At 43.8% G+C, this 72,089-nt stretch overlaps 1 long non-coding RNA gene across 1 annotated transcript; it reads right to left on the bottom strand.

Annotated features, from left to right (window-relative positions):
* Positions 1 to 19,817: 19,817 nt before the first annotated feature.
* LOC147661064 (uncharacterized) lies at positions 19,818 to 34,150 on the bottom strand. The gene is made up of 5 exons (XR_015306031.1): positions 34,023 to 34,150; positions 29,620 to 29,666; positions 28,998 to 29,033; positions 23,710 to 23,788; positions 19,818 to 19,921 (listed from the first exon to the last, which is right to left on the bottom strand). It is a non-coding gene; the product is annotated as an uncharacterized LOC147661064 (long non-coding RNA).
* Positions 34,151 to 72,089: the final 37,939 nt, after the last annotated feature.

Below are 72,089 nucleotides of genomic sequence, written 5' to 3'. Positions count from 1 at the left end.
TGGTCTTCGTGGATCTGAGGTCAGCCTTTGACCTAGTCCCTAGAGGGAAACTCTGGGAGGTTCTGCAGAAGCTAGGAGTGCCCCCCCACCTCCTTAGTATTATCATCAGGCTACACGAGAACAACTATGCCCAAGTGAGGTGTGGGAGGGATGGCAAGCTCTCGGGCAAATTTCCGGTCCGTCGAGGAGTCAGACAGGGCTGTGTCTTGGCGCCAACCCTGTTCTGTCTTTTCATTAACAGTGTCATTCAACATCTTGACACTGTTGCGGACAATGACGCCCCGGTTTTGGCAGGCAGGAGGGTCCCGGCAATAATGTTTGCTGACGATACCCTCCTGCTTTCCAAATCCCCTATGGGGATCCAGAGGATTGTGAATGGTTTTGGCCTTTTCTGTCGGCAACACGGGTTGGAGGTCAACACAGAAAAAACCAAGTTTATGATCTTCAATCCCCCTACCAAAACCAGACCCAACCCAAAACTGGGGGAAGTTAGTCTTGAGAGGGTCTCGACCTTTATCTATCTGGGGGTAACATTACAAGAAAACTTGGCTTGGGACTCCCAGATAGTGAGATCGAGGCTGAAACTATCGCAGCTAGCGGGTGCACTCCTGAAGGTGGCCAATAAGTCCACCTTCAAGCCTGTAAGCCCGGCCCTTGAAACATACCTCTTGAGGGCATGTCAGAGGGTGCCCTCACGGCCGAGGATGACTACTGGGGGGTCCCACCCTCGTCCTCCCCCTATCCCAAAGCCTGGTCCCCCCTTGCAATACAACTCATGTCCCTTACCCTGAACTACGCACTGAGGGCTTGTAATGGACGCACCCCTTCCGATACTCCCTCGGTGTGTACTTTCAACAGGAGGGGTCACGAGTCGAGGCTAGATTACATCATGCTAGACATTACACTCTGGCCTAAAGTCCTCGACTTTAGGGTAATAAACAGGTCAGATAGTGACCATAACGCCCTTTGTTTAAATATCCAGTGGCCCCCCCAGGTAGCGGGTAAAGTGGTAGAAAACTCAGGGGGAGAAAACCCAGGGGGAGAAACGGGGGAATTGGTTCTTACAACCAACAGGCGCCGGGTTAAGTGGGGAAAACTTGTGAGCTCAGAGGAGGCCATTAGCAAATTATACGAGCTGGTACTCCCAAGGTTTGTGGAGGTGGACGCACTTCTAAACGCACCAAGAACCCCGGAATACAATGTGAAACTGGGTGTTATCCACCAGGATCTTGTAAGAGACTTGGCTGAGGTATTTCACCCGTTGGTGCCCAATAGAAAGAAAAAGACCCATGTTCCCACCTGGTATACCTCCTCTTGTAGGGCAGCAAAGTCTGAGCTCATTGCTGCAATAAAAGAGGGGTCAAATAAGACCAAGGTACGTGACCTCAGGAAACACTATAAAGCAGTGATGGCGTCCGCCAGGACCGAGTGGGACTGGAATCACTGGCAAGATCTTCACGATGCCCTTAAAGTCAGGGACTCCCGTAAATTCTGGGCCCTTGTTAATAATGGCATAGGGGAACTTAAAAAGGCAGTGGAACCCAATATTGCCCCCGAGGTATGGGAGGCCCAGTTTGGGGAGCTCTACCAAGACACCAACCCCTGCCCCGTCGCAGCTCTGGTTGCGCCTTGTGGCGCACAGGAATGTGAAATGGAATTATCCCTGGGGGAAGTGGAGGCAGCCCTGAAGCAATTAGCAGTGGGGAAGGCGCCAGGTCTGGATAGGTTACCTGGGGATTTGTTTAGGCATCACTTGGACATCTGGGGCCCATACCTTCTTATTCTTTTTAATGCCATCATAGGAGGTATGTCAATCCCCGGGTCGTGGCTGGGGGCAGAGATTGTTCCGATCCACAAGAAGGGATCCACTCTGCTCCCCGCCAACTACAGGCCTATTAGCCTAATAGATGTACCCCAAAAGCTCTTTGCGCGCCTCATCCTTAATCACCTCCTGGACTGGGTGGAGGGCAATGACATCATGACCCCCCTTCAGGCTGGCTTCAGAAAGAACACGTCGACCATGGACCAGATCTTCCGCCTTCTTCTCCTTTACTGGAAGACCGTAACCATAGAGGGAGGAAGACTGTACATGGTCTTCGTGGATCTGAGGTCAGCCTTTGACCTAGTCCCTAGAGGGAAACTCTGGGAGGTTCTGCAGAAGCTAGGAGTGCCCCCCCACCTCCTTAGTATTATCATCAGGCTACACGAGAACAACTATGCCCAAGTGAGGTGTGGGAGGGATGGCAAGCTCTCGGGCAAATTTCCGGTCCGTCGAGGAGTCAGACAGGGCTGTGTCTTGGCGCCAACCCTGTTCTGTCTTTTCATTAACAGTGTCATTCAACATCTTGACACTGTTGCGGACAATGACGCCCCGGTTTTGGCAGGCAGGAGGGTCCCGGCAATAATGTTTGCTGACGATACCCTCCTGCTTTCCAAATCCCCTATGGGGATCCAGAGGATTGTGAATGGTTTTGGCCTTTTCTGTCGGCAACACGGGTTGGAGGTCAACACAGAAAAAACCAAGTTTATGATCTTCAATCCCCCTACCAAAACCAGACCCAACCCAAAACTGGGGGAAGTTAGTCTTGAGAGGGTCTCGACCTTTATCTATCTGGGGGTAACATTACAAGAAAACTTGGCTTGGGACTCCCAGATAGTGAGATCGAGGCTGAAACTATCGCAGCTAGCGGGTGCACTCCTGAAGGTGGCCAATAAGTCCACCTTCAAGCCTGTAAGCCCGGCCCTTGAAACATACAGATCCCAAGCAAAGGCAGCAGCCATGTATGGCAGCGAGCTGTGGGGCCACAAAGCAGGGAAGGCACTAGCAGCGGTGGAAAATAGTTTCTTGAGACGCTTACTTGCTCTCCCGCAAGGCACGCCACTCCTCCCCCTAAGATTGGATTTGGGGTTACACTCCATTGCTGAGGATCTCCAGTCGAAACCCGTGAAGTTTTGGCACCGGATATGGACTACCGAGGAACTGTACCATTATAGACAGGACCTTATCCATGTACTGAGGCTGAATGGTAGCAACAAAATCCCCTGGCTGGCTTTTATTAAGACAGAATTGTATAGTTTGAACTTGCCAGACCTATGGGATGATCCAGCTCAGGGTTGTCAAAGGATCACGCGTAAAACTCTTGCCCAGCTTTACAAAAACAAAAACCTGGCTGATATGGACATTGCGCACAGCAGCGGCACCCTGACGGGACGTTTTATGGAATCCAAAAATTCTTACCTTTTTGAATCTTTTATGGATTTTATTTTTCCTCTTTTGGCGAGGAAATTGTTTCTGCAATGGAGGTTTGGCACACTCCCCACCAAAGTATTCACCCATAAATGGTCTATTGGGGGTGATAAACTCTGTCCTTGTTGTAAAACCAAGGATGAAGATGATCTGCATATAATGTTTGTTTGCCACGCATACCAGAGGCCCAGGAAGCGCTGGATAGCACCGATGTGCCGAAACCTGGGTTTTCGGGAATACCTACAAGCATACAGGGTCATGAAAACCAACTCCCTGGGTCATATTGTCTTTGCTGTTTCTAAATTCCTAATGGCAGCTTGGTTAATAAGGAAGAAAATGTCCCCCTGATCTGGTGTTACTGTGACCTCCTAACCCCATGCAGACCTTTCAGACTTTTTATATGTAAATAGTGTCCAATTTACGTATTGCATTTTACTGTGTAATATATGTATTGTATTTTATTGCATCTTTTATGGCCTATGTGGCCGAAATAAAGAATTTTTGGAATTGGAATTGGAATTGGAATTTTGTGGATTCATGCATATTTCAGAACTTTCCACCACAGAAATGTGAGGGAAATGTGTGTTTTTTTACAATTTGTTATGGTTGCAAGGAATTCTGGGAAATCAAAACCGGGGATAGCCAGTCAAGTCACCCCATACTGAATTCCCCTGTGTGTCTAGTTTTCAAAAATATATAGGTTTGCTAGTTTTCCCTAGGTGCCGGCAGAACTTGGATTCAAAATCTACAGCTAGGCACTTTACAAAAAAAGGGTAAGTTTTTACTGTAAAAATAAAGTGTGTCTATATTACGTTTTGAGCACTTTCCTGTCACGGGCGCTAGGCCTATCCACACAAGTGAGGTACCATTTTTATCTAGAGACTTAGGGTAACACAGAATTGTGGAGCAACTGTTATTACCTACTGACTTTTGATGCAGTTCTGCCTTCCAAATGAAAGACAATGTGTAAAAAATAAGTCATTTAGAAAAATGACCTACAATTCTCATGCTAGTATGGTTACTCACAATTTTGAAAATTTGCAAATATATATACTGTTTCTAAACTCTATATTTTGTTCCAATTTCAGAAATACATAGGTGACAGAGAAACACTCACCGCTGTGACGGGAACGGCTTGCCCAGCACCCAGCTCCCAGCTCCCATCTCCGCTCCAGCACGCTGTGAGGTGAACGGCCAGCGAAAACCACAACTCCCAGATGCCTTAGTGGCAGAGGCGCACCTGGGACGTCACACACAGCGCTCGGAGGTGCCAACAAAGAGCGTAGCGCCGAGCGCTCTGTGGGGGCAACAGAAACACTCACCTCCGTGACGGGAACGGCTTGCCCAGCACCCAGCTCCCATCTCTGCTCCAGCGCATCGTGAGGTGAACGGTCAGCGAAAACCACAACTCCCAGGTGCCCCAGTGGCAGAGGCGCGCCTGGGACGTCACACACAGCGCCCGGAGGCGCCAACAAAGAGCGGAGCGCCGAGCGCTCTGTGGGGGCAACAGAAACACTCACCGCCGTGAGGGGAACGGCTTGCCCAGCACCCAGCTCCCATCTCCGCGCCAGCGCGCCGTGAGGTGAACGGCCAGCGAAAACCACAATTCCCAGGTGCCCCAGTGGCATAGGCGCACCTGGGACATCACACACAGCGCCCGGAGGCGCCAACAGAGCGGAACGCCTCGTGTCCCACGGGACGCGCGAGGGCGGCGCCGGGCTGAGCCCGGGCAGAGGGCGGGCTGTCTGTGGCCGTCCGGGGCAGGAGGAGGCAGGGCAGGGCCACGCCACTTACATCATCACCATCGCCCCTCTACAACCTAAGGTACCGTGCCATTGCGATCATTTATAATGGGGAAGAGGAAATCAATGGAGGGTGTCATAGATGTGCCAAGCACCCGGGTAAAAAAGAGAAAATCTAAGAAAGCTACAAAAGCCACAAAAGCACCCAAACATGCGGGAGAAAACTGTGTTATGACACGCATCGAAGAACTGATTGAAGATTGTAGCCTCATTCTCACATCCAAGCCACCATCAGAGAACATCCTAGTAGATATGAAAGGGGATGATGTAACTGACTCAACGCAGAAGAAAGGCAAACGGGGTGTGACTGTTGTTCCTGGGATGTTTTTGAAGAAAAAGTCTAATCTTAATATTGATGAACATATAGGGGACACCCCAAATGATGGCCCAACCCTAATAGACACTGAGGTCAAAATTTCTCCCGTAGCCTGCTTAATCCACTTGTATTGTGCTCAAACAGGTATTTACCTCTGACAGACATTGACTGTTCTGATAAAGAGAATGGGGTTCCTTCGACCCAACAAACACCACCAGATCCCTACCATGGCCAGAGATTGGAAGTTAACCAGCACATACCCACTTTAGAAACTGGGAACGATATTTCTGAACTCTGTAGCCTAGTGAACGGTCTATGTAGCTTTATACATTGCATGCAAGATAAAGTTGACATTTTAACTTCTAAAGTTCATAATGTAATTACTAATGCGAATACTTGCCCCACTAGTAAACCTGTTATAAAGCAGTTGAGCACTGGTACTGTCGAGAAGCAAAAGGCAACACCTCAGTGTCCAGTACCACAGCAGCATAGGGGTAGTACCCAGACCAAAGCACACATTTTCCTTAGTAAACAAGGTAAAGTCACAGAGGTGTCAGCAAAGCCCCTACCAGTGAAAACATATAAATCTAAATCTCCAGAAAGAGCAAAATAATGCGCATGCAAAGCTCACTGATAGGCCTTCTAATACCCCCATCACTATTTATTTATTTATTTATTATTTATTTCTAAACTTATAAAGCGCGAACAAATACCACAAGTGGTGTCTCGGCGCTGGGCAGAAACAGAGAGGCACATCCTGTGCATTATTGAGTGAATAACCATGTCTTCACTTGCCTTCTGAAGAGCAGCAGTGAGGCGCTGGTTTTTATGTGATGGGGCAAGGAGTTCCAGAGCCTCGAGGCGGCCACCAAGAAGCGTCTGTCTCCCCAAGTGACTGTTCTCACTCGTTGAACGCATAGTGATGCGGAAGAGGCTGATCTTAGCGCTCTATTGGGAACGTACAGCTGCAGTGATTCCCTAAAAAAGTCGGGTCCTTGGTTATTCAGTGCCCTGTATATGATGCACAGAGCCTTGAATTTTGTTCTCTTTTTTATTGGGAGCCAGTGCAGTTGGTAGATGACTGATGAGATGGATGCAAACTTGGGAGTTCTGGTCAGGATTCGCGCCGCGGCGTTCTGCACCATTTGTAGCTTTTTGAGGACCTGCTCCTGAGCATTCAGCAGAAGCCCATTACAGTAGTCCACCTTGGAGAGCACCAAGGAGGACATCAGGGTTTTCGCTGCGGATGGTGGAAGGTAGGGTAGTAGCTTTTTCACTTTCCGTAGCGTGAAGAAGGAAGAGGAGACTACTGCGTTGGCGTGATTAGTGAAACTCAGTTTGTTGTCGAACAACACTCCTAAGTTTCTGACCTTTGAGACTGGGATAGGTGGGTTGCCCATTTCCGGTGGCCACCAGATCGGGGACCAAGCTGGTTTTAGGTCTCCAAACACCATTACCTCGGTCTTATCGGTGTTTAATTTTAGACAATTGTTGTCCATCCAACGACTGATGGCTCTCATGCCAGTCTGAAAGTTGGCTGCCACTTCGATCCCGTTCTTATGTACTGCCAACACCAGCTGGGTGTCGTCGGCGTACGAAGTCACTCCCATTCCATAGGTTTTAATGACCCTCGCCAAGTCCGACACATAGATGTTGAAAAGTGTCGGACTCAGCGAGGATCCCTGGGGGACTCCGCACGGCAGCACAAATGTTGGTGAATAGAAGTTCCCCATCTTCACTGACTGTTCTCTATTGGCTAGGAAAGATGTCAGAAGTTCCGCAGCCCTGCCCTTTATGCCCAAGGCTTTGACATGGTCGATCAGGATGTTATGATCGACCGTGTCAAAAGCCGCTGATAGATCTAGCAGGATCAGAACAGCCGAACCTCCCTGGTCCATGATCTGTCTGATCTCTTCAGAGGCCTTGATGAGCGCTGTCTCTGTTCCATGTCCTCTTCTGAACCCGAACTGGGTGTTGTCTAACAGGTTGTTTTGGTCAATGTAGTTGGCCAGCTGTTTGTTTATGGCTTTTTCAAGAATTTTAGATGGATAAGGGAGAGCTGCTATAGGGCGGTAATTTTTTAGTTCCAAGGTGTTAAGGGTTGGTTTTTTTAAAAGTGGTTTTATTATTGCGGTTTTCCAATTTTGGGGATATTTTCCTGTTTCACAGATGGTGCTGCAGATGTTCTCCAGGATTGGTGCTACTACGTCAGATGTTAGTTTGATAATGGTTGGTGGACAAGGGTCGAGACACCACTAGAAACACCCCAAAAATTTATCCCGGGAGATGTTCTTCCCTGTTTCGACCTATACCTCCTGATTTATCTAAGTATATATGGTGAACGTCCCAAAATTAAGTGTAGGCAAGAACCTGGAAACCAAAGATTCACTGACAAACAAGGCTATCCATTGGATTAGGCATACCAGAGGATGCCGATCAGTGATAAGGGAAGACATCACTAGGGCATCTAGGCTCTCGCATCCAGGACACGGGACTGATTGCGTAGAACTCACATTTAAAAATGCAAATATTGCACAAAATCTAATAACGTTGGAGTTCAGGTCTTGCTCCCCCGATCATTCAACCATTCAAATTAGATCCGCACCCCCCCAATAGTGGCTGAAAGAAACGGGAACTCAATCACAGGGGGCAGGAGTGGGTGGGTCATCCCTGGACTCAAATGATTGACTAACCCCAGATGACATTAATGTTAAACACTGTGACGATCTATCACTATCCATCCTAACTGCACCACAGAGAACCCACACAGGAGCACTTTGTGCTTTTCAAGAAATAGAGTATAGTAGGGAAGATATTCCATCAAACCCGAATTCTGATGTATCTGTACTCCAGGACATCCATTCGAGAAATCCTTGTTACTTATTAGACACAGGGGTCTACAAAGGGGGAGTTAGTATACCAAACCTGAACCCTGATGCAAGTCGATTGACAGATTTTGACGTATTTGGCTCAATTTTGTCATGAATATTGCAGGGTTGAGTACCAAGGTGCAAAGCCCTGATTGGGCCTTGTTTGTCATCCAGTTCACCATCTGTATATTTCAAGAAACGTGGCTCCTTGGCCCTCTATATCTCCCAGGGTTTTTGAATTTTAGTGTCGCCGCTGTAAAAGGAGACAAGGGACGACCCTCGGGGGGACTAACTATTTGGGTCAAACAAGATTCTGGGATGGATCATCGTAAAGGAGCTCACCTCTAATCACAAGGATATACAGATTCTCTCCCTTGTACTTAATCAAGCTAAACCTTTATGCATTTATAATGTGTATGCTAGGAGCACAGGGGGGCGGAAGTCAGACACTCTTGTCGTCCTCGAAGGCCTCATTGAAAAATGTTCCCAAAACTCACGGCTGATTATTGCTGGAGATTTTAATGTAAACTTTGAACCATTATCTGGTGGCGATTCATATTTTGTAGACGATCAAGATAGCCAGTGGGGGGTTCCCAAATTAGAACTGGACCCAGTGAAAAGATTGACCGACCTGGTGATCCAAATTAATTCAACGTGTTATGAACCAAGGACTAAGGGCAGTCAATGGAAGGACCCCAAAAGACCGGATGGGTGCTGTCACTTTCAAGAGCGGCAACCGAGAAAGTAGAATTGACTATATACGAGTCCACTTTGAGGTATGGCACCACCTGGTGGACATGATGGTTGTTGACCGCCTAGAGAGTGACCACAACCCCCTATGCATGATCTTTTCCTACTGGGAAGTCCCAGTGACACCAGAGGACCCAAGTAACGGAAGCTCTCAACCCGTTGTATTGGCAAATGAAATGCGCCACCTGAAGTGGACCAAAGTTGCCCAAAATCAGTCAAACATTGACTTTGTTTTAAAAAAATTACAGAAAGCAACTATGGAATTGAGCACCTGTTCCAATTCCAAACCTTTTACCCCTGAGAGAGAAAGCGCAAGTAAGGTCCAAGAAACCCTCTTTTTGCAAATAAAAGGTTTATTTATTAAACCAAATAATCCGAACAAAAACACGACCGATAAATCTCCAAGATGGTATAATAAAGAATGTAGAAAAGCACGGCTGGAACTAGGTCAAGCAATTAAAAATGGGCCCAGTGCTAGTGTTCGCACTGCCAGGAGCGCGTATAAAACTATTATTCAAAAATCTAAGAGCGCCTGGGATAAAAAAAGATGGGAGGAGCTTAAGGAGGCAAGTTCTCACAAACATTGTAAACAATTCTGGGACCTTTTGAAATGGGGTTGTGAAGGAAGCCCCGAAAAAGCCCAAAATTGGTTAGCCCAGGATGATTGGGTAACTCATTTTAGGCCCCAATATGCTAAAGGGCCGGAACTACCGGTAGAACAGAGGGAAGGGATTGTATGTACCCCCTGTACGGAAGATGCGTTTACTATCATGGACATCCAACGCGCACTAGATTCTATCACTCCTTGAAGGGCGCCAGGTATAGATGGTGTCCCAGCTGACATCTTCCTTAATAATAGAGAACTCTGGGGGAAGTACATACTATTACTGGCAAATATCTTAGCCAGTGGATCCCCAATACCCGAATCCTGGAACGGGGCGGAAATAATCCCCGTCTTCAAAAAGGGCCATAAATCGCTCCCAGGTAATTATCGCCCGATCAGTCTAATTGATACCATCCAGAAGATCTATGGCAGACTGGTATTAAATAAGGTCCAAGAGTGGGAACGGGAGATGGACATCCTGTCCCACCTCTAAGCAGGATTTAGAACCTCCATAAGCACAGTCGATCAAGCCCTACATTTCGCAATGCTCTATTGGAAGGTCGTTCAATTTGGGGGAGGTAGCTTGTATGCTGCCTTCATAGATTTGAGGGCAGCTTTTGACCTTGTACCACGGTCCAACCTTTGGTTTGTCTTGAATGACATGGGCATGCCCCCCACTCTTCTTTCTATGATTATCAAATTACATGAGCATAATTACGCCCAGATAAGATGGGTCTCCCCAGGACATGTTACCAACAAGTTCCCGGTAGAGAGAGGAGTGCGCCAAGGCTGCGTATTAGCGCCTACCCTCTTCTCCCTCTACATTAACAACGTCGCAAAGACCCTGTTGGAGGCAAATGTTGATGCACCAATTTTAGCAGGCACTAAGATACCAATTTTAATGTTTGCCGATGACTGTCTCATTATTTCTAAGACCCCAAGTGGTCTGCAAAAAGCACTTGGGATCTTTGAAACATACTGCACTGACCATGGCCTGGAAATTAACGTCTCAAAATCAAATTTATGTCTTTTAATCAACACAAGTCATTCAAAGGAAAAGTCCTGATGAATAACCTCCCCCTAGAGCAAGTAAAATCGCTTTCATATCTAGGTGTTACCATCCAACATGACCTACGTTGGAATGAACAGATTGACCTGGCCACCCTCAAGCACAGGCAAATCGCAGGGGCATTGACCCGCGAACATGCACAATCCCTGACAAAACCGGTGGCACCTGCAGTTAAAGTCTATAATGCAAAGGCCGTAAGTGCAGCACTTTATGGGGTTGAGATGTGGGGACATGGGAACCTAAGTAAGTTAACTGCGTCCGAAAATAGGTTCCTACAAAATCTTGTTATGCTCCCACACAGCACCCCCATGGGCCCGGTTTTACAGGACCTAGGCATAAATTCAATTGAGATTATTGCAAATATCCATCCTGTATTGTACTGGCGACGAATATGGGTAACGCCGGAGCTGAAAATATTTGCCATGAGACTCCTGGACATTTTTAAAAGTGATGTCTTTCACCAGATAAAATGGCTCTCTGGAATTAGAGCGGTTCTCAGAGAGCTGGGTCTGGCGGAGACATGGGAAGACCCAACCAATGCTGTATTTCCATCAAAAAAGGTAATCAAGGGCTTGTACTGGAAGACGATATATTTGAAACTTTATAGGACCGTTCCCCCACTTTCACTAACAGGGGGGTTTATGGAGTTCAAGGATGAAACTCACTTCGAGACATTCTGGGACAACATAACGAAGCCACTGGACAGAAAACGTTACTTTCAAATGAGAATTGGTAGTATACCTATCGGATCTTTCACATCCAGATGGTCAAACAGTGGAAGTAACTCTTGTCCATTTTGCCCAGATCTTAAAGAAACAGTTAGCCACTTACTCATTGTGTGCCTGGCCTACTCTGCCCCGCGCAGAGTCTGGCTGCTACCCATGGCTAAACTATTAGGCACTCAGAGTGGAATTGTGGCTACTAGAATTATCTGTACAAACCCAAGCCCTGTAATATATATACTTGTGGCGAAATATTTAGGATGGGCCTGGATTATTAGAAGCAAAAAATGTAAAGGGGTTGGTCTTTGAAAATGCACTTTATACATGATTACTTGATGTATCTTAAACTGGTCATTTTTACTATAATGAATTACTTGTTTTAAACCTTGTATACATTTGAATTCCATTTTTATATAAATTTATATATGTAATGTTTTTATGACTATGTCGAATAAAGCTTTTTTGACTGACTGACTGACATAGGTGTCTTTCATACCAATTTTTCCATGTACATATTTTCCAAAATTAATTGCTATGTACCCGGTACATAATAAAAAACCATTGCAAGAAGCTGCTAAGTTATTGGCTCTGGATTCATCGCATTCTTGTGAACCTACAAGTCCTATATATCCCCACAAATAAAAAAGGTCCACTGGATGTAACAGTATATTGCTTTCAAACAACTGTGTTAATTAGGTGAAAACGTTGACACAAATGGCTGTTTTTTCCACTAATTTCCGATTTTTCCTATATTCAACGGTTAGTTTTCTTTCTCCTAGAGCCGCGCTACCTACTCTACCTTCTTCCGATCAATGGTGCGAAGAGCTTTCAATTTTCTTCTCCGAAAAGATTCTAAAGATCCAGCAGGATCTCCAGACTGCTTTGAACAAGTCCCAGACATCCATTTCACTGCCCGTATTGGCAGCTGTACCGACGGAGGGTCTGTTTACATCCTTTTCCCCAGCCTCCGAGTTGGATGTTCTGACAGTCCTGTCTGCCCTTAAATCTGGATCGCCCTCCGACCCCTGCCCCGCTAGGGTTTTGGGGGGGGTGTCGTCTATAGTCTGCCAGGAGGTAACTAGGATTGCTAATTTATCTCTCCGTTCGGCTTCCGTGCCTTTGAGTTGGAAGCAAGCTAAGCTCCTCCCGCTATTGAAAAAGTCCGGCCTGGGTCCGGCTGTGCCCTCCAGCTATCGGCAAATATCACTACTGCCAGCTCTGGCTAAAACATGTGAAAAGATTGTTTTTAGACAACTCGAAGGGTTCATTGAGTCCTCTCACGCGCTTCATCCAGCCCAATCGGGGTTTAGAGCGGCCTACAGCACCGAAACGGCATTAATCGAGGTTTCGGAGGCAATTCGGGAGTGCCTGGATGGAGGTGGCAGGGCGGTTCTGATTTTGTTAGACCTCTCTGCCGCCTTCGATACGGTGCCCCATTCGATGCTTCTGGCCAGACTAGCTGCCATCGGTATCTCAGGCCGTGCTTTGGACTGGTTGACCTCGTTTTTGAAAGACAGATCACAGCAAGTGTGGATGCCCCCTCATGCATCCAAGGCTAAGGAACTAACTACGGGAGTCCCGCAGGGGTCTACTTTAAGCCCTCTGCTTTTCAATGTTTATGTGACCCCCCTGGTCTATCTAGCTGAGCAGCTGGGTGCCAAAATAATGGCAGATGCTGACGATACCCAGCTGCTCTTCACTTGGCCTAAAAACCACTTAGACCCATTGACCGTCCAGAGTTGCTTATCGGAAGTTTTCCGTTGGCTGGCATTGGCCCAACTTAAGTGTAATGAGGAGAAGACAGAGATCCTCCTCTATGGGTCTTTTCCGGATCATTTCAGGGAGCAAATCTGGCCCTCCGATCTACCCTGTCCGAACTCAATAGGAGGCCCTGTAAAAAACTTGGGTGTCTGGTTCGGGCAGGACCTAAAGTTCGGGGAGCATATTAAGAAATTAACCTGTACTTGCTATGCCACTCTAAAGGCCCTCAGAAGGTTCTTCCCCTTCATCCCTGGTGAGGCTAGAGAGACTGTGCTAAGAGCGCTGATTTTGTCACGTTTGGATTATGCAAATGCACTCTTTAGCGGCCTACCGGACTATATGGTGCATCGACTCCAGGTGATTCAAAACTCTGCAGTCAGAGTGATGTTTCAATTACCTAGGAGATCCAGTGTTCGTGGACACCTGCGTAGTCTTCATTGGCTACCTGTTGCCAACCGAATTCTGTTTAAAATTCTGGTCCTGGCCTATCGTGCTATCCATCAGTTGGGTCCAGTGTATCTGCGGAATAGATTCGCCCTTTATGCTCCTAATCGGGCTCTCCGCTCCGCCAACCTGTGTCAGATGGTTCAGCCCAAGTTCAAGCTTTCAAGAACAGGAGGCAAGTCCATTTCTGTCAAGGCAGCCAGAGCATGGAATGCTCTTCCCCTGGCTCTTCAAACTGCCCCCTCACTCTCTCAGTTCAAGAAGGGACTTAAAACCCATCTGTTTAATATCACTCTGTAATTTCTTTGTATGTTATGTTGGCTGCCCCTTTTCTCTTTTGACTCACCGCGCCAGGATACTCTTGAGTAATAGAGCATGTAACAAAAGGCTTTATAACATAACATAAGATAACATAACATAACATAAAGAAACCTTAAAGGATCTACACAAATGACCCCTTGCTGAATTCAGAATATTGTCTACTTTTCTAAAGTGTATAGCTTTCCAGGATCCATTTTTGCTTTTATACCCATTTATACCATTAACTGGAAAGAGGTTGAAAGCACAAAAAAAAGCAAAAATAGGCTATGTCCCAGAAAAGTGCCAGAACTGTGTAAAAAATGTTGGTTTTCTGACAAAGGTCTGCATGGCCCCAAAAGATGGGAAGAATGTGATTTCAGCACCATACTCCCTTTTTTGATACCATTTGCAGGGAAAGAACCAGCCACTTTCATCTGTAGCCCTTTTTTCCAATTTCTCGAACAAAAAAGAATTTACCTGAATTTTGGCTAATTTCTGAGTCCACTCCACAAGGAATCCACAACGCTGGGTACCTTTAGACTCCCCATGATGTTGGTAAAAAAGGACGCACATTTGGCGTGGATACCATATGTGGTCAAAATGTTACAGGGGCCTAAGCAAGAACTACCCCAAATAGCCAATAAAAGGCTTAGCACTGAGGGGGGGGGGAGGCCTAGCAGCGAAGGTGTTAAGTCACGTGCTCCATAATGCACCAGGGCATAGAATGAACAGAGAATCCTTCTTGGACTTATGAAGCAGTTGAAAACTCTGCCTCCTTGCTGCTGGTAGCTCACGTCTCTCCGTGGCACTTTGAACTATAGGCCTCATCTTTCATGGAAACATGTAATCGCACCGAAGCATTTAAACTGTTACCTTCGCAGTTTTGGAAGTGGCACATTTTAAGAAGGGAAGTGCAGCTTTGTATTTCTTTGCGTTTTAACCGTGGGGGTAACTGCCTCTCACTGCTGGTTTTGGCACTTGGAGCAGCTACGCATTCAGGATTGTGACAGGGAGAGGGCTAAATTAGAAGTCTCTGGGTTTTTTGCAGCTTGCACACGTAAATTGCATCGTTCTTCAAACTAGACGCAATGTCCCCTCATGTTTTCTATGGGAGTGCAGATTGGGGCCTTAAAGGTATGATTTATTACTTATTTCCTGCAATGAAGCAGGCAGCTTTCTGCCACACAAAAACCTCATGGGAGTTAATTCTTTATTTCTCTAATGTTGCAGCTTCACCAACACATTAGTAAGAACGCCATCACAGCTATATTCAACCTTTGACCAATCCAACGGCTACAATCAGGTACACACTTTATCTGATGCCTAAAACTTGTCTAGGGTAGCCTGACAACAGGGTACCTCAGGTTTATTTACATCACATTCTTATAATTTTTTTGTGTTTTTAGTTTTCACGATCCAATCCCAGTCCTGAGGAGAACACCCTAGCCACTTGGGGTTCGAAATGTTTTGGCTTTAGAGAAAGGGTGAGCCAACACAGGACGTGTCTCGAGGGAATTGGTTTGAATTGACTGGTCATTTATGTTGTTTAGAACAGTTTTTTGGGTTATATTTTGAATTTTTGATTTGTTTAAATGGTGTCTAATCACAAGTGTGGTTTTTCAAAGTAATCATGTGTATTTTGGATGTAAATGCTTTTTAATGTGTATCCAAATGATTTGTTGCCCATCTCATCACATGAAATGACTTCGCCAATTTTGGTCAAAAATTCTTAAGCTAAAGTGGAATAAAGCATGTAGACTTTAGAAATGATTATCTAAGGTTCTATCCAATTTAATTGCAACAGCCTACCTTGTCACTGTGCTTGTTTGATGATATTGTAGTGGTCCAGGTCAGGTAGTGACAGGACCCGAGCCTTGCTTGTTTATACAGACAATACCACCTCAGCATTCAAAGTTCAGAATTATTTTGATGTTATCCCTCAACCACCCTCTCCTATAGATAATTTGCTAGGCTAGGAGTTAATATTATACTCCAGGAGGTTTCAGATGCAATTAAGTCTTTGAAGAGGGCAAAAGCACCTGCTCCGGATGGTTTCTCTATTGAAATCTTCTCATTCATGTTTCCTTTTCGTGCTTCCAAATTATCAGAAATTTTTAACTTTTTATTTCTGATTCAAAGCAAGTGCCTCTTTTATGGAAGCCTATGTAACCTAAATCTCTAAGCCAGATAAAGAAACTTGATTGTATATGCATTATAGGCCTATATCAATTATCACTTAGAATTGCAGGATCTTTACCAAAATCTTATCTTTATGTTTAGAGTATGTTATTCCTCTTCCAGTAAAATCTGACCAATCTGGTATTATTAAGGGCCAGACTTGCTGCTGGCAATGGTAGAATGTTCTCTAGTATTGTCAGCTTAGCTTGACAAGTTAACTCCCCCTTGGCAGCCCTCTCACTATATGTACACAAAGCTTTTAAATGTATTAATTAGCAATTTATGTTTACCATCGTTCATTGGTTTGACTTTGGCCTTGAATTCATTTTTTTCATTAAATTGCTATATTCTAACCTTTGAGCTAGTATTTTCCAGAATGGTCGCTTTATTTCTTACATTTACTTACATAGAGGCACAATGGAAGGATTCCCCCTCTCTTCTTTGTTATTTGTTCCATGTTTGGAGCCTTCCCTGGAGTGAATTCATTGTAAAACAAACATATCAGGTTTTAAACACGGTGCTCTAGTAGTTCAATTATCTGCATATTTGATGATACCCTAATGTATGTCCAATCTGCTTATCTCTCTGGATCAATTTTAAGAAGAGGTTTCTCTATATTCCAGTATCACAAGGTTATACATTTTATTTTGATAAAGCATAGATTTTATCTGTGAACTCTATTCACTGTCAAGACATGTTTGCTAATACGAACTTTAGACGATGTCCCTCAAACATTAAATATCTTGGAATCTAATTTTCTCCCACTGTTTATGACACACTTAGGGTGGGATTACGACCTTGGAAGTCCTGGAGCACGCCCACACACTTCCTCCCTCTCCAGGACTGCCAAAGCCACCTGCACACCGCCCACAGGATTTTAACTCTTAATTTTTGGAAAGCCTTAGAAAGGCCGTGCCGTGGGCCAGACACAGTGCGTTCCGGTATGTCATAGACTGTAAAGTCCATGCTGTCCTGGAACTGGGGGTGCATACAGACAGGGGGGCACACCCGATGGTGTGTGCCCCCCGCATACACCCTAATGCACAGGGGCAAGAGGGGGCTCTGTAGGGCCCCCTTTCTTTCCTGACTGCCAGCAGTAACATGGAGGATATCTTTGGGACACCACTGGCAATGAGGAAAGTCGTAATATGATTGGCAGTACCTCAGGGCACCACCAAGCATATTGTGACCCTCAGACAGATGTGGGACCGTAGTTCCCCGGCAGTTGCAAGGATGCAATGGCTGTCAGACTGCTGAAGTCATAATTGGGAGTCGGACAGGCGGTGTGGCAGTGGCTGGACCGCTACCACCATGCCTTCACAAGTCTGGAGGCCCCGCTCCGAGTACCAGACAAGTGATAAGCCCCTAAGTAAAAATGTTACTATGTTAAAATACAAAATACACACCTTACTCTCAGTTTACTCTCTATTGTTTATATCAAAGGTGGGGAAGGTTCGATACTATTAAAACGATGATTGTTCTACACATCCTCTACACTATTTCAATGCTAACTTTTAAAATCCCTAAATACTATTTTAAACAACTTGATTCTTTTTGGACTGCATTTTTACTGAATAATAAAAAAACACGTATCTATACAACCAAAACTTGAAGGTGGTATTCGATTTCAATATTTTAAACGGTATCATTCCTCTCTTTTAATTCAACAGTGTTGTGCTCTGGCTTATGGCTTCCAAGATCAACCTTCACCAATTCGGATTACTTTTGAACATTCTCTATTTAATTACTTTGCTTTTAACAACACTGTTCACATGTCAAATTGTACTTTTGCACAATTTTTATTAAATAGAATACTTTTTGATACATTTACATTCCAGCAGTGTTTCTTGTGTTCCTCGGTTTGGGATAATAAATATCTAAGTATATGCAAAGATCATTTTATTTTGAACATTGGAAACATTTTAAACATTGGAATGACAAAGTTATTTTTTGTACCATATGACTCCTGGCCATTACCACCTCTATTAAATGCATCGCTAGACAAACTTTTACATGGCTCTAATCCCAAGGCTGCTCTCATTTATAAACTTTAATATATCCAAATTGCACTAGATCTAAAAGTACTTTGTAACTGTTATGGGAAGACAAATTAGCTATATCGTTCACTGTATTATTTTGGGGTAAAATTTGGATTAAACCATTCAAAACTTCTAGTGCTGCTAACATTATGTGGTTAGTCATTTTTATATACTTATAAACACTGCTATTACCCCAGAACATATTGCAAAGTTTGACACATTCTCTTCTATGCTGGCCTCGTTCAAATCATAATGTCTCTTTGGTTCATTTGTTATGTAATTGTTGCCATGGTAAAGCTTTCTGCATATTAATTTGGTCTAAATGCTTAAATACATTTCAATGTACAGTTCTGCTTGCATTGCAGAATGTTTTCTTAGATTCTCTTTAACCTCATATTGATAATTTACCTAATATACCTCTATTGTTAGATCTTTTTATTGCACTTACTTTTAAAGTAATACTCTCTTATTGGAAAGATTTCTCTAAATTATCTGTATTTACTTGGTGGAATGTTATATTTGGTGAACATATAATACATATTGTATCATACTCCAAATATTTACAACTGTTCTATGCTAGTTACCTTTAACTCATTTCATCTCTTTGCACTCACCACAATCTTAATTTTTCTTCCCCCTGCTTTTTCCATCTCTCCCTCATCTTCCTTCTTCTCTCTACTATTTTTCATATTCTCTTCCTCATCCTCTCCTTTGTTCTTCTTTTTATACATAAACACATTTTTTTCTTTACTACCAAAATGGTTGCTCAATGAACTTGAAACAAAAATCACTACAAAATAGATATACACCAGAAGTAGTGCTACATAAGTTAAGTAATGTGTTCTTTATTTTTGGACAGTAGTGGTTTTCTGTGCTCTGTATAATAGTGAGCAATGTGTGTCTTTCTTTACAGAGTGTTACATATGATGAGAGAGGGTATAAAGGGGGATTAAAATTTCAAATTGGATATGGTAACCTATATAAAATACATTTTGTTCAGTCAGCTGTCATGAGCTGGCTTATTTTCCATTGTTATATGATTTTAAATTTTTGGGAGTTACTGTAAAACTGAATAATGTAATATTGGATGATAAGAGGATGGCATAGTGATTTAAAATATAGAGTTGAATCTTTCAAGAAATATTGGTATCGCTGTCATTGGACCTTATGAAACTGACCCACTACACACTGTGGCTTTTCTGGTATCCAAATGTTATTTTTTTTATCACCAAAAATAAATATGAGTTGATGGTTTTGCAAGCATGGAGTCTACATGACATTGACATTTGTCTGCTTTTGTCAGTGCTTTGGCTATTACACACAAGCTTTTGTGAAAACGAGCCATACACATGTACACTATCTTTTACTACTAGACATTGGAATTTTTTTTCTCACTATATTCTTCATTGGGCACACCTTTAAAATTAGTTCTGAACCATTTCCTTGTATATTTGATCTTGGGTTAATGTGGTGCTTTGCATAGCGTACAAAATGCACTGCATATTGGTCGCATTCTGATGCATGCATGATCACACCAACCTAAAAGAAAAGAATGTGAATGAAACACAAAAGCATCAAAGATGATTAAATAATTAGATAAATGGTAATAAACAAGGTGTAGTTTGATGCATCTTCTGAAACTCTGAAGTGATATCATGGATTGATCTTGTGAATCCCACTGTCTGACACAAAAGAACACAAAAACACATTCAGGATAGATTTCCATATGATTTATTATTTAATTCGCCAGCCAATGAATTTTATAAAAGCTGGTAGAGAGGGACAGCCTCATTGAGTTTACATTTCACGTCATGGAAATCTGTGGATAAAAAAAAATATTAATAGTAATTAGCTTGTAATAACAGGCCATCATGTTCCTGAAAACAAAACATATTATAGGTAGCAGCAAAAGGTGTTTTGATCTTTGCAAATCTTGTGGTGGGTACTATTTGCGGTGAGGGTACAGTTTAACTGTTGTATTATGTAATAGTGGGTCAAAATCTTTTAATTTAATTTTCAGAAAATGCAAACAGCCGGCACTGACCATCAGGAGCCAAAAAATGTCCAGTATATTGTTTCAGTACTTAGGGGTTGATGGAACTCGTGGATCTTCACTTAGTGTAATTCCAAAGAGTCACACAACAACTTTGCAAGTTTCTGCGGAATTCTGCCAACGTGTGGAAATAATGCATTTTACGCTGTTGCAATGCGATTTAACGCTGGTAGCTCATTCAACGCTGATATATCTGTGACAATGCCAATGCGTGCTGCGCAAGACCATGTGGCCAGTCGAGTTGATTTTCCTGCTTCTTGATGTGCAAATCTACCTGAGAAGCAGCACTCTAACCCTCGCTACTCCCATGACCACTTGTGATAGAAAATCACCCTGGAAGGCTTGCTAGCGACCAAAAATCATGCTTGGGAATGCCAAATGACGTTAATGCTTGCCAGCTCGCTTGCTCGAGCTTTCATTTTCTTCCTGTTGTAATCACATTGCTTGAACTGGGGAAAAAGTATGTAAAGTGACTCTATGGAGATTGAAAATTGCTCTAAATCTACAAGTGTAAATTCAAATTCTGCCCTGGTCTAGTATGTATCTGGTTAACATCAACATATTCTATATGACAATAATATCCACCCTTAATTCATCCCCAAAGATGTCTCCATTCCATCTCCATCCCTTTAAATGTCCGTGACTGCACATGTCCCATCTAGATCATAACTTGTCCACCCACTCTTGTTTAATGCATTTCTAATAACTTCCCAAATTTGGGCTTCACGTATCAATTCCATTGTTCTGATCCAGTGATTCTAAGCACCCTCAAGTACCGTGGACAAGTGATCTACCTCATTTTGGATGGCAAAATACTCAGACATGTTCATCTCATTTTTGCCTAAAATGGCTTGTGTGGCAGGTAACAGTCATTTTTGATGTATATTGAATTAATAACTAACTGTTGTTACGGTCATCTCTAAATTAGCCTTTCAGTTCCTCCATTTAGCAGATTGTCACAAGGGCCAGATTTGACAATTAAGTGCTGGTTCCGAGCAGCGGAAACCAAAGGCTCAAATTAAGCACTGGATATATTCGGGCTGGAATGTAGTTCCAATTTACTGCTATCTTTAAAAGAGTTTCCTTCATTGCTTCTCTGGGTGCACTAGCTGCTGACCTGCTGAACATGTCATTCCATTATCTGCCAGTCAGTTATTGCCCCAATTCCTGTTCTCAGCACTTCTATCCTGCATTTCATGAATTGACTGCATCATATTTATAAATCTTGCACAAACCTCATTTTGCATCATCCTTCTCAAGTATCCATCTCTCTAACTGAGTCAACCACTGTATTTTAAATGTAGTTGCAAATTGCACTTGTAGGTAGAGTGACTGATGCCTGCATTTATGTATGTACATTACTTAAACAGTGAATTGCAGATTTGATGGTCTGTTGGGTGTCTTGACCATATGTGTGATACCAGGTAGATTTAAGGCCAGTTACAAGTCAGAGATCTGCAGTTTTTGGATTCTGTTCATGGACAGTCTTGGTGGAGCATTTGTGGAATGAGTAGGGCTCAATCTCTCTGGTAAGTCTGGTGATGTCTGAAAAAACGTCAAAGGCTTCCTTGCAAGGACACTTTTCAAGGGATTCTTGAATTTATGTATGTGAATTTACATAACACAAAACTAACACCAAACCAATAAAGAGAATGATGAAGAACGGGGAACAGTAGATCAATTAGAGGGCTGGGTTGATTGGATAGAGGCAGGCTAACTGGTGAACTCTGCAGATAGATGTCTAAGTGTTGCTGATAGGAGAAATAGAGAACGTGGCAGGAGGAGCTACTTCGGCCAGGGTTTAAAGAAACAGAATTGTCAATAATATGGTAGGCTGTGTAGTAGATTCAGCTGTGTGCACTTTGTAATTGAGGATAGTAAGTCCCTTAACATTAGAGTTTTCCTCTATATTTTTTGTTCTTGAATCTCAAATTAATGATTAATTTAGAATTCCCAAACCATGGTTGTGGCTGCAAATGTAATGGTCAACAGGTTTGTCTGGCTAGGAGCACTAAACAGCCTGTCATCCTTTACTAGAGTCATAACATTTAATATGGATCTGGCCATTTAGAATTTAGTGGATAGGGTACCCTGCCACAAAGGTGGTGGTGTACCCTGTTTATCAAACTGATTGCCAGTCCTCTCTATTTAGAGTTGGATGAGCAGCCAGAATAAGGCTAATGAAGGCCTCCCTGGTGAAAACATTAGACCAATAATCCAACAGATATCCTGCCATTGTTCTAAATATCTCGGACCTTTCGTGCTATTGAGAGCAAGCAATCTTGCACATACATTTCGGTGTTTGGGACCACCAGGAATTGCCTGGTTGCCCAACAGATTTTTTTTAAATTGATCCCATACCCTGGGAGCAAATTCCCAGAGTGTTTGGGCTATTAGTCTTCTGTTTTTAAAATACAGCCCCCACTTTGGGAGTTAGTTTTGAAAAAAAGGGTAGCTAAGAGGCCAGCTGAAACATGGCTGCTGCTCAGCAGATTTACAGTGTCTTCAAAGTAGCCATTAAAGTGGCGGTGGCACCTCTCAATGCCCTGAGGTCTGCACCAGGCAAGGAGGGATTTCTATATATGGCTGGCAGTATTCTGCCAAGTTGGCTCATTGTATGACCTCCACTCTGCTGGTAGATGGCAGACCACCCACTATAACCCTTAAAAACCCCCGAAGAATGGGCCACTTAAAAAATAAATACGAACCTCTAGAGGTTTCTGAACCGAGTAGCCAGACTCTGCTTCAACTAGAAGTTAGATAATAACACTCTGCTTTAAATGCTCCCCAAATTTGCTGATATTTATTTCACTTTTTCATTTCCCCCTCAAACACTATGTTTTATCTTTTTCCATCAAGGCAATATCAGAGACTTAATCAATTTAAAGTTGTTGTTTATTTTGTATGCTAAGGAGCACCATTCTTGAAACTTGATTTGAAAGTTGGAACTAATCAATGCAACTACAATTTGTTTTTGAAAAGCAAAGGTGCAGATCGTGCTAGCCACTAATTGTTCGTGGTTTTTGTGGGTGGCAGTGTATCTTCCAGCTCTTGTGATCCTGGGAAAGAGCAAATGTTGCCAATTTAACAATTTGAACCTCAGAGAGCATATTTGATCAGTGAGGTGGCTATGGTTCTGGTCTTCATGGTGGTGGCAGCTCTCTCCCTAACAATTTAAAGTGTAGTTTTGGAAAAAAGCTTAATGTAGTTTTGTGGGTTTTTACTGCTCAATTATAATGTTCAATAATGGATAATATATTGCTGTAATTCAATCAACTACACCATCTAAAACTATGTCCTGTTTCCAACAGCAGTAGCCATATGTGAATGGAACATTTGGCCCTTTACAGGATGGTCCCCATATTCACCCCAGTTAGTGACCCATTATAGTTAGTGAGATCAAAGTGACCCTGCTGCTCCAACCACAAAATGAGGGGATCCCTTTGCTCTTACCACAAAATGGGTTCATTTAGAAGGGAAAGTGGTATCATGAAGCATATATGATATGATTACATTTACCTACTTCTGGTTCTATCGTGCGACCCCTTGCTTACCATGCTGGAATGAGTGGTCCAATAATTGTCCCTTTTATAATTGCAGAGAACGAAGGAGTCCAAGCTCTTCTGTCTCTTGCTGTAAACAGAAATAGGGGATTTTCATATGTTAGCTCATGTTTGTAGCAGTTTTGCAAAGCTTAAAAAGTGCAACTAAGTCATACAATTATCAGGTATAGCTACCTACACCAGCTAACTCCCTAAAGACAGCACCTGGCAATGTACCTTAATCAAAAAAGACACAAACATACAGTAATAGTAATGTGTTTACATTTTCCATGAAATTACAAAATTAAAAATCAACAAACTAAACTCATTGTAAATTATATTGAATACATGCTCCAAGTGTACCTAATGCAAGAGGAAACAACTCAGTGTGAAGCATCTAAACACACACAATAGTTCAGAGCAAGATACACACCAATGTAAATAAAAAAAAACAGGTGTAAATAATGTTTGACTCTGAGTACATAACAGCACCTTTGAGATGAGTACAAATTGCACTCACCCCTGTATTTGAGCACACTATTACTATCAGTTCTTACCCAGGCCCTCATTATGAGTGGTCAATTAATGCTCCCTTCTTAGGATTTGGATGAGTGTGTGCTCCTCAAGGGATGGAGGCCCCATGAGACCAAGACAATTGTATGCCAATACTAAAGATGAATTTTAAAGGTCAGTTTACGTTATTTAGCCCCTTTTTGAGAATATGGCAGAGTGTGCGAAAACTATATTTGATTTATGCTCATTTTCATTTCCACCCCTCCAAACTCGCAGTTAGGCAACCTTATTTAGAGGTGGGGGATAGTTTCTACTAGTAGAGCCTTAGGATAATATTTATTAAAGAGTTGCTCACCCTTCCGCCACGCTACGGGTCGCAAGAGTTACACAACTCTTACGTTCAATTTATCAATCTGTGTAAGGCCATCTTGAATGGCACTGCATGGCATGATAAATCCAGAGTCGCACAACACATCGCTGCGCTACCCTGCCTCAGGGTGGCAATCCATGGGTGGAGTGTGGATGTCCCATGCATCCACCCATAGATTTTGGTGCATTTCCAAATGTACGTTACTGGTAAACCTGGGAAGGTGTTGAAATGCTACACATCCCTATTTGAAGTGTTATGATGAGAAATATCTTAATTTGTTCTTGTTTATTCCTCTTTCTATGTGTGCTGCTTTCTGCAGCACACACAAAAACAGGGAAATGCCACAGGGGACATCATGAATAGAACTACTCACGCACCCTCTTATTACCAAGGAAACACACACAACCACTCACATACCCATTCAGAGACTCAGATGAGTTTTCTTATACCCACTCACTCCTCCATAGAGGTACTCACACCCACGCGTAGTACAGCCATTCACAAAGCCATTCACTCAGCCATACATCAACACATACAAGTCACTCAGACGAACAGTCACTCACATAGCCACACACTCACACATACAACTACTCACAAACCCACTTATTTACCTACACCGTCACTCCACATACCCTCGCTCATCCACACAGCCACTGACTCACTCTTACAAGCACTCACACACCCACATATTCACTTCATACCCATTCACACATACATACAAGCACTCACGCATACGCTCAGTCACCCATACAGCAATTCACACAGACACTCACTCTCTGATACAGCTGCTCACACACCAACTCACTTAACTAAACACCCACTCACTCATCCATACAGCCACTTACACACCCAGTCACTCACTCATATAGCCATTCAAATATCCACTCACTCACCCATACAGTCACTACACACCCAGATACCCTCCCAGAGAGCCACTGACACCGCCACTCACTCACCCATAGAGCCGCTGACACGCTCTTTCATTCACCAACATAGCTACTCACATTGCATCTCCCTCACACACACAGATACTCACACACCCATATACTCAAGGATATGTATTTATAAACCAAGGTATCTGATTGTTAATTCGAAGGGTCTCACAACAGAACTATGAAGCTAGAAGCTGATCTGGTTTGCAGCATCAACTATCCTCAGTCTGAGCTGTTCCTGGAGCCGAGCACTGCTGATCATTCTTATGCAAGAGGTGTGCTTCAGAATGGCTATGTGATGCATCGTATGAAACTTGGGGGCATATTTACAATGAAGTGGCGGAGCACGGAATTAGCCTCGTTGGCTTAACGCTGCACTCTGCCACTTCAGAAATTATGTGGTGCAGCCCTGCATTTCCCCCGTGCTGGGGCTAAATGTAGCAGCCTAGCGCCAATGCAAGCACTTGCACCATAGTGCAAGGGTGTCTGCGTTGAGGGGAAGATTGTTTATGTGCATGACGGCCTCCCTTCCTGCACATAAACAATCTATAAATGGGGTTTTGTAAATGTTTTGTGTGTTGCCTAATGCAACACACATAGAAGTTGCAAAATGTTATTTTTAAAAAATTGTTTATGTGCAGAAAAAGTCACCTTCCTGCACATAAACAATCAATGGCCTTTTGCTGTTTCTATGTATGTCGCACAAAGCCACACACATGAAAACAGAAAAAAACGAGGATAAACAAAAATTTCTCCTCGTTTTGCCTGTTTAAGACCAGGTTTTCCGTTGTCTTAATTTTCGTGCTGCCTCCTATTTACACCACCCTTGTAAATAGGGGTCAGCGTCAAAATCAATGGGTGTTGCAGTGGAATGCCTCCCGCAACACCCATTGCCCTCTCCATTCATGCTAAGTACAGCTTGAAAGGGTGCATTATTTACAAGGCAGCGAAAGGCCAAGTTAAGTGGCTTAACGCTGCCTTGTTAAATAAGGCAAAGGCTCTATCGGCGCCGCAGTGTCACTAAAAGTGAGGTTGTGAATATGCCCCTTAATATATAAACTATTTTCTGCTAATGTTTAGCATAACGCTTAGAATCAGCAATAGGGTGTTAGGATGCTAGGAACTTGCTAGCCATTTTAGGAATGTTCATATTTTTTTGCTGGCTATGACATATACACCTGCATTCATGTTCTCTTTCAACTTGGCTACTGTTAACGCTTGATGCACTAGACTTGAGTTTCAGAACATTTTAAAGTTTTATCTCCTGTTTGTTGGTACCTATTATTGAGGGTTTGTCATCCCACTGTGTCCCTGAACTCATCTAGTGGGACTGAACGTGACCAGGAAACACCTCCTACACAGTACTGCTCAGTGAGTTGACTTGAATATATATTGCAGTCCAACTGGATTTCAAATTCCTAATGCTGCTTTAAACTGAGCCCTTGCACCAGGGGGTTAGAAATGTGACCTTTGCTGCTTTATTGTGGCAACAGATCATGACACAGTCCAGTCCAGTTCAAACTGCAAAGTCAGGTCCTAAAGCAACCCAATGTTATGGTTTGTATACTTATTAAGTTCTACGTGGAACGTGGAAGGTGACATTGTTAGTGAGTGATATGGTTTGGTTTCAATGCCTGAGCATTCTGTTGAGGACAGGTTACTGTGGTCGAGCAACTGGACAGACCTCTTTCCTGTGCATGTGGAGCTTACTCATCATTCAAGAAGCTGCTACTACATTCCTGTCGGCTGTTTCATGCTTAGGTGCACTCAGGAGAGACACACTACACCCAAGACCGGTTTAGGCCTGAGGAATATCATCAGTCGGGTGCTGCTTGGTTTCAATGGCAAGTGAGCAGATGCTTTCTTAAGATCACTTGTCTTGTCTGCATGCTTTGTCGTTCTGTACTGTTTAGTCATGTAAAACCAAGGTACTCAAGGTCTCCGCTAGTTGGTCAAAGCTCCCTGTGTAAACAGGATAGTGTAAGGATACTGGGAATATATAAAAGAAGGTAAGGCAATAGCCTGTAATGACATCGACCCCTGGAATGGAAGGAAAAGCAAGATTAAAGCTGAAAGGTAAAGGAGGAGGAATAAAAACGAAGGAAGGAAGGACATTTCTTTTACAGAACAGGGAGGATAGCAGAGAAAGAGACAGGGGACAATACTACAAGAGTGGGAGGAGACTGACAAGAATGCAGGGTAGCAAGAGAGAGAAGGTGATGCCAAGATCAGAAACCACCAAACTAGCGGGAAGTGCGGAAACACACGATCCGGAAAGACAGTAGCTGATTTCTTTGACGGGATCTTGACTAGAAATCTAGAGATAGATTGGTACAGAGTTCGATTTAAGTAGTCCACAGATATAGCGGGACTAGAGCAGGGTTGGATTGAGATTAAAAATTGGCCCGGGCACTTTATAAAAAAGTGGCCCTCATTTTGTATATTGCCTTTCCGCAAAACATTGCTTTAAAGTTTTATGAAAAGAAGGGGGAGGGATGTCTCTGGCAGAGGAATGTTTTCTTAACTTCAAGTAGATAAAAAAAAATGCACAAATTTTCACACTGATGAAACACCTGAAAAGGTCCCCTGCTCTGCTCAATATACATACATAAATGGGCCAGCCAGAGAAAGAAAGGGAGTGACACATCTGCCCGTTGATAAAAGGGAGGTAAAGTACGCCCATCTGCCTCCAGAAAGGCCTCTCAGGCACCCACTGGGCCACTGGAGGCATCTGAACAACACAGACACCTCCCAACTCGCCCCCCAAGGCTGCCCATAAAAGCAGCCCACAGCTGAAATTTGGATACCGCCCCCTCAGCCATTGCTCGAGTGGCCGCCTTACCAATCCAACCCTGGACTGGAGACCTCCGGGCTAAGAGAATCTTACAGAGATACACATGCCAAACTTGCAGCAGTCAGGGAAACAGAACAGGGATGAGCGGGAACTAGCGGGAGAAGCACTCAATTCTGCCATGCTTCTGGAGGGGTGTGGCCAAGCCAGGAGCATGATCACAACTTCGTATGGATTGGGAAGAGGCGGCCAGACTGGGCAGTGGTGTAGGGAAGGCTGAGTAAGTAAAGTGCAGACTGTCAGAGTTATACATCACAATAACAGAAGAGTGACGATTAATATATCTTTTATTGGTGCGCCAAGTTTGGTTTTCTTTTTGAAATTAGTTTGAGTTTCATATTTAGTACGAGGCAAGGGGATAGATAGAATTATACCAGCCAAAGGATTTATATATTTGTATATATTTTTATTTTAAGCAAAACGTTCTAAAACATAATTAACATGAATTCATAGGAAGGAAAGACCTGTCAGGGAAGGACAAAGGAAACAATAAATGACTAGAGAGTAAAGACCAGTCTTTCTGAAAGTGACAGAGGACTAGATAATGCTTACTGAGGTATTGTTGGAAGTGAGACACAAGGTAGAAGAAAGAGTGGAGATGAACAATATCTTTACTCCAGGATACAATACATACCTCTGACTCTCTTTCCTCGGCTCCCGGCCGGTTAGCCTGAAAAGAAGAAGAGCAAGAAGAAGTCATACCAATGGTTTTGCGCTATGACAACTAAATCAATGACAATAACAATTTATAAGGAAACTGTGATGTACTATAAAGTACTTCCCCTACAACTACTGCCTTGTAAAGAATAACCAAGCAGAATAAAAGAGGGTTCACTTATACTTATACAGTCCAGACTGATTAAAGACTGTACAACCTGACCAATGGATTGAATCTAATAACTGTGAATTTACTCCTCAAATTATTTCCTTTCCAAAATATGGTTTCAGTGCTGACCCCCCCTTCCTGTTTGAAGAGCTGTGTACATTGCCAATGTAAGTTGGCTCTCAAGATTCCATGGGTTCTGTCAATGCCTATTAGATGTGAGAGTGATGAAGATCTTACAAGACTTCTCAGGTTCTTGACATGACCGCTTGACTTGGCAGCCACCCTTGCACTTGTGTGGGAGAATTGCTACCCCGAAGCCTCAAGGCCTTGCCTGGCTTCATTGGTCAATGGGCACAGTGTGGTTCACTCCTCTCTCTGCCCCATTGGGACCCTCGTTGACAAGCACAACTACAAAACCTGCAATACATACACGCAATCCTGAAGCACGATCATCACCCAGCCTTGACTCTCGAGTTTCTGCAGGAGAAAAAGAAAAGACAGAGTTTGACCAATACACTCTCTCATGATCCTGGCAAAGACAGAATTACACCAGTGTTAGTGCACTAATCCAACAGAAGCACATACTTATTTTTAAAGGATACTATCTGATTTTCTGGCTACAGGCAAATTCGAAGGTACTTGGTTTAATATCTCATTTTTTAACCATGCTGAAAATGGTTCACGGAAGGAGTAAACTCTCAAGGACGATACAAAAACTAAACTAAGTTCATAGGATTTTCTTGAGGTGGGATAAAGTGAACCTAACCTGGAACCCTGGAATATTAACATAGTTAAGCTAAACTTAGACATTGATTGTCAATAGATAAGTCACACAATCCCTAGAAGAACAGGGCAGCAATGTTCATGTGCTGACATTGTGTCGCTATTAACAGCATTACATTTTAGTGCAGCACTGAGAGAAAGGTTGTCAAGAAGACATAAACCAATGAAGGCAAAGCATTAATAATGGTCGTCAGAGGTAGAGATTTCTTCACCAGTCAATCTACCCTCATTCACACTTTTCTACTGGGTTTTACATGTATCATATAAGAAAAGTAAAGCCTTGTAAAACAAACGTGTCAGCATACACGGTCAAGTTACTGGACTATTCAAAAGCACAAGACTATAGGAGCCTTCCAATGTCCAATGTATGGCAAGGTAAAGCATCCTGCCTTTTGGCTTTTTACTGATAGAGGGTAAATGTAACCATTTCCTATAAAAAGCAGGGAATCCAGGCAGGGGGACGGGGAGGCGAGGTGGTGAACGGTAAAAAGAAAGGAGGTGTGTGTCAGTAGGGAACCTTCCTACCTTTCAGGTGTCCATTATCTTTTGTTCTGAGAAAGTCTGTTAGCTAATTGCAGACAAGTATTCTTGAGCCTCAATACAGGTTCCCCTGATTAATCCCATGGGTAAGACAGTATATCGGATCCCTCATAGTCCATTTGTACCAGGTTATATGGTCTAGTCCTGGGGTCTCTTATGAACAAACTCCACAGCTCTACAAATGTCTCCAGTCGATCATTCTGCCTGGCAGCAATGAGGTCACAAACTCCAGATTTATACATTTCCTTGAGCAAGGAGTCATAGGATGGACAGATGTTAGTGCACCACAATCTTAGGATACAGATTTTTGCTGTTGCCAGTGCCATGGTTTGCCATCTGTATTGTTGATTGAGCTTATCCGGGCATTGGGTAGAGTCATGAAGAAGAATCATTTGAGTTGTGACGGCTCTTCTAAAAGGACCCGTTTGTGCCATCACATTGGTGAAAGAAGTCCAATAGTGGGTTAATGCAGGGCATCCCCACAGGAAATGAACAATGTCTCAGTCCAGGGGCCCAAACGCCTTACATGTTGCTTTGGAAGTAGTCAGGATTGCTGTAGTCGGAAGGGTATTCAATGCCATTGCTGAAGTATTTTAAAATATTTTAATTTTAGTCTGGCTTTCCTGATATGGCCATCATGTGTGGACTATAACTTTGCCAATCCTCATCTGAATATTGTATACATGGCCTATTTGACCACCAGAATTTTAAGGAGGGACCCCTGGTGTAAAGTATTGACAGTCTGGCTGTATTTGATAGAGAACAGACACCACCCCTTTGTGTATAACCAATTTCTTCAAGTGGTCCAGGACTGAAGATGGGATGGGAGGAGCTTGTCCTTTTCACAACCATGGCCATATGCAAATCAGTCTGACCCTGTGCCTCATGGGAACAGTCAAGCCCTAACTGCCAAGCCATGCCTTCCCTGGACTGGAAACAAGCTTCCTAGGACCAGTTTCTGGCAATTCAGCCGTCATCAGCTAGGGTAGCTTGAATACAGTGGTAAAGTAAGCAAGGGACCCACGTCGAAATGCCAGAAACCGGTCCTAGAAAGCTTGGCCATGTCTGAACTGGGGTGGCAGAGTGGGATAAAGAACGGTGATGGATTAAACCCAGATCTGTTGACTGGGTGTGAGTGTTTGATTGGTTCAGATGCTCCACACATCACCACCACCTTTTGTACCGCTTTGTTCGCCATAAGTTGGCAGGGTATGCTCAGACGTGAGTCCCTTGCTCACTTTGCCACTGGATTCAAGCAAGCCTGGCTGAAGACGGCTGTATTGCCAGAAACCGGTCCTAGGAAGCTTGTTTCCGGTTCAGGGAAGGCATGGCTTGGCAGTTCGGGCTGGACTGTTCCCATGAGGCACAGGGTCAGACTGATTTGAATATGGCCATCTCTGAAATGGGGTGGCAGAGTGGGCTAAAGAACGGTGATGGATTAAACCCAGATCTGTTGACTGGGTGTGAGTGTTTGATTGGTTCAGATGCTCCGTCCATCACCACCCCCTTTTGAACCGCTTTATTTGTACTTTGAGTTCTGGCAGGTATTGAATAACATAACATAAGATAATAAGATATCAAGATTTGCCAAAGGTGGTCTGTCTTCTATGTTTACAATGAGATCCCAACAGGGCGTATAAAGTGAATAATTTGCACCAACGAATCCAAAGGTGATGAGAAATTAGATTTTTCTATATTTGATTTGGAGTTTCACCTAAAATTCACTCCAAACTTAAAACCATTTTGTTACCCATGAGCATAGCATTTGCATGGAAAACGCAACACCAAAGTGAAGAAGGGTTCTGCTAACTGTACAAACGTTTGAAGAGGGTAGAAACACTAAATCGTATTCACATTCTCATACAAGCACCATATTGAAAATCAACATGTGTTATCAGCTGTAGTCAACTCACGCAATAGCAAATAGTCAGTTATCGGTGACTCAAAGGTTTAAATGCAAGCATATGAGTGCTAGGTTGTGGACACACATTTTGCACATTGAGTACTTGGATTAACCTTGTCGGGGAATTGCAGTGGCTTGGTGAGCATTTAGGTTGAACAAAATGTGAATTGTCCTCATTGCTCCCGAAGGGATAACTATAAAAGCGGACACTGTGTTGCGCCACCGATGGAAAAGAAGAGTGGGGTTGAAATCACTGAGACATTCACTAAAGCAGGTGTAATGGACCCATCTACACATGCAGAGCAGGTTTTATCACTGTACGATGTTAATTTTCAGATGAGGAGAGTGAGAGTGACAGTGTGCCAGTCGCCACATGCTCAAAGGTAGGACTGATAATCACACACGTGACATGACATGCACAATCACCAAATGAGTGGAAGAGAATTGACAGAGGGGTTTAAGGAGAAGATAGAATGAATGAGTTGGCATATAGTTTCAGGGAAATGATAAAGAGAGAAAATGAAACTGTTACACAAAAACATTAGGTTTGAGTTGTTGAAAAATTGAGAAGAAGGAATAAAGAACAAAACAAATTTAGTGTGAGATAGTCATGAAGGTAGTTGCTGTTGTTTGTGGTGAGAAGTGTTGGCCCTGCCGGGAGCACATTCAGCATGCCACTGCTGCGGCGCTAGTATCATTCCCTCCACCCCACATATCCTTTACTTGAAAGATGAGAAACTTTGTGGGATTTTAATCCTTATGAGGTAGACCGCCTGCACAAAGAATACACCTGTGGACTACAACCCTCAAGAAGAAGCTGTGTCTTAAGTAACCGCTTCCTGTGAACCCTTGCTGGCTGTCCTGTTCTTACAAGAGCTGGTGGTATTAGAGCCCAGCACACCCCAGCAGCAGTCTCACTGTCCCTGCTTCAGCTGACAGTGCAGGAGCCTTTTGACACTACTGCTCTATTATGGCTTCACCACTGAGGTCCATAATGAGCTAGAGAGCCAGTATCCTTTAAGGTTGATGGAGCGCAAATGAGGGCATGCATCTGCTGTGCAGCTATAACTGCCTTTTCTGAATTTCACACTTTGATATTTTAACCCAACATTTCACAACCCTAGTTGCCATCTTTTATTGCACAATTGAAACCACTTTTAAGGATGAAAAACCGAGAGTTTTTAAAAAAGGTCATACAGTAAATGTCACAATAAAGTATTGGTATAGATTTCATTTTTGGAACGTGACAGAGTAATTAGCGAAATCATTTATTAGAGTGTTCAAATGTTATTGCATTTTGCCAGAACACACCCTAAACATAGTTTTATTTTGCTGACTCTTTCAAAGACCCTCCAGATGTGAGCTACCTTGGAATAAACACCTTTCGACTCGTAGCTAATAATAAAATACCCATGAGCCACATAGAAAAAATGAAGGAATACATTTTGTGAAAATAAAATCAAAATATAATTCTGTGTTACACCCTAATCACCTTTGTGTTCGCTTTTTCCCCCAGAAGGTATGGGCAAGCCTACATTTTTGCCTTGATTAACCTTATTTTCAAGTTGGCCGAACTACACAATGTGGATAAATTGATTATACATTACCTGGGGCAGATTCAGCAGGCTGTACATTCAAAAGCATGACTCCTATAATAAGGACCAGCGCCACGCCATAGAACACCTTCTGAGCCATGGTTTAGTCAGTCTCCTCAATTTAGTCTGTCAGATTCTGGATGTGGATTGCTCTTCAATACTTTAATGCCACTTATATATCTCAGATCTGTTTGTTTAAATGTTTGACATTTTTGCATACGCATAGTCTCTGTCAATTAAGCCACATACTATGGTAGTAAAACTAGTCAGCTGATGTATGGTTCATTGCCAAACAGGATGATGTATTTTACTACGGTTGCCAATGGTCCCCACTGGCACTAAATTTTATGGCACCATGAATCTTGATCCTGATTAACTGCTTATTGGCAGGTTATTTATGCTGTGTAAACTGTGCAAGACAGTTGCAGCCCTCTTTAAACAACACTAATGGGATGTCTGGCTTTGCTGCCAGTGAGAGAGCGAGACAGAATATTGAGATTATATGATTGTGAATGTAGTGAGTCAGGGCTCTATCAGCCTGATTCATGAAGTAAAATTGCGCCCGCAATCGCTGCGAAAATGCAATTGCGGGCGCAATTTCCGTAATCGGCATTCAACATCAAAATTGCGAACTCGCAAACACATAATAGCGAATTCGCTATTATATTCGCAGAATCCCGGTAGGAGAGAATTAGTAAATCGAAAAAAGCAACAAACCACGGATTCTGCGAAATAAATAGCGAATTCGCTATACAATCGCAATCGGTATTCATGAAAAATCGCAAATAGCGAAAAACCCAAAAATCGCAGTTTGCTCAAATCAGGTGGTAACCATAAAAGCCATGCAAAATTTACATTTAAAAAACCGTTGGCCAATCACCAACAAGTTCAGGCCTGACCAATCACACATAAGGACAATCAGCAGCAGCAGCATTAGGAGTTCCACAATGCCAGGAATGTACATGGTGGTGAGGCGTCGAAGGCTACAGCGATTAGAACGGAGGAGACGCAGGATCCAGGACAGGATTTTCCGCCAGCGGGTCACCTTGCTGGGCCAAACTAAAGAGCAGATATATGCAAAATACAGGCTGAATGGGGAAATGATAATGCAGCTAATACAGGACCTTGACCCCCTGATGCAGCACCCAACAAGCCGTACCAATGCGGTGCCTACACATGTGCAGGTATTGTGTAGCCTGCACCTCCTGGCCTCCGGGAGTTTCCAGGAGATAGTAGCGGCTGCTGGGGGGATATCCCAGCCCACCATGTCACGCTGCCTCCACACTTTTGTTGACGCCATGCTCACCCAGCTACACCGTCACATCAAATTTCCCGCCAGCCAACAGGAATTGGACTTGACCAAGCTACAATTCTACAATGTAGCCCATTTTCCACATGTACTCGGATGCATAGACTGTACCCACGTCGCCATCTGCCCACCAGCTGCCACGGAGTATATGTTCCGCAATAGAAAGTCCTACCACTCCCTCAACATCCAGATGGTCTGCAATGCTAAGATATACATCACTGACATTGTCGCACAGTACCCAGGGAGTAACCATGACTCCTTCATATTCCGGCACAGCGGCCTCCACACACGACTGGTCAGGGGAGAGTTTGGGGAAGGACACCTACTTGGTAAGTACACTTTGTCGACAATGCCACATTGCTATGAAGTAACAGCGCAGCACAGGCAATCACCATCTGCTCCTCTCATTCAGGTGACAGTGGCTACGCCCTCCGTGAATACCTCCTGACCCCATACCTCAACCCTGCTACACCACAGCAACGGCGCTACAATATTGCACACATACGGACAAGGAATTGCATAGAAAGGACATTTGGCCTACTCAAGAGCAGGTTCCGCATACTGCACAAGACAGGTGGGGCCATGTATTACAGTCCTGCAGTGTGCTGCCGCATTGTGGCTGTCTGCGCAATACTACATACCATTGCAACCAAGCGCCGGATACCTGTCGACATCTCTGGCAGTGAATCTGAAGGGGACAACTGGCCACCTGCACATGCGCGCCATGCACGCGGGGAGAACCCAGCTGAAGGCCACAGACGTCGCAACCACATCACAGTGAACAGTTTCTAGTGCACCCTCTTCCCTCACCCCACAAATCACTAATGCATGCAAAATGTAATAATGACACAACACTAATGTGTGCTGCAAAATAAATTTCTTTGTTTCTATCACAAAAAAGGTACCAGTTCAACTATCTTCCACTAACAGTATTACTGCATACTGCAGTGTCAAAGGACAGGGCAGGCTTTATAGTCAGCCTGTGCCTGTTATTGTCAAATGTACTCAAGTGCGCCTCCTGCGCGTTCCGCCCAAGCGCCTCTGAGGCGCATCCTCTTCCGGGGCATCTGGACCTGGCGTGGGCCTGGTGCTGCGGCTGAGTGGTGGGACTTGTGAGGCAGAGTGGCTGCTGATGCTGGATGCCCCCTCACTAACATCATCACCCCCAACAGTGGCAGGTAGAGCAGGAGGGTGTAGTGCCGTAACCGCCGTGGTCAGGTGCTCCAGGACCCTGGTCATGTCCTCACAGCACTGGACGAGTTGGTGCTGCTGTGCTAGTGAGCGCCGCGACAACTGTGAAGTTGCATTGGCTGCAACATAATTTGACCTGCTGTAGGAGGCCAGCCGGCTCATGAGCTGATGGTGGCGCCGGCGTGCTGCACTGCGCTGAGTAGTCATCGCAGCAGTGTTGGCCTCCATGGCTGCAGTCATGCGGGCCATTCCCTCCCCCACACCTGCCATGGCTGCAGTCATGTTGTCCATGCGGTCCCCCATACCTGCCATGGCCGCCGTCATGCGGTCCATGCGGTCAGCGACTCCGGCCACATTGCGCCCAATCTTGTGGAGCTGGAGCTGAATGGCACCTTGCTGCCGTGCTTGGCGCTGATGGATTCTCAGCATACGTCTTTCGACGCTCATACGCGCCAGCCCCTGTCCATTGCCCCTCCTGCTGCTTGCTGCAGTGGTGTGCTGGCGAGACCTGTCACGCCTGCTCTGCTGGCCTGACACTGTGGCTGACCGCTGTGTTGCAACTGTCGCAGGCCCAGATGTTGTAGCACCAGCTGCTAGTGGTGTCACAGCAGGCGTTGCTGGTGCAGCAGGGACTGGAGGCACACTAGTCGCCGGCCTGGCTGTGGCTGTAGGTGGTGCGCCAGATGCAGGGGGCACAATAGTCGCAGGCCTGGCTGTGGCTGTAGGTGGTTGTGGCAGATGCAGGGGGCACAATAGTCGCTGGCCTGGCTGTGGCTGTAGGTGGTGCACCAGATGCAGGGGGCACAATAGTCGCAGGCCTGGCTGTGGCTGTAGGTGGTGCACCAGACGCAGGGGGAACACTGCTGGTGGACCTGGCTGCTGGTGTTGTTGCAGCGGCAGGGGCTGGTGACTGTGTTTGTGGTGGCACCTCCTCTTCCTGGGCCTCCTCATTAATTTGCAGCCTTTTACTGTCGCTGCTTTCAGCGCCACCTGTGAGGGTAAGTGGATGATCATTAGTTGCATGTATCTGTCAGACGTGCAGTTGCTACATGCATGCTGGGTGACATTCCCTGAATGGCTGTGGCTTTGCGTACTTTGGAACCTGTCTGGCTGCATTGTGGTACTACTACATTGTGGCCACACTACATCTCCCACAATGCTACAGGGCATTCCCTGATGTGCAACAATGGCATGACTATGGGACATTATGGGAGCCTATTTGGTCATGGACATTCATAGGGGACAGGGTCGCAGTCGTATGCCACTTACCTTGGGTGTCTTGGGTGGTGCGGGATGAGTCTAGACGTGTGAAGCCAATGCACGCCTCCCTCTCAAGGGTGTTTTCCACCTGGTCCTCCATGGGTGTGTTAGGAGGGACTGTAGGTCCGCCACCTCCAGTGCCCGACGACTCTCCAAGGCGCTCCGCCACCTTCTCTTTGGCACGACCTCGGAGGTCATACCATCTTTTTTTCAGTTCTTCTAGTGACCTATCGGCCACACCCACGGAGTTGACAGTGGAGGCAATTCCCTGCCAGATCCTCCTTTTTTCTTGCTCCAGGACCCTCCTGGAGTCTTTACCAAAGAGTTTGTCGTGGTTGGCCACCACCCCTTCAATCAAATGTTCGAGCTCCTGCTCTGAAAATTTGAGCTTCCTCTTCCGCCCTGTGGTGTTGCTGGGGCCAGGAACAGGTTCCTCTGACATGGCAGCAATGTAGTTGCAGAGTACAAATCACCAGAATAGCAGCAGCTCTCCCACTTGCTCCCTCGAGGTCTGCCTCACTGTGGTGAATGGGGGTGGGAATTGGCTGCTTCCTGGTTGTGATGTCATCACTGTGCTCGAAATGCGACTTCCCGTTTTCCCGATCTCGCGATTTTGCCATCTCGCAAATAGCGATATTGCAAATAGCAATATCGCTATTTGCGAGTTCGCAATCCCAGCGCAAGTAGCCGGAAATACGGAATTTGCGCCCGCGTGCGAATCGCATTTTTTTATCGCTAATCTTCATGAATTCAGATTTGCGATTTCTCAATAGCGAATCACAATTTTTCGCTATTTGAAAATCGCAAAACCCATTTTTCATGAATCAGGCGGCTAGTGCGTTGGGTGCTCAGTAAAACTGAGTTTAAAATGGGCGCCAACAAGGCCCTATCTTTCTGGTCTTTAACTTTTCAAGCAAACACAATGATTTCTTTCTTAACAATGAGTACATCAAAACTTGAAGCAACCAATTAAATGTAGCATTCACTTTTAGTTTCACACATTTTACTTCACGTTGAACTGTGTAAATGTACCTATTTCCTAAGAGCGTTTTCTTCACCTAAGTGCTGTGTTTCTGTATTTTTGTTTTTCATGGGATATATTAAGCCTGTACTGCACACTGAGTTGGCTCTAGTAGTTGGGTGATTTCAGAAAGTGGATGGGTGTCCATGATAGTGTGACAGAGAGTTGAGGATAAATGCAGTGTGAGGTTCTGAGGGTGCCATTATTTGGGCCATACTTTTTTTAGGTTTCTTCAAGACATTTTGTTTACAGTTAGTAGGCTTGGAGCTTTCCCAACATTGGTGGGCTTCAAAGCCCCTCCCAATTGTTGCTTCCTGCTGGTCAGTTCTGCAGTCTTCACTTCCCTCTTCTCGCAATGTGAACCTCCCCTGGAGCATTGCCCAAGTACTTGTGTCCTTGCACTGCTCACACTTTTGGGGCTGTCTTTTACTTTTTGTTGAGCCACTCTACAGAGTGTATCTTTCCTAGCTGACTTTTTTGTTTGTTTGTTGTGTTAGGCTTTCCAGCTTGACTTTGTTTCTCCCGTAAGTATGCATTATCTGTAAACAGGCCTCTAATTCTTGTTCTTATCTTGTCTCATTTGCTGTACATCCAAATACAGAGGTCAAATAAGACAGAGGCTTTGTACTCTGAGAGAACTCATTGTTTACTTTTCTTCTGCTGACTTCAACGCGAGAAAAGGCATGCGTCAATCTTTCTATTGAGTTCCTATGCAAGAGAAAAGGATGTATGATGGTGTCTTTTCTAGCACACAACTGTGCTGATATTTCAGAATACATCAGAATGAGAACAATAGAAATTAGGTACTTTTTGGTAATTCTGGAGGGTGGTGAAAACAAATGTTTCAATACATTATCATTTGCGTGCAGGAAAACCATATGTCTGTGCAAATGTAATGCCCATTTCAATTTTCAATTGAAGATGGGCTGTCTGTAATGGAAGTGAACTATCACACCATGCATAGTCCACACTACGTTTCTCTACTTTACACTACTCTCTACCAAAGTCTATAGCACTTCACTCTATAACACTCTGCTCCACTCTATGCCCTTCCATTCTGTGCCATTCCACACCACTCCATTCCATGACACTCCACTATACGACACTCTACGACAGGGCTCGTTACTTCACTCTACACCACTCCACTTTACAGCCCTTCACTCTTCCACTCCATTCTGTCCCACTCAACTTCACTGTACCCCAACACAATTTACCTCAGTCCACTTCACTACAGTCTACCCCACTCCACTGCAATCTACCATTCCTATCTAGCATACTCTGATCCACCCAATCTACTCCAATCCACTCAATCTACTTCACTCCACCGTTCTCCACTTCACCCTAATCTACTCCACCCACTCTTTTACACTCCATTCTAACCAACTCTTCTCCACTCCAGTCTATCCCACTTTTCTCCTGTTTAGTCTATCACACTCTACTCCACTCAAATCTACCTAATCTATACCACTCCAATCTACCCTACCCTACTCCATTTTATCCCAATCCCTCACTCCACTCTACCCTACTCCACTTCACCCAAATGTCCACACTCCATTCTACCCTATTTCAATCTACCTAATCTACCCAATGTACTCCACTCCAATCTAGCTCATGCAACTCTACTCCACTCTCCCCCAACATACCATGCTCCACTCTACTCCAATCTGCCTCACTCTACTTCAATGTACACCACTTCAATCTACCACACTACACTCCAATCTAACCCACTCCACCCCAATTTCTCCAACTCCAATCTAGCCCAATCTACTCCTCTACAATCTACTTCACTTCAATCTACCGTACTTCACCCTACTCTACTCCACACCACTCCAACCTACACTACACCACTCCAAACCACCCCACTCCAATCTACCTCTGTCTACCCCACTCCACTGCATTCCGTTCTACCCTACTAATCTGCCCAATCTACCCTACTCCAAATACCCCTCTTCACTTCAATCTCCAACCTCCAAATACCCCACTCCCTCCAATCTGCTCCACTCCACCCACCCCACTTCAATCTAACCCAATCCACCTACTCCACTTTTTCTAAATCTACTCCATTCTAATCTATCCCAATATACCTTGCTCCACTCTACCCCAATGTACCCCGATCTACCGAACTCCTATCTAACGCAATCTATCCAAACTAGCCGTATCTACCCCAATCTATACACATTCACCCCTCTGCACTCCAATCTACCCACCCCATTCTACTCCAATCTACCCCACTCTACTCTAATCTACCCCACTCCACTACAATCTACCTGACCCCACTCTCCTCTACCCCACTCCACTCCAACCTACCTCTCTCTTCTCAATCTACTGTCTCTTCATCAGTACAGTCTACCCCAATCTAGCACAGTTTAGTCTGCCTCACTCTATCCCAATGTACCCCACTTCAATCTACTCCGCTCTACCCCACTACACGCTACCCTAATCGACCCCACTTTATTGTAAATCAGTCGGCTCCACTCCATGCTACCTCAGTTTGTTGTAAATTAATCTAGTGTAATTTTCCCGATTCATGCCCTTATATAGGTATACTTTATCATATCCTTATATAGGCATAGAAATCCCTACCATATTTGGTCCAAGCCATACAGCCCAAATACGGCATGGCTACTTCCACTAAGTTCCGAGAATACACAACAAATTCTTGGAAAAACCTGCCTTCAGCAGCTTATGATTTCCCCCTGCTTGAATATTAAGTTCTCCAAGAACTCCTGGCGTTTTCTAAGAATTTAGCCTTTGAGTGACGTTATTAAGTCCAAACATGCATCAAACTCGGCACCTTCAAAGTATAAATATGCATAGGTTTGCCCAGACAAACACACGGTGGTTTGGAGCAGATCGACTATCTACTTGCCCAACGCCCTGCAGCAGCAAGTGCTGAAGGAAGCCGACCCTCCAACTGACACACTAAGAGAGACGCTGTCTTTTTTCTGGCCGAGAAATCTAGCACTAGTGTTTCTTGGCTTACCCTTGCGAGTATCTGTGAAATCGAGTCCTGAGAGAGAGATACAAGACCTCCTTCATTCTAAAACCAAGGTACGGAGCTGATTAGACCTCTTAGAGAATTCTTGGAATAGATTCCTGGCAGAGAACTACTAAACTTAGGCTACTCCTCACTTACTTCTTCCCTCGTACGAGACTGAGGTTAGGTACACCAGGGTAGGTGTATTTTAGAAGCACCAGTTGAGCACTTTTAGTCATCATTTTATCACTGTATGTATTTTATACATTTTATGCACTTTATGGCTTAGAAACGATATCATGCTTTTACAGTACTACTGTTTAATACTGTTCGTATTATATGCCTTGTACTTTATAACCAGTATTACAATTGTAGCAGTTCATTTCCAATGCTTGAGAAAGAAGACTGTTCAATAAATACTTTTATTGAAAACGCCCGTCTCTCTATTTCTCTGCATCTCTGGTAAAAACAAAGCATGCACAATTGACTGAGTGAAATAGTTATCTATTGTTTCCGCGACTCTAGAGATTTAATTTCTTATTCTTGGGAAACAAAGTAGTCATGTTTATTCGGTTGTCAGAAACTAATCCCTTCTTGTGAATTCGAGAAAGTTTCTAGTGACCTCTGAGGTAGCTGGCACTCACTATTAAGTTTAATATAATCGGTAGAGACCTAGTCGACTTCAGTCCTACGTCTAAACTACTGTATATATTATTCCAATGCGCAGAGCCTATTGGGAATATAGAAACTACACAACATGGTGCCCAACATTTCGTAAGGCGATAATTTAACGCTAGATACTAGAGTAACACAGTCGTGCTTTTTACACAGACCCCTTTTTCCCGTAAAATACTCCAATAGACGCCTGGTCTGGAGTGGGTAAAAGGTTAATATCCGCCAGAACTAAGTAGGACAAGAATCCTATGTATTAATTTTTTTTGTTTGTTCAACGTTGAAGGATACAGTGTTCCAAAATATTGTGCACCTAATCTTTATTTCCTTGAAACTTTGCTCTGCAAAAAACTTTCAGTCGACAAAATGTCAGAAAGTGACGATGAAAGGGATAGAGCTGCAACAGCAGCTCAGGCCGTCTTAGATGACACAAATCTCCAACAAAATGAGCCGGATGCAATAATTATCCCGGCAAATGTAAGAAAAACCATAACTATAAAACTTATAGAAAATGGGGTCTCATCAAGAGGTGGTAAAGTAATCTTTGTTATAGAAGCACATGAATATCGGCAGACAGAGCTATTCTATTCATGTATTCTATTTCCTGAAGCAAATGCAGTAACACATGAGTTCCACTACTACAAATTAGAGGAACCTCCAGCGGAATACGTTCCTTTTGAGGACGTTGAAATTCCATTAACTTACCAGGAGCATCAGCTCTGGTTTAAAGGCGCCCTACAACATCAAATTCACATTATCCGGTAAACCAGGAGCAACATGGCTGGTACTAGCCAGCTACACACCACATCCTGACATTAACTGAATGACAGGTCCAGAACTGTTAGCTCAGCTGAAATAATTAATTAAAATACACAGACAGTTGGTTCAATATGTCATGCGGACTTTAACGGTCCAACCAGCTATAAAAATTCCTCAGCACACCCCTCACCAGGGGAACACAAGTAAAATAACACCACAGACTATACAATCAGTCATTGGCAAATTACCTGCAAAGAGGGAACAAATTCCGTTCTGGTTAGCTCAAAAAAGTATTCAAATAGAGGCAGTATTTCCTGATAGTACACCTCATGAGAAACACAGAATTCTGACAATATGTTTACCAATGGGATAGCACCACATGAGGAGGACTGTGATACTTGGGGTACAGTCTGTGCTTCAATCTACACAAAAACACATGGTGTACCGTCCATGGCGGTGATACCAGATGTTCTGAGGCAGATTCAAAATGAATACGGTCCAGAACCGGCCTTAAATCTAGGTATGAAATTACTAAAAGATTTCAAGCAGGTCTCGGCTATACTATTAGCTAACATTAGAGGTGAAGCGGAATCCGTGGCAATCCGCCAAAAGTTAAAAGAAACAGATATAACAGCCAACCATATGAGCTTGCTAGAATTATTGGAAAATCTTCTGAAGAATTAGGAAGAGATAGTTTGGGTGGGAAACCAGTAAAACCTGAATTAACAGAAAAGCCTGAAAAGGTATTTATTAAAAATAATCTCACTACTCCTAAAAAGAAGTGGGAAAAGACTAAACAGACTCTTCCTAGAGAGAAACGTTCTTAGTCCAGAGGAAGATCTCCCCACAGGGGAGGTAGGTCTCCCCAACGGGAGCCCTCTGAAAAAAGGTGTAACCTTAGGAATAGGGATAATTTGAAAAAAACGGACAGATATCAAGATAATGATACACGTCTCTCTCAATCTTTTCAGACTTCCTCACAGAAATCGGAAAGAAGAGGACGGTCAGAACACAAGGAAGAATGTGTCAAGTCCAAAGACAAAGAACCGGTTCACCAAAGTAAAAAAGCTACATTTTCCAAATAGAAGGTAGCAAGCATAAAGATCAGACATGCCGAGGATCTTGAGGACACAACTCAAGAACGCGGAGTGGGCTCAAACAATGCTAGACAGCGCAGCTGAAGTCACCATAGATCGCAGGATTCTGAAGGATCATCTGGAGACAGTGGACTTGAATGAATTAATTCAAGTTGAAACTGCAGACACCAGGGTTAGTGTACCCCAGAAGTTATATGAAGTAACACTCCGGATGGAGGGGGACATAACTAGAAAAATAAGAGCACTCTTTTGGGAGAAGCTCTCTAAGGGCTATGACATTCTTGTAGCTGAACAAGACTGGCCACCTGAATTTGTCAGGGAGTGCCCAAATGGCAAAGAGATAATTATGCCAGCCTTCTCAAATGATATTCCAATTCACAAAAAATACACTTATGCCAGAAAAAGGGCAGTGGCTCAAGCTCCAGCATTATATAAAAATCATGTAGGATGGGATGAGGATTCTCCTCACCATAAAATCCAGTTAAAAAATCAACCTGCTGCACAAAGGTAGTACCCAGTTAAGCAAGAAGCTAAAAAACAAGTCAGGGAGAGTTTAAATCAACTTGAATAGCAAGGGGTGATTGAAACATGCACCTCGTCAATTAACAATCCTTTGTTTCCTGTCTCCAAACCAGACAATTCATATTGTCTAGTTTTGGATTACAGACATTTAAACTCCTGTTGCAAAACTTTTGCAGTACAAAATACACACAGTGCAGCACTGATGAATAACATCATGCGCAAAAAATACAAAACCACATTAGATATTTCAAATGGGTTTTTCTGTCAAAACATTGCACCTGAAAGCAGGCATCTGACCGATTTCTCAATTATGGGGACACAGCGGCAATTTTGCCGTCTCCCCCAAGGTTTCAAGAATAGCCCAGGGTTATTTTCAGCCAGGGTAACAGAGTTACTACAAACGTACAATGATGAGGCATTATCCTATGATGATGACATCTATCTTACAGATGACGACTTGGACATACACTTGAAAAGAGTGAACACCATAATACTTGGGTTCGCATCTGAAATTTAAGAAATCACGAATTGCCCATCTCAACGTCTTATTTCTAGGATATGAGTTATCAAGTGAAGGCAGAAGCCTGGCATCAAACTTTCTAGAAAAATATTCGCTGCTCCAAACTCCGAAAACGCTGAAAAACTTGCAGTTTAATCTAGGTTTCCTGAATTTTGGAAGAACGTACGTTCTGAATTACGCAAAAAGGATTAAACCTCTCTACGAACTAATCAAACCTGATTTCAAACCAACAAATTGGACTCAAACACACACAGAAATTCTGCGTTCAGTCCAAACAGACATGTTAACAAAAACACAGTTACAGACTCGCAAAAACGTGCGCAATCTTGTGATCCGAATCATCCCAGGGAGATGCGGATTCACGTACCTGACCTTAAATGACGGAGAAACTGTACCAATAGCATACAAATCACACTTGTACACACACACACAAGCTGAAATGAAGTTCACTTCTACTGAAAAAATTCTGACAGCAGTTCAAACTGCAGGAGCAAAAGAGAGAGCTCTCGCGCAGAGTAAACACATAATGGTCATTAAACCTGTACCTGCCTTAGAGGCAGATACGAAAGCAAGCATCCCAAATGCTAAAGCTCTACATCCGAGATGGATACAATGGGTTAACTCTCTTGCTGCAACAGACGTTGAATACGTTTTTGACCCCAGGTTGAAAACACAAAAATCTCTCTATTACGAACACGAATGTCCTCTGCCGACCGAAATTCTGCCTCTCGAACATTACGTCTGTATAATATATACAGACGGATCAGCACAGCTCTCAGTTGGGGGTAAACAAGCCTATAGTGCTGCGTGCGCAATTGTTAAAGGTCGCTGGCGCCAGGGCAAATTCAGACCTATGGTCATAACAATTCAATCACTCGGAGACTGTACAGCTCAGTGAGCTGAACTACAGGCTTTTAAGATGGCGCTTGAAAATACTGATCGCGAATTCCCCACACTAATAGTGTGCGATTCGTATTACTGTGTACAATCTTACAATGAATACTTGCAGAACTGGGTTCAGAATGGCTTCAAAGACGCTAAAGGTGGCACAATTAAGCATAAAATGCTTTGGGAACAAGTAGTTCTTTTACAAAAAGAACTACAAAAGACTCACGTGATACATACACTGAGTCATCAGCGTGATGGTGTTCACGTTCCAGGGAATTCTTTGGCTGACGAGGCCGCGAAAGACGATGTACTAACGGCTTCCGTAGCGGCAATCACTCGATCAAAAACAAAAATAGACAGCAAAATAATGCAAGCTGTCACTGCTTCAATCAAAGACAGTGGTAAGACACTCCCGAAAGGCTTTCCAGTAAAGTACTCATATATAACTGATGCAAATAATGTTCCTTTTGCTCGAATCCCTGGAGGGAGGGTGTAATTACCAGATTTTCGGACCAGATAGAACCAGCTCACTGAGCAACACCAACCTGGCCAAAACGTAACCACCTCCCTCCTCAGGACCATCTATCCAGGCACCTGGGTACCTACCTGAGGATGGGGCACTCGCAATATACAAGCTCATATCATCAGAAACACCACTAAATCTATAGGGATTACTAGGAATACTCACTGATTACTAAGGACGTCCATGCCCTACACCACACTCATACCTCATAGTCTCGCGACCACATGGGTCCAGACTAATGTACCCTGGGGCAGTTCTGATTATCTACCATTACACACTGATTACCCTCAGTGCTCACTCGACACGCAATCCGGCGTGTCTACACACTAGACTGCAGCCCTAGTGCTCTATTTTTATCTGGTCCACAATCCGGCGAACCTACACACCGTATCCCCCCGGTGCTCACTCACTTACAACATGATCCACAATCCGGCGGATCTACACACTGACTACCCTCAGTGATCACTCAAGCCGCAATCTTGCGGGTATACACACTGAACACAATCAGTGCTCTCACTAACGCCACTTACCAATGACGACCACTTTCCTATGAATACCTTCAGTTCTCTCTCTATGTTGGGAAGTCTCTCTCACTATTCACTAAGGGTTCGCTACTACAATAATATTATGGGATGGCCGAATCACTCAGTGTCAATAATTCCCTAGCTCAAGGGCTCCTCTCTCTCCCTAATTATTCAGGCTACTTACCGTATCAGGGGCAGCATCTGTTCTGGCGGTAACACCTGACTAGAAGGAAAGGTTACCTGTGCTTTAAGAGCAATAGACACACACTGCATGTAAGAGTTATTCCCTGATTTAAACGCTCCTACTTCCTTTTGATCCATCAGTTGCTAAAGCATCTGGTTAGAAGAAAGGCTAGCTTTATCATAAGAATAACACATGCACACTGGTTCACTAAGAACTGGGGTATCTTTATTACAATAATAGAATGCACATACACAAATCTGCGGGGTCTCTACAACTAACAGGAACTTTAACACACCGCTGAAAGAAAAGGATTAGGCATACAGTATAAGGACAAGGTTAATATTTATAAAGTAAGGAACGAGGTCACCTTGGGAGTATGAAGTCTTGCTCTAGCTGTCATCTGGGCTTCTCTCTCGTCTGTGCCTTAGCTCGTCTTAGATTCTCTCCTGCACTCTTGGACACACATCTGCGCTGATCACTTTGCACTGGACTCCTCTCCCCCACGGACTCTCTCCACTTTCCGACTTCAATCTAATGGTTTCTGCCGCTCTGATAACCTTTCGCTCCACTAGCTTTTTTCACACTGTGTTTGATTACTCCCTTGCCAATGTCCAATTAACTCCAGCTGCTCCCACAGATTAATCCACAATATAACTTCAGTCTCTTCTAAAAGGCATTACTTCAGACTCCAGCTATTCACAACTCCTCCTGATAAGTAACTGCTTCTAACTGCTTCCTTCAGTTCCAGCTCACTGACTGTCTGTCTTCTCTCTCTGTTCCAAGCACCTTCTGTCTCTTCTCCTCCTGCAACTCCAGATCAACTGCCTTCAGCTCAAACTCTTTCCGCTCCTCCAACTCAACCAACACTCTCCGCTCCTCCAATTCAACTCAACTAACTGACGCCGCCTCTGCACTTCACTAATATAGAATGCTCTTCTCTCATGGAAATTTCCAACAGAGGGCTGCCTCCCACCGTATTCCTGTGCCAGCCCCAGGGCCCCTTGCGCAGCCGCAGTGCGCATCTGCATGTTACGTCTGGGCCCATGAGACAAACACATTCCTCGGATAAGAACCAGTCCTGGCTGGTTTTCCCCTAGCAGTCAACAGCCTTAACTATAAACATTACCTTTCCCCTTGAAGCATCTCAGCTCTGCAGGGATAGAAAGCAAAATGGAGTCTCTGGAGAAGGATGAAATAACCCTTAGCTCTGTCAGAGTACCTACACAAACCATACTAATGTGTAATATAAAGTCAGGACCACAGGATCCACCCTCTACTATAGGCAAAATAATGAAAGGCAAAGCCAATAGGCAATAGATGGATTAGAGTAAGGGATCTATCATCATATAAAGCAGCTATTTTTATTTATTTTATTTATAGAGTTTTGTATAGCGCGGACAAGACCCGTGGGTATCAGAGCGCTTCACATGTGATATAAATTACAGACATTATGAAGGCAATTGTAACAACATATATATATGACGTATAAGACACTAAGATAAGTTGTAAGGGGTAGATTACAGACATTATGGAGGCAATTGTAAAAACAGATATATATGACATATAAGACGCTAGGATAATCTGTAAGGGAGATTATAAGTAAGAGTTCTTTCGCCCATCCAGTTAGTAGTAGGAGGTGGGTGAGGTATGGTTATATAGTATAACAGTGCAAATAACATGTGTAAATAGCATTAAGGAGTAAAGAGTGTTGCCATGTAACCAGGATCCTGGCAATAAAACATAATGAGGTAGAGCGTATATAGTATTATCTGAGAGATTATCGATATCGGGTCATATACGTTTGAGGTAGTAGTAAAGTGTGTGGCCAAGGTTTAAACATGAAATCAGTCAATTGGCAGATAATTGATCTTCAGGAAGTTTAGGTTGAGGCCTTCTCTCTTTGGTGTGGATGTTTCATCACTAATCTGTACGCTACTCTATGAGAGGTATTTGCTCATCAGGTGGTTCTTCAGTTCGCGTTTGAATGTTATCAAATTTTGAATCTTCCTGATGTTCGGAGGTATTGTGTTCCAGACTCTGGGGGCGGCTCCTGAGAACGCTCGGTCGTAAGTCTTTTTCTTCCGGAAAAAGGCTGGCCTCAGTAGCAGTTCGTTGACGCTTCTAGTTGGTCTGTTGCCTCCCGATAGCTTAATTTTCTTGGCCAGGTATCTCGGCGTGTTGCAGTGAACTGCTCGGTGGGTAATACAGGCCATCTTCATTTGGATTCTGGCCTCATAGGGTAGCCAGTTTAGTGTTTTCAGGTGAGGAGATATGTGATCGAATTTCCTCGATCCCGTGATCAGTCTTGCCGCTGCATTGAGACAGGCTTTTAGTGGTGCTGTGGATGTTTTCGGTAGTCCCGCTAACGTGGTGCAACCGTATTCGATCCTTGAAATAACTAGGGATTGTACAGCCAGTTTTAGGTCTGCCTTTGAGATGTACGGTTTCAGTTTTCTTAAATAGTTCAGATGGAAGCGGGCGCTCTTGGCCATTGAGTTTATGTGATCTTTCATGTTCAGATTCTCATCTAGGGTAATTCCCAGTGATTTTGCTGAATTGACTAGGGTCGGGGTGCAGTCCAACGCGGTCACCAGTTTCGTCAATTCCTTTACCTCAGGACGGTTCTTCGTCTGTGAAATTAACAGGAATTCAGTTTTATGGGCATTTAGTTTCAGATGGTTCGTAGTTAACCACTGTAGAGCTCTCTTTAGTGTCTTGTTCATTAGGTCAATGTCAGCAAGGGAGGCGATCTTTATGTATATTTGCGTGTCATCTGCATACATGTGATAGGGTATCTGTGATTCCCTAAGGATCTCCGTGAGGGGTTCAACATACAAGTTGAATAGATCTGGTGATAAGGTTGAGCCTTGTGGGACACCGACGGCAGTAGGACAAGGGGAAGAGGTTGCTTGATTGACCAGGAAACGTTGAGTCCTATTCTGCAGGAAAGATTTAAACCATTTCAGCACATTTCCCGACAAGCCCATCCTTTCTTGTAGCCTGGTCGTCAGCAATTCATGATTTACCGTGTCAAATGCAGAAGACAGGTCTAGAAGAATCAATAGGCATGCTTGATTTCTGTCTAGCGCTTGTAGGGCGTCGTCCACGATATGCAGGATCGCAGTTTCAGTACTATGCCCAGCTCTGAATCCAGATTGGCAATCATCAAGTAGTGAGAACTTAGCGATGTGTTGACTCAATTGGCATTGTACGCATTTCTCAATGAGTTTGGCTAGTAAAGGTATATTGGTCACTGGTCGATAGTTGTTCGGGTCAGTTGCATCCGCTGTCGGTTTCTTGATGATAGGCACAACCTGGCCAGTTTTTAGGCAGTCGGGTAGGGTCCCTTGTGTAAGTGAGGCATTTATTATCTCAGTCCAGATTGGGACTAGGGTGTGGCTAATTTCTCTTACGCACTTTGCTGGTAGAGGGTCTTGATAGTGGTTATTCGGTCTGATTTCCTTTAGCATTTTGGCGATCTTTTCTTGGTCATAGCATTCAAAAGTGTCCCAATTGGCCTTATTTTTAGTTTGGGGACTCTCTATGGACTCATTGGGCTCTTTTGTAGGTGCGGTAGGGGTCGAGATGTTAATCGCGGCAGTTGAGAGCTCCACTTCAAGCAATTTCGTTTTCTCCGTGAAAAATGTAGAGAATTCCTCACAACTTAAGGGAGTTTTTGGGTTCTCGTGAACTGTTTTGGCTAGTTTATTCGACTGTTGTTTTAAAATCTCAAAGAGTTTCCGAGGTCTGTTTGAGGCATTGTCGAGTTCAGCTTTTATAAAATCTTTTTTGGATTTAATTATCTTCTTGTTATATTGCCTTCTGGTATTCCTTAGGGCTATCAGCTCGGGAGAGGAGGGATGTTGCCTCCATTTCCTTTCGACCATTCTCAGTTTGCGCCTGTCCTCATTCAGTGACTCACTGAACCAGGGATTTTTTGGTTTTTCTGATACTCTTTTCAGTGTCTGTGGCATGGTGTCATTGACGATATTTCCTATTGAGGTTAAGTAGTGCTCCGTTAACTCGTTGACATTCAGTCGGTTGTTTGGTGGCTTCAAGACATTCTCACATCTTTCAACCAATAGTTCAATATTAGCTTCTTTAGTGTCTCGGACCAGTTTTTTGACCTTGCGGGGTTGTATGGTCCTGCCTTTTTTCATTGTGGGTATCACAAAAGTTATGGCGTGATGGTCGGACCAGTCACACGGGTCGATGGTGAGAATTGAAGTCTCTTTATTCCTTGAGATAATCCAGTCTAAGGTCCCTCCTTGTGAATGAGTGGGGTGTGTGCAGGCTTGTGTAAGGTTTAACTCGCTGAGGAAATCTTTAAGAGATTTAACTAGTTTGTCATTGCCGTCCTCCCAGTGGAGGTTAAAGTCACCTAGGAATATATTGTGGGCATCAGGGTTAGAGTTGGCTGTTATGATCTCCATGAGTTGCTCTGTGAACTTTGCGTTATCTCCAGGAGGGTGGTAGAACGCATGCAGGTTACATCTTTGGTTGTTTGTTGATCTTATATTAAGTCCGAGGTATTCACAAGACTCTAGGGGGTCAGATTGGAATTGGCTGACCTCAATCTCTGACCTATAGATGCAAGCAATTCCTCCTCCCACCTTCTTCTTAGGTCTGTCTAGTCTGACAATATTATACTGTGGAGGAACAAGGAGATCAATATTAGGTGAAGATGATTCATTGAGCCATGTTTCAGTGAGGAAGGCCAGGTCGATTTCATTGTTAATGATGAGAGCAGCTATGTCAGATGCATGTTTCGTTGCCGAACGACAATTTAGTAGTAGGCATTTCAAAGGTTCATATGAGTTTGGGACATTGCCATAATCAGATTCAGATGCTGTTACCTGGATATGACGTAAGTTATTGTGGATTGCTTTCCTGTCATTCTTTCTGGGCGGTCGGTTGAAGTCAATAGGTACTAATTTAATGCTCTCCTCTCTTCCCCGGACTGGTTGTTCATAAGATCCTCTTCTAGGTCTGGAAGAAAGGGCTTAAAAGAGCCAACACAAGCTAAGAATACATATCCTAGATGTGAGCAAGCTTAAAGTCTTTATCACTCCGAAATAGAGCCAAAAAGCCTGTCAAGACATTCCACCCTTAGACTTTATCTTGTGGACATCTATAAACAACAACATCCAAGTACACAAACATCAACATAATCTATCAACAAAACCAATAACCAAAAGACTCACTAAAATAAATGACAACTTAAGGAAATTCCACCTGAAACTTGATGTAGGGAATACAAATCTAACAACCAACTGAAAACAAATCAAAGCACCCTTGACCTGAATGCTGAAACGTATCTAAGATTGATCTGATAACAACAGAAACTACCCAAAGCACCCTCAAACTAAATGTGCCTCAACCTCTAGTGATAACTGATGAAATCTATTGATGTAGGGACATGTTTGTGGAATGAAAACAGCAAGGGGCCTAAATGGGGCCTACCTACTTCGTTCAACTTAAGAACTAAATGTACCTCAACTTCTAATGATAACTCATGAAATCTATTGGTGTAGGGCCACGTTTGTGGAACGAAAATAACAATTGGCCTAAATGAGGCCTACCTACTTTGGTCAACTTAAGAAAGAATTTGGCGAAATCTAACAAATAAACATGACAAACGGTCCTCAAGGTCTGGGCAAACATTACTAATAGATGTAGGACATAACCTTACTAAAAGACACACCTCCCAAGACAACTTAAAGTTTAGGGTAACCACCCTTGGAACTAATCCCACTGTTCTAATTAAGAGTTAATGAATCAAAGTGAAAGTGGAATAACAGGAAAATAAGGATAACCCCATTCCTACAAAATAGCTGGTGTAGCACTATGCATATCAATCAATAAATCAAAGAAAATTATCTAAATGTGATGCATATATAAAAGATAAATTTGAACCATGCCAAAAGCAATATGTAAAGGACACACTATCACAAAACAGTTAGCACCTAGTTCCTCACTGTATCACACTGTGGAACACATGTGTGCACCACCAGTTAAAACATTGTGTACTCTTCCATTGGCAAGACTGTTTTGCAGAAAACAGGAAAACTATGAAATAGATGAAAGATAAACCAGTGTATCAATAATAAAATGGCATAGCATACTAAAGGTAAAATATAGCACTGCATAAACATCAAAACGATGAGAAATTTTCAATTGGGGCCTGTTTGTGGTAATTGCAAAAGTGGCATAATGTCCATCTGAAATAAAAAAAAATATGGGGAAAAAATGACTTCTTCTGTTGGAAACATAATTATAACCAAATAAAGATGGGTTCTTCAGCATAAATTTTGGGGTTCAAGGCAGTCAATTGTGGAAAGACAGTCTGTGGATTCATCAGTGTAGGACACCACCCTTCATCTTCATCTGTATCCGGTGCCAAGGAAGCACTTCCTCCGATCTGGTCATTAGTCACCAGCTTCCGCCGTTCGTCCGCCACCAATCCGGTCTGGTCTGGTTCCATCTTCCAAAATCAACAAACTAACATAAAAAATGAAAACAAAAAAGTAAAATAACAAAGGGAGTGGGAGGGGGGTGGGCCGACGCACACACCAAACACCACAACCCAACAACCTGAAACGAAAAAAACAAGTATCATTAATCCAGCAAAAATAAATTTTCCATTTAAAAAGCACCCAAAGTGCTTTTTATTGTCGAAAGAAACCTCTTAATTTATAAAAAAAAATATTCTAAATTCAAGGAATAATTTAAATCATATTCTTTTAAATTTGTTTGGGCAAAATCCAATTTTGTCATACACAGCCAGAAGGGCTGGGCCCTAGCTACTCTCAGCTCATCCGAAAAACAGCCCCTCCCGTCAGAAAGATGTTCGCGCTCAGAGTCCTGAATCCGATCCAATCAAAATAAGCAGAAGCCAGGCTACACTGCGATGTAATTTTGAATCACTGCCAAGTGCTGATTTCATTGCAGGAGCAAGGCTACTGCCAACCATTCTGTCCAAGCATCTCTAATCTCTAGTCAGGGAAGCTCACTTAGGCCTACTGTATTTATCTAACTCCAAGGGCCAGGCGTCTGCCAATTATTCTGCATGTGCAAGGATCCCTTATCTGAAGTCCATGAAGCTGTCTGCGCCGACAGCAAGGAAGAGCGACTTGACCCCCCCTTACATAAACATTTCTCCACGGAAAGAAATTGGAATATAGCCAAGAATTACAAGCTGGGTCTCTCTGCTCTCAGAAGTTACACACTGGGCCTCCTCCCTTACAAAGCTCCGAGCTGAGAACTGGTGCCTGGCACATATCAGCCAAGGTCATTTCAAATTCTTTGTAACTCAAAACACATCTGTTCCCAGGCCAGAGAGCTAACCATTATTCTCTAACTAACCGAAGCAAATTTAAAACGTGATGAAAAGCATCCTAAAATCAGTAATTAATAAGGACATATTTTTTGCAACTAAGTCACATGCTAGCATTTTAAAATAAATCTATCATAAAAACAGCTACTGGCTGAAAGGGAAAAAATAATTAGATGCAAACACATTTCATACTTCTTTTTGAAAATAACAACATGTAATTTTGCATTTCATAACCAAGAATTTATAATTTAGAGTGCAAGCATTTATAGACTACATATTAAAAAGGGCCAGATTCAACATCATTTATTTTTCAAATAGCCATTTTTTCAAACTGAGTCAGTTAACTTTCACACGCTATTCTAAGGGGCAGCTTGCATTGTAAAAAATAATAATCATGTACAATTTCTAGAACACACATTTTTTTAAAAGGCACACGGTTGCATTTCACTAATTAAAAGCACATTCTATGATGGGTCTGTTTATATATTTTCGTTCTTCACAACCGCTAACGCACTAATTCTAAAACACAGGTTTGTGTGCCATCCACAGCTGAAAACCCTTATCTCAATCCGACTGGTTGATTTATAACTTACCGACCTCTGAGACAGACACATTAAATCATGTGTTCCAAGGCAAACCCACACACATTCGTGGACGCATTTCAAATAGAATGTTAAATGAACACAGCTTTTCTCTCTAAGCAAGATGTTACCATTCCATCAGCAAGCTGACAAAGCACATAGGCAGAACCCAGCAACCAATGAAAGCCAAATCAAACCATCATTCATCTAAACAATCACCGACTTTTAGTGTCAGCTCACATAACCATGCATGTTAAACAGCATGTTAAAATAAATACTGCTGTCACAATTCAAGATATTAACCCTTTGGCAGCTCAAACAAATCATTCCTCAATGTCTGCAGTACATGGGAAATTCAAGAACTTATCACTCCACGTTTTCAAATAACACGCGCGCACATCTACAAAACATTTTCCCCAAGCATTTGAAAGAGATCCAGCTCTCTCCTGCCTAACGCAACAATAACATGCACTGTACAAGCCATATCCACATGGCGCTATTCACAAGCCATATTCACAAGAAAGTCAACAAGTTCAAAAAATGACACGCTTTTCACAAGGAATATATTCAAGGCGCAATTCACAATGAATACAGCAAGTCAAAATGAGAACATGCTCCTCACAAGCCACAATTACATGGCGCTATTCACAAGCCATATTTACAAGAAAGTCAACAAGTTCAAAAAATGACATGCTCTTCACAAGGCATATATACAAGGCACAATTCACAAGGAACACAGCAAGTCAAAATGAGAACATGCACCGCACAAGCCATAATTACATGGCGCTATTTACAAGGAACTCCACAAATCATATTACATTGAACACATTTCACATTGCACAACATGAGCAAACACAGCAAGCAATTTAATGGGCAATTTAAAAGCATTTTTCACACACATTTGTACAATTGAATCATCACAAAGATGTAATTGGCTCCCTCATGTAATGTCACCCTTCAAGCCTGACAGTTCAAACACCAAGATGAAAAGCATTTCTTCCACCCTGCATAATTCAAATGCCATGATGTACTGCAATCTCCTTACACTGCAACTGTTCAAGCCCATAGGCCAATTTTCTCGCCAAGTGCAAACCATCAAGATAAAAACCAATACAGCGCACACAGGCTTCGTAAACTGTTCGTCGACGCCAGATGTAATGACCAGATTTTCGGACCAGATAGAACCAGCTCACTGAGCAACACCAACCTGGCCAAAACGTAACCCCCTCCCTCCTCAGGACCATCTATCCAGGCACCTGGGTACCTACCTGAGGATGGGGAACTCGCAATATACAAGCTCATATCATCAGAAACACCACTAAATCTATAGGGATTACTAGGAATACTCACTGATTACTAAGGACGTCCATGCCCTACACCACACTCATACCCCATAGTCTCGCGACCACATGGGTCCAGACTAATCTACCCTGGGGCAGTTCTGATTATCTACCATTACACACTGATTACCCTCAGTGCTCACTCGACACGCAATCCGGCGTGTCTACACACTAGACTGCAGCCCTAGTGCTCTCTTTTTATCTGGTCCACAATCCGGCGGACCTACACACCGTATCCCCCCGGTGCTCACTCACTTACAACATGATCCACAATCCGGCGGATCTACACACTGACTACCCTCAGTGCTCACTCAAGCCGCAATCTTGCGGGTATACACACTGACCACAATCAGTGCTCTCACTAACGCCACTTACCAATGACGACCACTTTCCTATGAATACTTTCAGCTCTCTCTCTATGTTGGGAAGTCTCTCTCACTATTCACTAAGGGTTCGCTACTACAATAATATTATGGGATGGCCAAATCACTTAGTGTCAATAACTCCCTAGCTCAAGGGCTCCTCTCTCTCCCTAATTATTCAGGCTACTTACCGGATCAGGGGCAGCATCTGTTCTGGCTGTAACACCTGACTAGAGGGAAAGGTTACCTGTGCTTTAAGAGCAATAGACACACACTGTATGTAAGAGTTATTCCCTGATTTAAACGCTCCTACTTCCTTTTGATCCATCAGTTGCTAAAGCATCTGGTTAGAAGAAAGGCTAGCTTTATCATAAGAATAACACATGCGCACTGGTTCACTAAAAACTGGGGTATCTTTATTACAATAATAGAATGCACATACACAAATCTGCGGGGTCTCTACAACTAACAGGAACTTTAACACACCGCTGAAAGAAAAGGATTAGGCATACAGTATAAGGACAAGGTTAATATTTATAAAGTAAGGAACGAGGTCACCTTGGGAGTATGAAGTCTTGCTCTAGCTGTCATCTGGGCTTCTCTCTCGTCTGTGCCTTAGCTCATCTTAGATTCTCTCCTGCACTCTTGGACACACATCTGCGCTGATCACTTTGCACTGGACTCCTCTCCCCCACGGACTCTCTCCACTTTCCGTCTTCAATCTAATGGTTTCTGCCGCTCTGATAACCGTTCGCTCCACTAGCTTTTTTCACACTGTGTTTGATTACTCCCATGCCAATGTCCAATTAACTCCAGCTGCTCCCACAGATTAATCCACGATATAACTTCCGTCTCTTCTAAAAGGCATTACTTCAGACTCCAGCTATTCACAACTCCTCCTGATAAGTAACTGCTTCTGACTGCTTCCTTCAGTTCCAGCTCACTAACTGTCTGTCTTCTCTCTCTGTTCCAAGCACCTTCTGTCTCTTCTCCTCCTGCAACTCCAGATCAACTGCCTTCAGCTCAAACTCTTTCCGCTCCTCAAACTCAACCAACACTCTTCGCTCCTCCAATTCAACTCAACTAACTGACTCCGCCTCTGCACTTCACTAATATATAATGCTCTTCTCTCATGGAAATTTCCAACAGAGGGCTGCCTCCCACCGCATTCCTGTGCCAGCCCCAGGGCCTCTTGCACAGCCGCAGTGCGTATCTGCATGTTACGTCTGGGCCCATGAGACAAACACATTCCTCGGATAAGAACCAGTCCTGGCTGGTTTTCCCCTAGCAGTCAACAGCCTTAACTATAAACATTACCTTTCCCCTTGAAGCATCTCAGCTCTGCAGGGATAGAAAGCAAAATGGAGTCTCTCTAGTTCTGGGCCTTGTAGGCCTGAGAAGGATGAAATAACCCTTAGCTCTGTCAGAGTACCTACACAAACCATACTAATTTGTAATATAAAGTCAGGACCACAGGATCCACCCTCTACTATAGGCAAAATAATGAAAGGCAAAGCCAATAGGCAATAGATGGATTAGAGTAAGGGATCTATCATCATATAAAGCAGCTATCCTCTTCTAGGTCTGGAAGAAAGGGCTTAAAAGAGCCAACACAAGCTAAGAATACATATCCTAGATGTGAGCAAGCTTAAAGTCTTTATCACTCCAAAATAGAGCCAAAAAGCCTGTCAAGACAGAGGGATAGGGGAATCCCAAACATGGAACATAGGTTAGGACTAATTGTAGCAGCACATGAAGGGCTAGCATTTCCACATGAGGTAGTTTCTGCCACAGTGTCATTATTAAAACAGAGGTACTCGTGTCCTCGCATGAGGAAACAAACTAGAAATTATGTTCTAGAATGTGAAATCTGACAGGAAATAAAAGTTTCTACAGTGAAACGTCCTGCACAGATGCCCCTTCTGATATCAGATAAACCACTAGTGTGTGTTTACCTGGACCACTGTGGTCCCTTAACAAGGTATGGCAACTATAAATATATCATGGTCGCAGTTGATTCCTGCACAAGATTTATTTGGTTATGGCCCCAGTGCTCGGCTGACGCCAGAACTGTTATAAAGGATTTGCGAGTCTTTATCAGCACATACTCAATCGGCACGCCACATTCTGACCAGGGTCCTGCGTTTAGCTCTCGAGCTTACAAGGAGGCTATGGTTAGCTTGGGCGTTGCATTGCGGTATTTTAGTCCCTTCTATCCTGAGGGTAATGTGGTAGTGGAAAGAAAAAACCATGACATAAAGCAATCCATAACAGCTAAGGTATTAGGTTCGGGTGATCGGTGGGTCAAACATTTAATAAGTGTCCAACGTAGTCTTAACAATCTGCCAAGAAATTCTCTGGGGGAATCACTCCTTATGAATTACTGTTTGGTACTAGAATGATAATCGAAGATCTCGATTGTCAAACTTCACTGGGGGAACAAAAACCCTTTGATGTCAAAGATCGTTTGGCTGTATTACAGGACTTAAATGAAACAAGAAGAAGTCTGAGTAACACAACACAAAAGCCAACAGCCAGTGAAGAAATACCACCTGTCCCAGCATGACCTTTCTGGATTCCAAAGATTGGGGATCTAGTTAGGGAAAATATAGCGGTGAAGAAGGAATTTGGGCCTTCTTACAGAAAAGCAGTACCTGTTTTAGCAATCCAAGGAACAAGATCAGTAGTACTACCGCCCCTTGCTGGTAAAAAGGAGAACCGAGTCATGTCCATTGACCTGGTCAAACCACAACATGTGGCCAATAATAAGTAGTAGGCCCAGTGGACTCCCAAGATGTAGCAGAAGACCAAATCTTGCTACTATCCAAGAGGTTCAGACTGAAAGACTTATCATGTTCAATAAACCTGCAGTAAGAGTAGAAGGACTATGCAACAAAGCCATGGAACTCGTGCCTCTTGGCACCCAAATAACAGTTTGTCAACAAACTCCTGTCTACAATGATGTAGCCCCTGATTACACCAATATGACAGAGGAAGATGCAACTCCAAAGATTATTAACAATCCTGATGCAATTCCAACAATTGATAGAACTGCCTCTGGCTATTTCATCAACTTTGATACATTTTCTGAGGATCCCAGTGAACCCGAAGAAACGCCAGCAAATAAAACTCTCAAGGAAAAAACAACAGAACTCTTTCATTAACTTGAGACAATATATCTGGTTTCACCATGGATTGACTTTTTGGATTGGATTAGGTGTATTTTTTCTCCTGCTCTGGCTGATTTTAGTTTTAAGCTTGGGACAAATGATAGATGGAAAATACAGTACAATGGACACAGCAAGTCAGAAAATCAACTTGGTCCTAAAACCTTACAAATCATCCCATCATGAAAAAAGAGACCTGTCATCAGTGAATATCACAGCCGTTCCTATACCAGATGGTATAGCATGGGATAGAACTGATTATGACATCTATGGCCCGGTGGAGCTGTTGAAGATTCTACACCAGTTCAAGTATTCTTTAAGTGACTTTGTATCACCCAGCACTTTTTCTGATGATTGGGACTTTGAGACTATTAATAATATGATGTCAGATTTAGAAATGTCTGCAAAATTTACTGAACATGACTATTTAGAAGGGTCATCAGATTATGAACAAATGTATTGTTTTAATTACTATGGTCACCATTATTTGCATAAATCTGTCCTAGGAATGTTTTTACATATACTTTACTTTACTTGTGGATTTATATAGTGCAACGAATCATCCCCGAAGGGAACTCTCGGTGCTTCGAGGAGGTGGTCATACTGGGCAGGTGCAGCAAGTAAAGCCATGTCCTTAGAAAGTTTCTTGAACATGGTGAGCTCGTTACAGGCTCTAATGTTCTGTGGTAATTTGTTCCAGTGGCTGGCTGCCAGATGGGAAAAGGATCTACCACCCATCTTTACCTTGTGTATTCTATGGGAGCACAGTAAGTTAGCATTACCAGATCTCAGCTGTCGCACAGGCTGATACCAACTAATTTTAATTTTGAAATACGCCGGACCTTTACCTTGTAATGATCTGAAAGCCACACAGTGCATCTTAAAGATGGCTCGCTTCTTAACCGGGAGCCAGTGTAACTGATTGAACAAGGGAGCAGAAGGGATATGTGCTGGTTTGTTAAGGGCAAGGCGAGCTGCCGTATTCTGCACCACATGGAGCATTAATAGAAGATCCTCCTTTGCCCCCACCAGGAACGAATTACCGTAACCCAGCCGGCTCACCAAGAATGACTGGGTAAGGATTTTTCTCACTGACAAGGGAACCCAAAGGAAAACCTTCCCTAGCATCCTCATGGTGCCAAAACAGGACCCGGCTACACTCTTGACCTGCTCCTTCATAGACAGTTTGTCATCTATTCTGATGCCCAGGTTCTTGGCCCAGCTCCTGGGGAGGGGGGCTTCACCCAGCTCGGTGGGCCACCATTCCGGAGACCAGATGGTTTTGGCCTTCCCAAACAGTAGAATCTCTGTTTTCGAGGAGTTGAGTTGTAAGAAATTTCTCCTCAATCCAATTGGCGATGCTAGACATGCAGCTCTTAAATTTTAATTGAGTTTCCATGATGCCCTCCTCAAAGGGGACAATTAGCTGCATATCATCCTCATAAGAGATGGTGGCAAAGCCCTAGCCTCTGATGATATCGGCCAAAGGAGTCATGTAGGCATTAAACAGGGTAGGACTCAGGACAGATCCTTACGGGACACCCATGTCCATCTCTGTGGTTTGCAATACAAATGAGTCTAGCTGGATACTCTGTGTGTGGCCTGATAGGAAGCTTTCTATCCACTTAAGGGCCCTACCCTTCATCCCAATCCCCCCTAATCTTTCCAGCAGCTGCCTGTGCAAGATGGTATCAAATGCTGCTGACAGATCAAGGAGGACTAGGATCACAGGAATTCCACTATCCAGTATCATCCTTACGGTGTCCGTCACCTCCAAACAGTGCGGTCTCTGTGCTATGTGATGCGCGGAAGCCAGTCTGCGAGGGATCCAGGAGGCTGTTTCGTTCCAGATAGAGGTATAGTTGTTGGTTCACTAAAGTTTCCAAGACCTTTGAGCAACAGGGAAGAAGCGAGATTGGTCTATAATTCTGCAACTCATTCGGGTCTGCTGATGCTTTCTTTAGCAGTGGCTTTACACGTGCAGTTTTCCACTTATTAGGGAATATGGCCGTCTCCAGGGAGATATTATATATTGTGGAGAGTGCACCTGCTAGAACCGGGCTAAGTGTCGCCATGACTGCTGGTGGCACTGGGTCCAATGGTGACCCCGATTTTAACCGCCTCTGTAGGGAGTTTACTTGCTCCTTTGTTACATACGAGAAGGAGTTGAGCCCAGGAAAGGGCTCTCCATTCAGCCCCAGGACACTGGTTGGTTGTCCCTCGACCAGTTGCTCTTCCTCCATGTTGAGGTTTTGATAGATCTGTTGAGTAAAATCACTGGCTAACTCATCGCAGAGTGCCTGAGTGGCGGAAGGTGACACATTCTCAACTTTAGGATTCGTGAACTCCTTCAGGATCTTATATAGTTCCCTGGAAGAGTTCCTTGCCTCTGTGTTGCATATGCCCAAGTGTTCCCTTCTTGCTGCATTGCAGCTGTTGAGGTAAAGTTTATGGACCTTTCGGTATCGTGATTCATCTGTGACACCCTGTGATTTCCTCCATCTCCTCTCTAGGGATTTGCATGTGGCCTTCTCCTTCCTAAGAGTGTCAGTGTACCAGGGGGCAGGAGCTGCCCCTCCTGAACGGTTACCTTTTTGAGAGGGGCTACAACATCCAGGGCTCCTTGAATTGCTCCCTCCAATTTTGACCAGGCCAGGTTGGGGTCTGCATCTGAATTGAAAGCGGTATCCCTATAGACCTGACCGAACGTGGCCGGCCTTACTCTTGACCAAGGTCTACGAAAAATCTCCTGCCCCAGTGCCTGCTTGGTTGATGGCACAGGCATCACCAGGAATCGTAGAACCAAATGATCAGTCCAGCCCAGTGCTTGAGGGGGCTCAACTCCCAACTCAGATATATTTGAAATGATGGCATATAATGTATGGCCTGCCCTATGCGTGTGACCGGTCTTTTTTAATGACAGATTAAGGGATTCCAAAGCTGCTATAAGGCTGGCAGAGTGCGGATTGGTTAGTAGTTCTAAATGATGGTTGAAATCTCTGATCAGTAAGAACTTATTGGCTTTCAGGACGTGAGGTACCAATCTATCAAGTAGTGCGGTGCAGAATTCCTTTTTACTGCCTCCCGGGAGGTGGTATACCAGAGCGCCTGTCCATATGGTGGCCTGCTCACGCTCTACTCTAAATATTAGAAGCTCCAAATTGGGGAAAGACACCCTGTCCAGTGCCCTTATATAGTAAGGGGGTCGGATGGCAATCGCTAGACTCCCCCGCGCTTACCCGATCTGTCCAGCCTAATGACTGAGTAATCCTCTGGGAAGGCTACTGCTAAGACCGGGGTGAAATCTTTGCTAAGCCAAGTTTTGGTAAAAAGACATATGTCGGGTTTCGTCTCCTCTAATAGGTCCCATGTTTCCATAGCATGTTTTGAGATGGATCTGTCATTCAGATATACTCCTTGCATGTGATATCTCTGTGTGTGCGGCCCTATCCCGCTTGGTTCCTCACAGTTCTCATCTTGCAGCCTCTATTGTGGCTGTGCAGGCAAATGTGGATTTGGAAGGAAAGATGGGTATTCAGCCACCCCCCAATCACAGCGGGTGCACTTGTCATATCTAGTGGCCGTGTTGTTTCCGGCTGCTTGGTCCTCATTATTGCTCTCTTTTAACCTAGCACATACCTGTATTTCAGGAGTGCTTCACGTGTATGTGGTTCTCCCCCCAACAGACCCCTGCGGTGCAACCGACAGCATCCCGGGTGGCAGGCGGCGTTCAGGCGTGGACGGGCGCAGACGGGCTTGACATTGTCCCACGCCACCAAAAGGCAGCTCAAAAACATTTCATGAAAAGTTTTCATACTTCTCAGGGTTTAATGTTATAAATGCAGAAACGTTTTATTTAAAAAAATGTAAATAAGACAGGTATGAAAATAATGTTGACGAACACTAAACAAATTTATTCTGTACACTTTTATGCTCAGCTGTCTACATTAGGTTTCGACTTTTGGAAAGACAACATTGAGACAAAAACTGTCTGGGACACGAAAGACTGGCAGGTACAAGGTTTAGAATCCTTGTTCAGAGCCTACATTATACCAGAAAAAATAATGTTTTTAAATGACACTGTTCAACAGACTTCTTGTCTTGGCCTGGGTAAGATAAAAGATTTAAATAAACCATCAAGACCTAAACCCATTTCTGAAAGTGAGGATACTACAGAAAAGGAGGGAGACGTACCATATATTTGAACAAAAAACAGAACTGATCCTGATTGGAAAAAATGGTTAATCTGGCCCACAGACACCAATAATTGTCAAGATAGATTCCTGAACAAAACACAGGGGTTAAAACTGAACAGGCCAGATCCAAGATACTCCCAGAGACAACATCCAGGGATAGTATAAACATACAGTGTAGGAAAACTGTGCCTTGAGCGTCTAAAGACATCCGCAGTTCCGGAAATCAAACAACACTTATCTTTACTTAAAGAAAGCAATGATTTGCGAGATTTCTTAATCGGGCCTCACAAACCACGGCAGAAACGTTTCATATACGCTGGTATATACGCTGCGTACAACGAAGCTTGGAAAATAATGCAAATGGAAACTGCAGAAAGAATACGATAAATTGATCGTATTAATTTAGAGAAAGCTCTCTCTGTAGTGGACAATGGGTTAACAACTCTGTCCTCCAGAATATATTCATTGGACAGCATTGTATCCTCTGTAATCGATATAATGGAACAGGACTTGCTAATGTAAGAACATGGTCAGTCTCAATTACGTTCTATAATACAGTTAGGCTGGACGTTGCAAAATCTTCCTTCGGGCTACGTGCCATGGTGTCTAATCAACACAACGTCATTGTTTGCTGTATTTAACCTTACAGATAAACACATCTCTTTGGCACAAAGAGGAGCAGACGATACGGTGCTGAGCATTGAAAAACTGGAAAGATTACCATTGACAGTTTCTGAGAAACCTGTCAGTGAATGGATAATTCATGGCACCATAATGATACCAGTGACGATTTTCCAATTTCAGTATTGTCTACAGCATATGTCAGCGGGCCTGTATGAAAGGTTGGGTAAAGAATACATTAAGTCAATATGGACTTTACCGTACACACACAAATGTTGGAACAAGGGAAAAGAGGTATTCCTTAGTGGAAGAAATTGTAAAAACTCACTAAGTGCAAAGGTATTAATTTACACGGAGCCTGCGACGGTTCTGCAAATAATCTCTCCTGCCACCTGCATGGTACTCCCTCCACTGTGATAGAACCCATTTTCAGGCAGCTATCCAATGGCAATTACGTTATGTTAAATGATCACAGCTCCTGTGGCATGATCCCAAGAAAACTTTATCTCGTTAGTGTAAAGTCCATGGTCTCTTGTTGTATGCAAGTATTGTATCCAACACACAGGACAAACAGTGGGACAAAATTATGGCCTTCACTGAATATCTCTTCTACACAAATTCTTTTATATATATATAAACAATGTTTGACCCTAGTTGGCGCTGGCGCTCCTCGTTAGGCGCTGTACTTTTTTGTGAAGGTCTGTAAAATTGCGGCTACAACTAAGGAATCAAAATCAAAAAGGGCACAAAATGGAAAATACATCAACACCTGACATGTAAGAGCGAATATGTAATCTACATGATAGAATGCACGTGCCAAAAAAGATACATAGGGAGCACCATCTACGAAGTAAAGAAACGGATCTTAGAACATGTTCGAGCCACCACCCATAAGGATCGTACAAATGCAGTTGCGAAACATTTGGAGAAATACCAGGAAGGCAATAAGGAAACTCTGAGATATTGCACACTAGAACAAATATCAGTATCGGAAATAGGAGAAGATTGGAATAAAATCTTATGACAAAAAGAATCCAAGCATATCCTGACTTTCAGAACCCTGGACCCAAGAGGACTGAACCAAAATGAAGAACTTTATGCCCATCTTTAATTAACATCAAAAGGAAGAATTTCTAATCCTTAAATCATGAAGTGACTCACCGGAGAGCAAAACAAAGGAGAACATAGAAGAGATAAACGTACTTCATCCTTCGAGACTGAAAAAAGAGAGACTATGCTCACTGGGGAGCCAAGAAACAAAATAAAGAAGGGATAAGAAATTGAGATGGACAAACATTTTGAAACTGTAAATGCAACAATATGCAGTTTTATGCAGTTGTATATCACTCACTAGAGAGAAGGTAACTGCTAGATTGTGATTGGTGCAGTGCAAACATACTATCAAACGTTAAATACTGCACGTATACACACTTTTTTAACTCTCACTAATAACACACTGGGCACTAACAACACAGAAAAATAATTGCGATATAGCTTTTATCGAAAAAACAGTCACAAACCACAATATCTACAATGCACTGGTCCTAAAACAAAACAGGAAGTGAACGTGTGCTGAAAATAAAAGAAGTCTGTTTGTGACTGCTCAGCATCCCGTGATCAAACCTTGTGATAATGCGAAAAGCGTTGGGCGAGACAAGCGTCTGAATTAAAGCTGCTGTATTTCTAAACTACACGAGTGAGTGCGTACTTATTTTTCTAATCTGAGGATTGGATATTTGATGAATGTATATATATATATATATATATATATATATCGCACACCACCTCCAGTAAGGACTGAAAGAAGGAGCCACAAGCGAGGAATTGAAGGAGAGGTTCTTTATTTGCTGGCAGGTAAGGCGTAATGCATTTCGGCGTGAGCCTTCCTCAGACGCCCTGCTTAACTGAAAGTCCAAGCACCCAGCCCTATTAAGTCTCTGCAGCTCTCCCTAATTGATAGGAGCACGCCTCCCCCAGCCATGTGATCGCATTGCTGATTGCAGTGTAAGGTAGCGAACACTACAACTCCCAGGATTCACCATACCTGGGCTGGCAATGCGTGGGGAAACCAAAATGGAAATTCTTGTGTTTGCAGGCGTCTGCAGCGCTCGGCGACCTTCATTCGGTTTATACATGCATGAGAGCCTCTCAAGTCCCCGCTATTCCGCTTCACCCCACAGGGTACAGGTCCGCCAGGTCGTGGGTTGATGACAGTGCATCACACCATCCGTGGAGTCACAGACTGCTATGGCGCAGCGTCCCGTGCTTTCCTGCTTTGCTGTAGGTGAGCTGCCACTTGTCAATAACTTGACGAAAAAACAAACTGCTTGCGCAGGCACCAGGATTGGGCAGCCAACTTCCGAAGCGTGGACTCCTTAACGTGTCTCTGGTCGACACGAATAACATCGCACACCACCTCCAGTAAGGACTGAAAGAAGGAGCCACAAGCGAGGAATTGAAGGAGAGGTTCTTTATTTGCTGGCAGGTAAGGCGTAATGCATTTCGGCGTGAGCCTTCCTCAGACGCCCTGCTTAACTGAAAGTCCAAGCACCCAGCCCTATTAAGTCTCTGCAGCTCTCCCTAATTGATAGGAGCACGCCTCCCCCAGCCATGTGATCGCATTGCTGATTGCAGTGTAAGGTAGCGAACACTACAACTCCCAGGATTCACCATACCTGGGCTGGCAATGCGTGGGGAAACCAAAATGGAAATTCTTGTGTTTGCAGGCGTCTGCAGCGCTCGGCGACCTTCATTCGGTTTATACATGCATGAGAGCCTCTCAAGTCCCCGCTATTCCGCTTCACCCCACAGGGTACAGGTCCGCCAGGTCGTGGGTTGATGACAGTGCATCACACCATCCGTGGAGTCACAGACTGCTATGGCGCAGCGTCCCGTGCTTTCCTGCTTTGCTGTAGGTGAGCTGCCACTTGTCAATAACTTGACGAAAAAACAAACTGCTTGCGCAGGCACCAGGATTGGGCAGCCAACTTCCGAAGCGTGGACTCCTTAACGTGTCTCTGGTCGACACGAATAACATCGCACACCACCTCCAGTAAGGACTGAAAGAAGGAGCCACAAGCGAGGAATTGAAGGAGAGGTTCTTTATTTGCTGGCAGGTAAGGCGTAATGCATTTCGGCGTGAGCCTTCCTCAGACGCCCTGCTTAACTGAAAGTCCAAGCACCCAGCCCTATTAAGTCTCTGCAGCTCTCCCTAATTGATAGGAGCACGCCTCCCCCAGCCATGTGATCGCATTGCTGATTGCAGTGTAAGGTAGCGAACACTACAACTCCCAGGATTCACCATACCTGGGCTGGCAATGCGTGGGGAAACCAAAATGGAAATTCTTGTGTTTGCAGGCGTCTGCAGCGCTCGGCGACCTTCATTCGGTTTATACATGCATGAGAGCCTCTCAAGTCCCCGCTATTCCGCTTCACCCCACAGGGTACAGGTCCGCCAGGTCGTGGGTTGATGACAGTGCATCACACCATCCGTGGAGTCACAGACTGCTATGGCGCAGCGTCCCGTGCTTTCCTGCTTTGCTGTAGGTGAGCTGCCACTTGTCAATAACTTGACGAAAAAACAAACTGCTTGCGCAGGCACCAGGATTGGGCAGCCAACTTCCGAAGCGTGGACTCCTTAACGTGTCTCTGGTCGACACGAATAACATCGCACACCACCTCCAGTAAGGACTGAAAGAAGGAGCCACAAGCGAGGAATTGAAGGAGAGGTTCTTTATTTGCTGGCAGGTAAGGCGTAATGCATTTCGGCGTGAGCCTTCCTCAGACGCCCTGCTTAACTGAAAGTCCAAGCACCCAGCCCTATTAAGTCTCTGCAGCTCTCCCTAATTGATAGGAGCACGCCTCCCCCAGCCATGTGATCGCATTGCTGATTGCAGTGTAAGGTAGCGAACACTACAACTCCCAGGATTCACCATACCTGGGCTGGCAATGCGTGGGGAAACCAAAATGGAAATTCTTGTGTTTGCAGGCGTCTGCAGCGCTCGGCGACCTTCATTCGGTTTATACATGCATGAGAGCCTCTAAAGTCCCCGCTATTCCGCTTCACCCCACAGGGTACAGGTCCGCCAGGTCGTGGGTTGATGACAGTGCATCACACCATCCGTGGAGTCACAGACTGCTATGGCGCAGCGTCCCGTGCTTTCCTGCTTTGCTGTAGGTGAGCTGCCACTTGTCAATAACTTGACGAAAAAACAAACTGCTTGCGCAGGCACCAGGATTGGGCAGCCAACTTCCGAAGCGTGGACTCCTTAACGTGTCTCTGGTCGACACGAATAACATCGCACACCACCTCCAGTAAGGACTGAAAGAAGGAGCCACAAGCGAGGAATTGAAGGAGAGGTTCTTTATTTGCTGGCAGGTAAGGCGTAATGCATTTCGGCGTGAGCCTTCCTCAGACGCCCTGCTTAACTGAAAGTCCAAGCACCCAGCCCTATTAAGTCTCTGCAGCTCTCCCTAATTGATAGGAGCACGCCTCCCCCAGCCATGTGATCGCATTGCTGATTGCAGTGTAAGGTAGCGAACACTACAACTCCCAGGATTCACCATACCTGGGCTGGCAATGCGTGGGGAAACCAAAATGGAAATTCTTGTGTTTGCAGGCGTCTGCAGCGCTCGGCGACCTTCATTCGGTTTATACATGCATGAGAGCCTCTCAAGTCCCCGCTATTCCGCTTCACCCCACAGGGTACAGGTCCGCCAGGTCGTGGGTTGATGACAGTGCATCACACCATCCGTGGAGTCACAGACTGCTATGGCGCAGCGTCCCGTGCTTTCCTGCTTTGCTGTAGGTGAGCTGCCACTTGTCAATAACTTGACGAAAAAACAAACTGCTTGCGCAGGCACCAGGATTGGGCAGCCAACTTCCGAAGCGTGGACTCCTTAACGTGTCTCTGGTCGACACGAATAACATCGCACACCACCTCCAGTAAGGACTGAAAGAAGGAGCCACAAGCGAGGAATTGAAGGAGAGGTTCTTTATTTGCTGGCAGGTAAGGCGTAATGCATTTCGGCGTGAGCCTTCCTCAGACGCCCTGCTTAACTGAAAGTCCAAGCACCCAGCCCTATTAAGAACCCTGGACCCAAGAGGACTGAACCAAAATGAAGAACTTTATGCCCATCTTTAATTAACATCAAAAGGAAGAATTTCTAATCCTTAAATCATGAAGTGACTCACCGGAGAGCAAAACAAAGGAGAACATAGAAGAGATAAACGTACTTCATCCTTCGAGACTGAAAAAAGAGAGACTATGCTCACTGGGGAGCCAAGAAACAAAATAAAGAAGGGATAAGAAATTGAGATGGACAAACATTTTGAAACTGTAAATGCAACAATATGCAGTTTTATGCAGTTGTATATCACTCACTAGAGAGAAGGTAACTGCTAGATTGTGATTGGTGCAGTGCAAACATACTATCAAACGTTAAATACTGCACGTATACACACTTTTTTAACTCTCACTAATAACACACTGGGCACTAACAACACAGAAAAATAATTGCGATATAGCTTTTATCGAAAAAACAGTCACAAACCACAATATCTACAATGCACTGGTCCTAAAACAAAACAGGAAGTGAACGTGTGCTGAAAATAAAAGAAGTCTGTTTGTGACTGCTCAGCATCCCGTGATCAAACCTTGTGATAATGCGAAAAGCGTTGAGCGAGACAAGCGTCTGAATTAAAGCTGCTGTATTTCTAAACTACACGAGTGAGTGCGTACTTATTTTTCTAATCTGAGGATTGGATATTTGATGAATGTATATATATATATTTCCGCACTTGCGCCTTTACTGCGACAGACTTAAATTCTTGTCCATCAAACAGGAAAAACACGGAAGACCCAGAGTGCAGGTGAGTTTCTTTATTCCTCAGCACACCACGACAGCATAACGTTTCGGCCTACACAGAGGCCTTGGTCACATGACGCACTGAGAGAGTTGCAAGAAATTTAAAGTGCTCATGCAACAGCGACAGACACATTTGATTGGTTACATTTGGAGCAGTGGGAGTGTTTAACTGCGTTTGAAACTGAATTGTATGCAATTGCAAGGGCGGGGAACCAAGTATGTTAACGCAATAGCCCTTCACAATAATACCTGTTTGAATACATTTGTAATATCCAACAATTCAAGTGGGTTATTTAAGTTAATTCATGGGCACGCAAGGTATGTACAAAATTCATACGAAATTTCATATAATTACAACATGTGCAAAGAGAAACCCTCAATCAAAATACATTGGGATTAAATGTCTTAGAGCTAACGGCATAAATGCCTTAGATGTAACAAGAATCAGTGCACAGCATACCTAAAAGTCCCTCATATATAAAATATATACACTAAATTTCATATATTTACATCTATATACATCATGAAACCTCCCAACTTCCACCATCTAACTAATTAAATGCGGTGTAGTAGTATCATAATCGGATATAAAGAGCACAATTATGCATACATTTTGACATCTCCCCATACCTATTCCAATGTTTAGGTGTTTATAAATAATCAAACCAAAAAGCCATCGCCGTTGAATGTGCTAAATAAACAAGTGCAGTTAAAAAACAGTATGTATATTTTTTCTAAGATAGTAAGCTTAAAATTGATTACATGAAGCTTCTGAGGTATGCAGCAACAATTTAAATCAACATTATTCTTATGACCTAGTGTTTTTTTATCTTGTATAGTCATATTTGATTACCAAAGGACCAACACTGATGGCTGAGGCAGGTGACATTTCTTCAGATTGCCAACACAAAGAGTACGAGGAAATGGTAATGGTGCCACAAGAGGCTTTCAGATGTTATATTTCTTACAAACAAGTGTAAAAATCCACCGTGGAGTTGAGGCCATTCGGGCTCTTACTGTCCATCTCCAGGATATATCTGGTCTCAAGTGCCCTTAAGATCCCATCCCGGTTACCGCCTCTCCTCAAAAGGCCTACTGAGTCAATAGCATAATATTTAAGGAGACTACTGTTGTTACCATGGAACTCCTTAAAATGTCGTG

The sequence above is a fragment of the Lissotriton vulgaris genome, unplaced genomic scaffold, assembly GCF_964263255.1.
Source record: "Lissotriton vulgaris unplaced genomic scaffold, aLisVul1.2 SCAFFOLD_456, whole genome shotgun sequence".
In the NCBI taxonomy this organism is placed as follows: domain Eukaryota; kingdom Metazoa; phylum Chordata; class Amphibia; order Caudata; family Salamandridae; genus Lissotriton; species Lissotriton vulgaris.
The sequence above is the reverse complement of the archived record's forward strand: the minus strand, read 5'-3'. Positions and strand labels throughout refer to the sequence as shown.